At 34.5% G+C, this 72,089-nt stretch overlaps 2 protein-coding genes and 1 pseudogene across 3 annotated transcripts; all 3 read left to right on the top strand.

Moving 5' to 3' along the window:
* The first annotated feature begins 32,776 nt into the window (after positions 1–32,776).
* Positions 32,777–46,936, top strand: LOC132294215 (protein pleiotropic regulatory locus 1). The gene is made up of 17 exons (XM_059791983.1): positions 32,777–33,066; positions 33,359–33,383; positions 33,667–33,781; positions 36,889–36,970; positions 37,378–37,440; positions 38,809–38,893; positions 40,078–40,170; positions 42,316–42,379; positions 42,496–42,581; positions 42,674–42,775; positions 42,917–43,000; positions 44,093–44,153; positions 44,270–44,336; positions 44,462–44,539; positions 45,636–45,700; positions 46,357–46,434; positions 46,524–46,936. The coding sequence occupies exons 1-17, from the start codon at positions 32,933–32,935 to the stop codon at positions 46,694–46,696; spliced, it is 1,455 nt and encodes a 484-aa protein (XP_059647966.1). The 5' UTR covers positions 32,777–32,932; the 3' UTR covers positions 46,697–46,936.
* A 3,134-nt stretch (positions 46,937–50,070) lies between these two features.
* Positions 50,071–53,322, top strand: LOC132294220 (eukaryotic translation initiation factor 2 subunit gamma-like). Of its 2 annotated transcripts, none has more exons than XM_059792006.1 (8): positions 50,071–50,184; positions 50,298–50,359; positions 50,764–50,876; positions 50,965–51,067; positions 51,299–51,526; positions 51,613–51,831; positions 52,326–52,586; positions 53,005–53,322. In XM_059792006.1, the coding sequence occupies exons 1-8, from the start codon at positions 50,076–50,078 to the stop codon at positions 53,311–53,313; spliced, it is 1,404 nt and encodes a 467-aa protein (XP_059647989.1). In that variant the 5' UTR covers positions 50,071–50,075; the 3' UTR covers positions 53,314–53,322. The 2 variants fall into 2 exon arrangements, with proteins under 2 accessions (XP_059647989.1, XP_059647981.1); XM_059791998.1 differs by having other exon boundaries at positions 50,076–50,184; positions 52,263–52,586.
* Positions 53,323–54,252: 930 nt separating this feature from the next.
* Positions 54,253–59,335, top strand: LOC132270345 (uncharacterized; annotated as a pseudogene).
* The last annotated feature ends 12,754 nt before the right edge of the window (positions 59,336–72,089 follow it).

Raw genomic sequence — 72,089 nt, 5'->3', positions numbered from 1 at the left:
GTGTGGGATGAACACTGTTAGAAAGCTTTTGCTGAACTAAAGAGCAAGTTAACTACTCCATAGAGTAGGATAGAATATCTGGTTTATACAAATGCTTCTTTACAAGGTCTTGGGTGTGTTTTGATGCAGGAAGAATGACCAATTTTGTATGGATCTTATAAGCTTAAGCCTCATGAGCTTAATTATCCAACACAAGATTTAGAGTTGGCAGCTGTGGTCTTTGCCTTACATATTTGGCGGCATTATCTGTTGGGAGTCCTTCTAATTATTTAGTGATCACAAGAGTCTGTAGTATTTGTTCACTTAGCGGGAGTTGAATATGAGACAACGCCGATGGTTAGAGTTTGTGAAAGACTATCATTTCTCTATACAGTACCATCCAGGGAAAGCAAATGTGGTGGCAAATGCACTCAGTCATAGACCCTATGCGAGTCTTTCTGCTTTTTTCATCATTAAGTGGAATGTTTGAAGACAATTGATGAGTTGTCTGATACTTTTATGGCTTGTATGGTAATTACACCTTCTATCATTCACAAGGTTCTAAAGGCACAACTCACGAATCAACAGTGCATTGATAAGGTTGCAAAGCTAGCTTCTGGGGAGATTCCATTTTACTATGTTGGCACTGATGGAGGTTTGAGGTACAAAGGGAATTTAGTAGTGCCTTCTGCTGACGATTTGAGGAAGGATGTAATGACTGAGACTTATCACTCTACGTTTTTTATTCATCCAGGAGGAGACAAAATGTATCAGGATATGAAGCAACAGTTCTGGTGGGCAAGTATGAAGAAGGATATTGCTATTTTTTTCTCTCAGTGTAATACCCCTAATTTTAAAAGGATATTCCTGGTATTTAATTTATTATTTAATTGCATTTTATTTGCTTATGTGTCATTTTTATTTGATTATTTGCTTAATTATTTTATATTATGGTGATTTAATTGAATTAATTGATTTATTTATTTTTACTTATTTAATTGGAATTATTTGTTTAAGTGTTTAATTATAATTTATTACATTAATTGTATTAGTATTATTTTTCTTTATGGACGTAATTTATTTTCCTTTTATGGACGTAATTGATTTAATTACTTTTATAATTGTTTTAAGTGTATAATTGTTTTAACGGTATATGATTTTTATGTTTTATCACATTATAGGTTTTAGCCGACTTATAGTTGGCTTAGAATTTGAATTAGGTTTTAAGTGAAGCCTATAAATACAATATTATACGTCTGTGTAAGGTTGAAACAAACCCAATTCCCGGAGTGAGAGGCAGAGAGAAACAGAGGGAAGGATTTGAGAGAAACAGAGAGTGAACTTGGGTGATTAACAAAGCAGTTCAAGGAGGAAGGAACGTGGTTGCTTCTGGGTTGAACTAAAGCACCGGAGGTGTAGAACTACAGTCTAGGATGTTGACAGAACATTCAGAGACAGTGGATTAGAGTTTCAAAACTGAAACTCAAGGCAAGTCTCTATTCTACTATTTCCCTCTAATATGTGTTCTGTGCATACCTAGGTAGTCTCCAGGGATCTAATAAATGTTAAAAACGGATTAAATGAATGTTATAACACATCAATTATGCATGCTTAAACAATACTTAATTTCATTGAATTATCTGTGTTGTGTTGCTTAAGAATTTCTAACTGAAAACCTATTGTCGTTGTTTTCAAACGTTGTGTTCAATTCATGTCGTGGTTGTATACCAATGATTTAGGATTAATTTGGAACATTAATTGAACCTTAGAACAGGTATTAAATGAATTACAGAGGCTTGGGTATCGCCGGAGGAGAGGAAGACGAAGTAGAAAAACGCAGAAAGCTTCGGAAAGGGAGAGAGCAGGCTCCCAAAAGGAGGGAGCCAGCTCCCTCATCAAAGGAGCCGGCTCCAAGGAGCATGGAGCCAGCTCCATGCTACAAAGAGCAGGCTCCCTAATTTAGGGAGCCGGCTCTCACTTCAAAAGTGCAGGCTCTCAACTTGAGAGAGCCTGCTCTCACCCAGAATGTCGTATTTTTTGGTTTTTAGACTGTATTTGGGTTGTACAGAGTTTTTATACTCCGTTTAAATTGTTTTAAATAATGTGTATCATTGTTTTAGACCTGTAAGAATATAGGTAAATAATAATTCATAAATAGATTAAGGAATGGACAGTTTACAGTTAGGGAAAGATCCGACATGTTGCACTTTGAATGTTAATCCGCTTACACTTTGGAACTTGGAGGATTGTTTATATGTGATTTAATTCTGATTAATCATATTTAAATAGGATTATAAGTAACATGGATTACTTGAATTTAACCATGTTTGTGTTGGATCAAATTAATATTCACCTTGTTATTCAACTGCATCTGTTTATGGACAATTTGGAGGATATGAATGCTTATATTTGTTTTAGCAGTTTACATTATTTTTAGGCTCTATAATGAATGCCTAATATTGATATAGATGTATTAATTTATATTGATGCATATTTTGGAGGTTGGTTGTTAAATATTTAGTGTTGTTTATTTAACTATGCTATTTGGAGGATTGTATGCACCGGTATGGGATGGTGGCCTACAAGGGATGGACTAGTTCAAATACTAAGTCCTACCTAAACTAGATTGAGGTATGGACTAACCAGAAAGGTTAAGTTCATCTCATATTTTAGTCATGTCAATAAAATAATTGAACGATCTAGTAGTTTCCGGAGGATTTGTTATACATATATCAGACCACTATACAGATAGATGATATTTTGTATTAGGAGTATACAGACTTTATATATTTATGATATGGTGCCATGGTATGAGTTTGAGTCTCAGGACCATGGTTAGGGTGCGTATATCACCTAAGATGGATAACTGGACAGAGGTGTTGTTCCCTGGTAGGTCTAGGTACACATAACCACATTATGTGCGATTTGCATGGCATCTCTACTCAGGCTGAGATAGACCTATTGGACTAGTGAGCGTCCTATAGTGTGTACTTATACATATATGGACTACTTTATTTATTGTTGAGTTTATCCAGGATGTATCTGCATATCGGATTCCTATTTGGATCGTAGTAGAATAGAACTTACATGTGGACCTGACCCACTTTCTTATGTTTCAGGTGTTCGTCAGTTCCTGGGTTAGAGTTTGGTCGTGTAGAGCAGATACAGACTTCCATTCCACCGACTACGTAGGACTACTTCTTTATTAGCTTTGGATTTTTACTACAGTTATTTTATTTTACAGTTGGGATTTTTATTAGGGGTCTACTAGATGGATTCCCAAGTTGTTATATAATTGGAGGTTTTGGATTAATGGATTTGAACAAGTTATATTTTGGAGATTCGGACTTTAGAATTCTTTCAGCAATTTTTATTTATTTCTTATTATTTCAATTTGTATTCTGTGTTCATTAAATATTAATTGTTTAATATTTCTCTCGGGTTTGGGCCTGGGCCTGATCAACCCGTGTCTCGGATCCAAGGGGTGTCACAGTTGGAATCAGAGTACTCCAGGTTCAAGTGTCTCTCGGATTCTATCGTATAAGACTTCCGCAAAGCGTACTCTATTGTTTAGAGCTTAAGCTTAGGATTCATTGTATTCCTTACGGTTCGGTTTAATCGTACTGATGTTTGTCTTTCTGTGTTGACAAAATGCTAAACGCAAGAACCAGATAGAACAATCAGCGACGAAGAGAGGCAGCCCGTAGGCAGCTTCAAGAGGATGATGGTCAGTTATATGAGGAGTAGGAGGAAGTTCAGCAGACTTGGGGTCAGGGAGGAGATCTAGAGTATCCTTCTCACCTCAACGATCTCATTGCTTGGGTTATAGAAGTAGGGGTAACAACTGCACTTCGGAATCAACCTTAGGTACATCCGGCACCATTACCAGCACCGGTTGTTCAGACTGATACTTGGGAGAAGGTCAGGAGTTCTTTCACAAAGGGGAGCCCACTTGAGTTCACAAGTTCCACCGATACGAAAGTAGCTCATCAGTGGAAACAGAATATCGAGTGATGTTTTCACTTGGTTCAGTGCACGGAGGTTCAGAAGCAGATGCTTGCTACCTTCAAGCTAAGTGGGGATGCACTACAGTGGTGGGAGTCAGTAACCACCCCAGAGGAGAGGATGGCATTGACTTATGAGCAATTCAGTGCACACTTTGAAGAGAAGAACTTTCCTTATGCAGTCAGGGTAGCCATGAAGACCGAGTTTCTTAATCTGCAGTAGGGGAACATGATAGTGGCAGAGTATGAGCAGCAGTTCACGCGCTTATCTCTTTTTGTTCCGGAGGAGGTGGATACAGAGGAGAAGAAGCACAACAGTTTCGTTAAGGGACTGATGTGGTCTATCAAGAGAGCTATTATAGGTAGTCCAGCCTATACTACCTATGCTCAGGTGGTAGACGCCACTCTACAGCAGTATCAGTTGACCGTGGACTTCAGACAGGCCAAAGGTGAGAAGCGGGGTGATAGAGATTCTACTAATTAGTTAGCTGAAAAAGGGAATAGGAACAGACACCGACAGAATGACAAGGGCAAATTCCAGGGACAGCAGCCTTGGAAGAAGCATAAAGGTGGTTTAGATGCTCCCAGGGATATGGCACCTATTCAGCGACAGCAGAATGGAGGATCACAGGTAGGACAGGGTCAGCTACCAGCTAACCGACAGAGGAGGTCATTTGGGACTTTCCAGGGTAGTTGCTACACTTGTGGAGAGTATGGTCATACTTCCAGGCAGTGTCCTATAGCAAGACGGGGATAGGGACATCATGTACAGTAGGGGCAGAGGGCGCCAGTGCCTTTACCAGCTCCACAGGTTCCACGGATTCAGGGACAGACATATCCGGCTTTATCAGCATCGCCGCAGCCTCAAGGACAGGCACCGCAACAGTTACATTATGACAGGGTGTACAACCCTATGCCACAGGATATGCAGGTACCTCAGGCTGTTGAGGGTAAGTTTCTTATTCATGGTTTACATGGACATGTTTTATTTGATACGGGTGTTACACACTCATTTGTAGCTAGATCTTTCGTTGCTTTATCTGGAATGATGACTCGGGTATGCAGTAGACCACAGGGGATTTCTACACCGTTAGACAATACAGCCATTCTTCATGAGAGTGATGGGCCTGTGACACTAGATATTGATAGACTTAGATTTCTAGCCAATCTTTTGGTCCTGGACATGCACACATATGATGTGATACTTGGGATGGATTGGTTATCGCATTACCATGCCCAAGTTGATTGTTATGATAAGTCAGTTGTTTTCAACATACCTAGTCAGGACATGTACGTCGTTGCTATGCCGCGTTCTAGGGGAAGACACAAGCACCTATTTGTTCTATGTGGAGGAGGAAACAGAGGAGGGGGTTACTATATCTTTAGATAACATACCAATTGTACAAGATTTCCCGGATGTATTTCAGGAGATTCCAGGGTTGCCGCCTAGTCGCGAGATTGACTTTGTGATAGACTTAGCTCCAGGCACTATGCCTATTGCTAGGGCACCATATAGGATGGCACCAGTAGAGATGCGAGAGCTGAGGGATCAGATTCAACAGCTACTCAGCCAGGGTTTTATTCACAGGAGTATTTTACCCTAGGGAGCACCGGTTTTGTTTGTGAAGAAGAAGAACGGTTCACTTCGGCTGTATATAGATTATAGGGAGTTGAACAAGGTTACTATTCGTAACAAGTATCCGTTACCCAGGATTGATGATCTTTTTGATCAGCTGAAGGGAGTTACGTACTTCTCTAAGATTAATCTACGGTTTGGAGATCATTAACTTTGGGTTTGGGAGCAGGATGTTCCGAGGATGACGTTTCTCACTAGATATGGATCTTATGAGTTTCGAGTGATGCCGTTCGGGTTGACTAATGCACCAGCGGTTTTCATAGATTTAATGAACAGAGTCTTCAGAGCTTACTTAGATTAATTTGTCATTGTCTTTATAGATAACATCTTGATTTACTCGAGGTCAGAGGACGATCATACTAGACATCTTCGGATAGTCTTGCAGACACTAGGTGAGCACCAATTATATGCCAAGTTTGAGAAGTGTGAATTTTGGCAGCGAGAAGTGAAGTTTCTGGGTCACGTGGTGTCAGAAAGAGGAATAGCGGTGGATCCAGCCAAAGTTTCAGCGGTGGTTGAGTGGGGACAGCCTATTTCACCTACCGAGATTCAGAGTTTCCTCGGTTTGGCGGGATACTATCGTAGGTTCATCCAGGGGTTCTCCAAGATAGCGAGACCTCTCATTCATTTGACTAAGAAGGGTGTATAGTTCGTGTGGGATGAACATTGTCAAAAAGCTTTTGAGGAGCTGAAGACTAAGTTGATTTCTGCACCGGTGTTGTCTACCCCACAGAGCGGGATAGAGTATCTTGTCTACACAGATGCTTCTTTGCAGGGTCTTGGATGTGTTTTAATGCAGGAGGAGCGACCGATTTCGTATAGATCTCGGAAGCTTAAGCCTCATGAGCTTAATTATCCAACACATGATTTGGAATTGGCAGCTGTGGTCTTTGCCTTACGTATTTAGAGGCATTATCTGTTGGGTGAGTCCTTCAGATTATTTAGCGATCACAAAAGTCTGCAGTATTTGTTCACTTAGCGGGAGCTAAATATGAGACAGCGCAGGTAGTTGGAGTTTGTAAAAGACTATCACTTTTTTATACAGTACCATCCAGGGAAAACGAATGTGGTGGCGGATGTACTCAGTCGCCGACCTGTTGGTAGTCTTTCTGCTCTATTCACCACTGAGTGGAATGCTTTAAGGATAGGGATTAGAGCTTTGTGTCAGGATTTTGGAAGAGTTTTCAGTAGGCTTTGGGTACAGAGTTGCATCTTAGCACTGCTTATCATCATCAGACTGATGGACAGACTGAGAAGGTAAATTAGATAATGGAGGATATGCTTCGGTCGTGTGTCCTGGATTTCAAAGGCCACTGGGAGGATTCTTTACCGCTTGTGGAGTTTGCTTATAATAATAGTTTCTAGAAAACTATTGGGATGGCACCATTTGAGGCGTTATACGGTTGACCGTGTCGATCACCCATTTGTTGGTTGGCGGTTGACGAGAGCAAATTCTTGGGTCCTGAGCTCATTAAGGATACTTCTGAGAAGATTGCTCTTATTAAGGGTCGCATGCGCACTACCCAGAGTAGGCAGAAGAGTTATGCCGATCGTCGAACTCGAGCGCTGGAGTTTCAGGTTGGGGATCAGGTTTTGCTCAAAGTGTCTCCTATGAAAGGAGTGATGCGCTTTGGGAAGAAAGGGAAGTTATCTCCGCGATTTGTCGATCCATTCATGATTACGGATCGAGTTGGAGCTGTCGCTTATCGGTTGGCACTTCCGGATAATTTGGATCACGTACACAACGTGTTTCATGTTTCCATGTTGCGGAAATTTCTACGAGATGAGGATCGGTATCAGCATATCGATGTTGGGGAGATTGAGTTGCAGTCAGATGCAACCTATTTGGAGCCACCGTGTCGTATTGTCGACCGTCGGGATCAAATCCTTTGTAATAAGGTTATTCCTTTAATGTGTGTTCAGTGGAGTCATTACAATGAGGTTGAGTCCACTTGGGAACGAGAGGATGTCATTCGCTCGTAATTTCCTGAAATATTGGAAGAAGGTAAGAGCGAATTTCGAGGACGGAATTCCCTTTGTTAGGGGGGAAGAATGTAATACCCCTAATTTTAAAAGGATATTCCAGGCATTTAATTTATTATTTAATTGCATTTTATTTGATTATTTGCTTAATTATTTTATATTGTGGTGATTTAATTGAATTAATTGATCTATTTTTTTTTTACTTATTTAATTGGAATTATTTTTTTAAGTGTTTAATTGTATTTTATTACATTAATTGTATTAGTATTATTTTTCTTTTATGGACGTAATTTATTTTTCTTTTATGGACGTAATTGATTTAATTAGTTTTATAATTGTTTTAAGTGTATAATTGTTTTAACAGTATAGGATTTTAATTGTGATACCCTTCGGATCCAAGACACGGGTTGATCAGGCCCAGGCCCAAACCCGAGGGAAATATCAAACAATTAATATTTAATGAACACAGAATACAAATTAAAATAATAAGAAATAAATAAAAAATTACTGAAAGAATTCTAAAGTCCAAATCTCCAAAATATAACTTGTTCAAATCCATTAATCCAAAACCTCCAATTATTTAACAACTCGGGAATCCATCTAGTGGACCCCTAATAAAAATCCCAACTGTAAAATAAAATAATTGTAATAAAAATCCAAAACTAATAAAGAAGCAGTCCTATGTAGTCGGTGGAATGAAAGTCTGTATCTGCTCTGTACGACCAAGCTTTAACCCTGGAACTGACGAGCACCTAAAATATAAGAAAGTGGGTCAGGCCCACATGCAAGTCCTATTCTACTACGATCTAAACAGAAATCCGATACGCAGATACATCCTAGATAGACTCAACAATAACTAGAGTAGTCCATATATGTATAAGTACACACTATAGGACGCTCACTAGTCCAATAGGTCTGTCTCAGCTTGAGTAGAGATACCATGCAAATCGCACATAATGTGGTCATGTGTACCTAGACCTACCAGGGAATAACACCTCTGTCCAGTTATCCATCCTAGGCGACATACGCACCCTAACCATGATCCTGAGACTCAAACTCATACCATAGCACCATATCATAAATATATAAAGTCCGTATACTCCTAATACAAAATTTCATCCATCTGTATAGTGGTCTGATATATGTATAACAAATCCTCTAGAAACTACTAGATCATTCAATTATTTTATTGACATGACTAAAATATGAAATGAACTTAACCTTTTTGGTTAGTCCATACCTCAATCCAGTTTAGGTAGGACTTACTATTTGAACTAGTCCATCCTTAGTATGCCACCGTCTCATACCGGTGCATACAATCCTCCAAATAGCATAGTTAATCAAACAATACTAAATATTCAACAACCAACCTCCAAAATATGCATCAATATAAATTAATACATCTATATCAATATTAGGCATTCATTATAGAGCCTAAAAATAATGTAAACTGATAAAACAAATATAAGTATTCACATCCTCCAAATTGTCCATAAACTGATGCAGTTGAATAGCAAGGTGAATATTAATTTGATCCAACACAAGCATGGTTAAATTCAAGTAATTCATGCTACTTATAATCCTATTTAAATATGATTAATCAGAATTAAATCACATATAAACAATCCTCCAAGTTCCAAAGTGTAAGCTGATTAACATTCAAAGTGCAACATGTAGGATCTTTCCCTAACTGTACACTATCAATTCCTTAATCTATTTATGAATTATTGTTTACCTATATTCTTACAGGTCTAAAAGAATGATATACATCATTAAAAACAATTTAAACGAAGTATAAAAAGTTTGTACAGCCCAAATACAGTCTAAAAACCAAAAAATACGACATTCTGGGTGAAAGCAAGCTCTCTCAAGTTGAGAGCCTGCTCTTTTGAAGTGAGAGCCGGCTCTTTTGAAGTAAGAGCCAGCTCCCTAAATTAGGGAGCCTGCTCTTTGCATCATGGAGCCGGCTCCTTTGATAAGGGAGTTGGCTCCCTACTTTGGGAGCCTGCTCTCTCCCTTTCTAAAGCTTTCTGTGTTTTTCTACTTCGTCTTCCTCACCTGCGGTGATACCCAGGCCTCTGTATTTCATTTAATACCTATTCTAAGGTTTAATTAATGTTCCAGATTAATTATTGGTATACAATCACGACATGAATTGCCAACGTTTGAAAACAATGACAACAGGTTTTCAGTTAGAAATTCTTAAGCAACACAACACAGATAATTCAATGAAATTAAGTACTATTTAAGCATGCATAATAGATGTGTTATAACATTCGTTTAATCTATTTTTAACATTTATTAAATCCCTGGTGACTACTTAGGTATGCACAGAACACAGAACAGAGGGAAAGAGTATAATAGAGACTTGCCTTGAGTTTCAGTTTTGAAACTCTAATCCACCGTCTCCGAATGTTCAGTCAACATCCTAGACTACATTTTTACACATCCGATGCTTTGGTTCAACCCAGAAGCAACCACGTTCCTTCCTCTCTGAACTGCTTTGTTAATCACCCAAGTTCACTCTCTGTTTCTCTCAAATCCTTCCCGCTGTTTCTCTCTGCCTCTCACTCCGGGTATAGGGTTTGTTTCAACCTTATACAGACGTATAATATTGTATTTATAGGCTTCACTTAAAAACCTAATTCAAATTCTAAACCAAATATAAGTCAGTTAAAACCTATAATGTGATAAAACATAAAAATCATATACCGTTAAAACAATTATACATTTAAAACAATTACAAAACTAATTAAATCAATTACGTCCACCAGTCACCAAATAATCCTCTCAGTCTGTCCATAATCTAATTAACCCTCTCGGTCTATCCATCAGTCTGAGGATGATAAGCAGTGCTAAGATACAACTCTGTACCAAAATCCTGCTGAAAACTCTTCCAGAATCCTGACACAAAGCTCGAATCCCTGTCCTAAAAGCATTCCACTCAATGGTGAATAGAGCAGAAAGACTACCAACAGGTCAGAGACTGAGTACATCCGCCACCACATTCGCTCTCTCATTCACATCCTCCAAATTGTCCATTAACTGATGCAGTTGAATAGTAAGGTGAATATTAATTTGATCCAACACAAGCATGGTTAAATTCAAGTAATCCATGTTACTTATAATCCTATTTAAATATGATTAATCAGAATTAAATCACATATAAACAATCCTCCAAGTTCCAAAGTGTAAGCTAATTAACATTCAAAGTGCAATATGTAGGATTTTTCCCTAACTCTACACAGTCCATTCCTTAATCAATTTATAAATTATTGTTTACCTATATTCTTACAGGTCTAAAACAATGATATACATCATTAAAAACAATTTAAACGAAGTATAAAAACTCTGTACAGCCCAAATTCAGTCTAAAAACCAAAAAATACGACATTATGGGTGAAACAAGCTTTCTCAAGTTGAGAGCCTGCTCTTTTGAAGTGAGAGCTGGCTCCCTAAATTAGGGAGCCTGCTCTTTGCAGCATGGAGCCAGCTCCTTTGATAAGGGAGCCGGCTCCCTCATTTTGGGAGCCTGCTATTTCCCTTTCCGAAGCTTTCTGCGTTTTTCTACTTCGTTTTCCTCGCCTCCGGCGATACCCAGGCCTTTATATTTCATTTAATACCTATTCTAAGGTTCAATTAATGTTCCAGATTAATCCTAAATCATTGGTATACAACCATGACATGAATTGAACACAACGTTTGAAAACAACGACAACAGGTTTTCAGTTAGAAATTCTTAAGCAACACAACACAGATAATTCAATAAAATTAAGTACTGTTTAAGTATGCATAATAGATGTGTTATAACATTCATTTAATCCGTTTTTAACATTTATTAAATCCCTGGAGACTACCTAGGTATGCACAGAACATAGATTAGAGGGAAAGAGTTGAACAGAAACTTGCCTTGAGTTTCAGTTTTGAAACTCTAATCCACCGTCTCTGAATGTTCAGTCAACGTCCTAGACTGCAGTTCTACCCCTCCGGTGGTTTGGTTCAACCCAGAAGCAACCACGTTCCTTCCTCCCTGAACTGTTTTGTTAATCACCCAAGTTCACTCTCTGTTTCTCTCAAATCCTGCCCTCTGTTTCTCTCTACCTCTCACTCCAGGAATAGGGTTTGTTTCAACCCTATATAGACGTATAATATTGTATTTAGGCTTCACTTAAAAGAATGTAATACCCCTAATTTTAAAAGGATATTCCTGGTATTTAATTTATTATTTAATTGAATTTTATTTGCTTATGTGTCATTTTTATTTGATTATTTGCTTAATTATTTTATATTGTGGTGATTTAATTGAATAAATTGATTTATTTATTTTTTTTTACTTATTTAATTGGAATTATTTGTTTAAGTGTTTAATTGTATTTTATTACATTAATTGTATTAGTATTATTTTTCTTTTATGGGCATAATTTATTTTTCTTTTATGGACGTAATTGATTTAATTAGTTTTATAATTGTTTTAAGTGTATAATTGTTTTAACGGTATAGGATTTTTATGTTTTATCACATTATGGGTTCTAGTCGACTTATAGTTGATTTAGAATTTGAATTAGGTTTTTAAGTGAAGCCTATAAATACAATATTATACGTCTGTATCGGGTTGAAACAAACTCTATTCCCGGAGTGAGAGGTAGAGAGAAACAGGGGGAAGGATTTGAGAGAAACAGAAAGTGAACTTGGATGATTAACAAAGCAATTCAGGGAGGAAGGAACGTGGTTGCTTCTAGGTTGAACCAAAGCACCGAAGGTGTAGAACTGCAGTCTAGGACGTTGACGAAACATTCAAAGACGGTGGATTAAAGTTTCAAAACTGAAACTCAAGACAAGTCTCTGTTCTACTCTTTCCCTCTAATCTGTGTTCTGTCCATACCTAGGTAGTCTCTAGAGATCTAATAAATGTTAAAAACGGATTAAATGAATGTTATAACACATCTATTGTGCATGCTTAAACAGTACTTAATTTCATTGAATTATCTGTGTTGTGTTGCTTAAGAATTTCTAACTGAAAACCGGTTGTCGTTGTTTTCAAACGTTGTGTTCAATTCATGTCGTGGTTGTATACCAATGATTTACGATTAATCTAGAACATTAATTGAACCTTAGAACAGGTATTAAATGAATTACAAAGGCCTGTGTATCACCGGAGGCGAGGAAGACAAAGTAGAAAAACGGAGAAATCTTCAGAAAGGGAGAGAGCAAGCTCCCAAAAGGAGGGAGCCAGCTCCCTCATCAAAGGAGCCGACTCCAAGTAGCATGGAGCCAGCTCCATGCTACAAAGAGTAGGCTCCCTAATTTAGGGAGCTGGCTCTCACTTCAAAAGAGCAGGCTCTCAATTTGAGAGAGCCTGCTCTCACCCAGAATGTCGTATTTTTTGGTTTTTAGACTGTATTTGGGCTGTACAGACTTTTTAAACTTCGTTTAAATTGTTTTAAATGATGTGTATCATTGTTTTAGACCTGTAAGAATATAGGTAAACAATAATTCATAAATGGATTAAGGAATGGACAGTGTACAGTTAGGGAAAGATCCTACATGTTGCACTTTAAATGTTAATCAGCTTACACTTTGGAACTTGGAGGATTGTTTATATGTGATTTAATTCAAATTAATCATATTTAAATAGGATTATAAGTAACATGGATTACTTAAATTTTACCATGTTTGTGTTGGATCAAATTAATATTCACCTTACTATTCAACTGCATCAGTTTGTGGACAATTTGGAGGCTGTGAATGCTTATATTTGTTTTAGCAGTTTACATTATTTTTAGGCTTTATAACGAATGCCTAATATTGATATAGATGTATCAATTTGTATTAATGCATATTTTGGAGGTTGGTTGTTGAATATTTAGTGTTGTTTGATTAACTATGCTATTTGGAGGATTGTATGCACCGGTATGGGACGGTGGCACTAGGGATGGACTAGTTCAAATACTAAGTCCTACATAAACTGGATTGAGGTATGGACTAACCAGAAAGGTTAAGTCCTTCTCATATTTTAGTCATGTCAATAAAATAATTGAATGATCTAGTAGTTTCTGGAGGATTTGTTATACATATATCAAACCACTATACAGATGGATGATATTTTGTATTAGGAGTATACTGACTTTATATATTTATGATATGGTGCCATGGTATGAGTTTGAGTCTCAGGACCATGGTTAGGGTGTGCATATCGCCTACGATAGATAACTGGATATAGGTGTTGTTCCCTGATAGGTCTAGGTACACATAACCACATTATGTGCTATTTGCGTGGTATCTCTACTCAGGCTGAGACAGACCTATTGGACTAGTGAGCGTCTTATAGTGTGTACTTATACATATATGAACTACTCTAGTTATTGTTGAGTCTATCTAGGATGTATTTGCGTATCGGATTTCTGTTTGGATCGTAGCAGAATAGAACTTGCATGTGGGTCTGACCCACTCTCTTATGTTTTAGGTGCTCGTCAGTTCCTGGGTTAGAGCTTGGTCGTACAGAGCAGATACAGACTTTCATTCCACCGACTATGTAGGACTGCTTCTTTATTAGCTTTGGATTTTAATTACAGTTATTTTATTTTACAGTTGGGATTTTTATTAGGGGTCCACTAGATGGATTCCCGAGTTGTTAAATAATTGGAGGTTTTGGATTAATGGATTTGAACAAGTTCAATTTTGGAGATTTGGTTTAGAATTCTTTCAGCAATTTTTATTTATTTCTTATTATTTCAATTTGTATTCTGTGTTCATTAAATATTAATTGTTTGATATTTTCCTCGGGTTTGGGTCTGGCCTGATCAACCCGTGTCTCAGATCCGAGGGGTATCACACTCAATGTAGTACTTGTCAGATGGGCAAGATTGATTATCAGAGGCCACCATGATCTCTACAGTCACTACCTATGCCGGAGTGGAAGTGGGAGAGCATTTTTATGGATTTTGTGGAGGGATTGCCTAATTCATTTAAGGATCACAATTCCACTTGGGTCATCGTTGATAGGTTGACTAAATCAGCTCATTTCTTACTTATTCGCATTGATTTTACTTTGGAACAGTTGGCGAGACTTTATATCATAGAGATTATGAAGTTACATGGTGTTCTATTATCTATTATATCGGACAGGGATTCGAGCTTTGCGTCAGGATTCCGGAAGAGTTTTCAGTAGGCTTTGCATACAGAGTTGCATCTTAGTACTGCTTATCATCCTCAAGTAGATGGTTAGACCGAGAGGGTTAATCAGATCATGGAGGATATGCTTCGTTCTTGTGTTCTTGACTTCAAGGGCCGCTGGGAGGATTATTTGCCACTTGTCGAGTTTGCATATCATAATAGCATCTAGAAGACTATTGGTATGGCACCGTTTGAGGCATTGTATGGCCGACCATGTCGATCTCCTATTTGTTGGATGGAGGCTGGGGAGAGTAGATTTTTAGGTCCTAAATTCATTAAGGATACTTCTGATAAGATTGCTCTTATTCGGGATCGCATGCGTATTTCTCAAAGTCAGCAGAAGAGTTATGCCGATCATCGTACTAGTGCATTGGAGTTTCGGGTTGGATTATGTGGAACCACCGTGTTGTATTGTTGACCGTCAGGAGCAAATTCTTCGTCATAAGTTTATCCCTTTAGTACGCATTCAGTGGAGTCACCACAATGAGGCTGAGTGTACTTCGGAATGCGAGGATGTCATTCGCTCGCAATTTCCTGAAATATTGGAAGAAGGTAAGAGTGAATTCCGAGGACAGTATTCCTTTTGTTAGGGGGAAAGAATGTATTATCCCTAATTTTAAAAGGATAGTCTCGGCATTTTTCTTTTATGGTTTTGGTGCATTTTTGTTATCTTTTATGGTTTTGGTGCATTTTTGTTAAATTCTTTGATTATTTGTCTATTTGTTTAATTATTAATTATTTAATTGTTTAGTTGATTTCTTTGTGTTAATTAAATTATATGTATGTGGATGTTCATTAATTGTTTAAATTAATTTATTTGTGCAACTCGCATTATTTGTTTAATTGTAACTATAAGATAGGTGAATGAAATTAAATGTTTAAATTAAAGTGTTTAATTTTGTTTAAGTATGGGATTGGATGGTATGGATTAAATGGGTACGGTTAATATCCATGGATGCTTATACGTGTATATGTGGATACATATGTATATGTGGATTGGGTTACTTATTGGTAATGATTAGTAATAAATTAGTATTTTATTCATTATATAATGTATATTATGATATTAGGTTTTATATCTTTTTACGGGTTAGCCGACTTAATTATGTTTTATTGTATTTTCTTTTCTTTTCCTTCTTTAGTTATAATTTGAATTAAGGTTAAGTACATATATAAATATAACATTACGTTTGCTTAGGGTTTAGAAACAACAAAACCCTATTCACGAACAGAGAGGGATTTAAGAGAAAAACAGAGAGAAGAAATTAGGGTTTGACTAAGACTATGGCTGAACCAAGGAGGAGTATTTGAAGCTTGCTTATGGGTTGAACCAGGAGCAGTAGAGGACTTGAGAACAGTCTCGGATTGCCGAAAAAATTAGGAAGACGGCGTTAAGGTTTCAAAACTGAAATCAGAGGCAAGTTCTATTCTTAACTCTCTCCCTTAGGCTTCATGTTCTTTACATGCCTAAATAATTCTTGGATTAATTAAATGTTAATAATTTATCTGTTATGTATGTTTAATTTGATTCATAACAGTATGTGTGTTAATAAATTTTAATTGCTTGAACTTACAATTTTTTGCATCAGTATCTGTTTAAATTAATTTTAGTAATACATTGTGGACTTAAAAACTATGCTGGGACAATATGGGACTTAGCTATAACTGCTAGGAACCCTAACAGAGAGGAACAGAATGTGGGAAAGTCATCGGAGGAGTGGAAGACGAAGCAATGGAGGGAGAAAGCCGGTTCCCTCTTAGAAAGAGTCGGGTCCCATGGAGTGCAGGTGGCTCCCCTTAGTGGGGAGCCAACTCTAGGCTATTGGGAGGTGGCTCCCTAACCAAGGGAGCCGGCTCTATGAGGGTGGAGGCGGCTCCCTTTGTTAGGGAGCCGGCTCTTTGCTAAAATTTATGTTTTTTTATGTTTTCGACGATGGTTTTCCTACTGTAGTTGAGTTTTATGTTCCAAATGCAACTAGGAACAACTTTGGGAGGTTTTAAATAGCTTTCAGGGACAAGTTTTAAATCCAGTATGCATAAAAAACTTGTTATTGCTAGAGATTTTAAACAATATGAGAGTTTTAACAAATTTATACATTGATACTAGATATGGTTATATAAACTGCTTAGCTTTATTATAGCAATTTTCTATGAATGATAATACAGTAGGAAGAATGTAATAGCAGCATATAATGATCATGTATATTACATTTTTGAATTAGGCTCAATAGGGATGAATTGATGTTTAAATGTTTTCTTACTTAAATTCATCAATTATTGGATTTTGTGAAGTAGGATCAAATAAGCATGTTAATATATATATATATATATATATATATATATATATATATATTTCTATTATGCTTATTATGGATCAGTTGATGTTTACAACTATTATCTGTCTTATCAATTATTGGATGTTTGGATAGTATATACCAGTATACGACGGTGGCATACTAGGGATGGATTAGCTCAAAACGCTAAGTCTTACCTATTCTGGAATAAGGAAATGGATTATAAAATTAAATCCTACTTATATTTAAGTCAGATCAGCTGAACAAGTTGAATAACTAATTGGATTACTTGCTACTTATATTTAAGTCAGATTAGCTGTATAAGTTGATTGACTAACTGGATTTCTTATGGATGGATATGATAGGATTTTTATATATATGATTATGGTACCACAATATGAGCTTGAGTCTTAGGATCGATGGTTAGGGAGCGTATATGCATTGGGATGCATAACTGGATATGATAGGTAGCGGTGTACCCTGTTAGGCTTAGGTACAAATGCCCATTTCGGATGCGTTTTGCATGTTGCCTCTATTCAGGTTTAGACTCCCTTTGTAGTCCAGTGAGAGTCCCTTAGTATGGATATATATATGTACGGACTATATAGTATTGTCAAATTGTTTAGGATGTACATGCGTATCGGGTCTCTGTTTGAATTTTAGTAGTATAGAACTTGCTCGTGGGCCTGACCCACTATATCGGACGGTTCCAGTCTTAGAGCTTGTTTGTGCTGAGAAAATACGGTCACTCATTCTTCCTACGATGTAGAATCTCTCTTCATGGTTTAGCTTTGGAGTTCCGTTTAGTTCTTTACATTTCAGTTTGGGATTTTTAGTAGGAGTCCACTAGAGATGGATTCACAAATTGTTTAAGTATTAGAGGTTTTGGAAAGTTTTGGGATTATTGGATTTTTATTATTTAATTTTAAGGATTATATTTTAGAATTCTTTCAGCTTTTATTATTTTATTTCTTAATTCATTTTGTATTCCATGTTCATAAAATATTAATTGTTAGGTATCCCTCGGATCTGTTCTCTGACTTGATCACCCGTGGCTCTAGAATCGAGTGGTATCACAGTTGGTATCAGAGCACTCCAGTTTTAGTGTTTCTAGGGTATTTCGTATTAAGACTTCCGCGTAGTGTATTCTCTTGTTTAGAGCTTAAGTTTAGCATTCGTTGTATTCCTTTACGGTTTGTTTAGAACGTACTAATGTCATGTTTATTCAGTAATTTCAGAATATTTGGTACTAGGAAAAGGATGTGGTCCTCGATGAAAGCAAAGAAGGACCCAAGGAAGAAAAAGATTACTCTGACGATTCCCCTGCGAAGGCTGACCAAGAAGGCAGGATTGGATACCAAGAAATTGGTTCCAATAGGTGTTGTTTCGGAGTATAAGCCAAGGAAGCTTTCTTGTGTGTGAGATTAGCCACCATACTGTGGACCTAACACAACTTCGGTGGTGCTTGAAGCTGAGCCAAGTGGAGATAAGGACCCCGAAGAAAATCATGATGGAGGAGATACTGGAGTATCCAAGATAGAGGGTACCAAAGTTCAAGGATGAATGCTCTTTTAAGAGTAATTTTAATTACTAGTAGTAGTGGAGGTATTAGTAAAAGTGTAGTACGGATTTAATCACATACACTAGTATTATTTTAAAGAATGTATGATGATTATTCTTTTAGAAGTGTATGGTTTAAAGAAATTCTTAATGAAGTAAACTAGTGATTTTGGCTATCTATATTGTGTTTTAGGATAACATTTTTAGTGAGTTATACATAATTGGTTTTGTTAAACTATTTTGGAATGTGATTGTTGCGACAATAAAAGATTATCACAGTGGAGTGATAATTGAAGGAAGCAAACAAATCTTTGCTTATCGGTACGTTGTGTTGAGATGGGACAATTATCAATGAGTTTATAAAAGAAACTTGTGGGAATTAATCCTGTAAGATGGATTATAGAGGAGATAGTTTAGCACCTTTTAGGGTAGTTGCTACACTTGTGGAGAGTTGGGTCGTATTTCCAAGCAGTGTTCTAAAGTAGGACAGGGATAGGGATAGTATGTGCAGTAGGGACAGAGAGCACAAGTACCTTTACCCGCTCCACAGATTCCATGAATTCAAGGATAGACATATCCGGCTTTACCAGCACCGCTACAGCTATAGGGAGAAGCACCACAGCAGTTGCATTATGGCAAGGTGTTCAACCCCATGCCACAGGATGTTCAAGTACCTCGGGCTGTTAAAGGTATGTTTCCTATACATAGTACAAATGGTCATGTTTTATTTGATATGGGTGTTACACATTCATTCGTGTTTAAATCTTTTGTTGCATAATCTGGGATGACGACGCGAGTATGCGATAGACCTCATGGTATTTCTACACATTTAGACAATACTGCCATTTTACATGAGAGTGATAGGCCTGTGATACTAGATATTGGTAGACTCAGATTTCTAGCCAATTTATTTGTCCTGGACATGCACACTTATGATGTGATACTTGGGATGGATTGATTATCTCATTACCATGCCTAAGTTAATTGTTATGATATGCGATGACCTTGTGGGTAGGTGTGCCGTGGGCGGGTGCAAGACACTGTCAGGCTACCACATTGGTGAGCTACGAGTGCATAATCTCACATCGCCTGGGTAAAGGAAAGGTGAAGTACTTATATGTAGGTGTGTTACTTTAATTGGTATGAGGCCTTTTGGGTTGAAGGCCAAGAGCAAAATCGTGCGGACTCAGGCCCAAAGCAGATAATATCATACCATATGGTGGAGTGGGTCGTTCCAAATGGTATTAGAGCCTGATCGCCTGGGTAATGGAAAGGTGAAGTACTTATATGTAGGTGTGTCACTCCAATTGGTATGAGGCCTTTTGGGGTGAAACCCAAGAGTAAAACCGTGCGGGCTCAGGCCCAAAGCGGACAATATCATACCATGTAGTGGAGTGAGTGGGTCGTTACATGATAGGTCTATTATTTTCACCATACGTGGTCAGGATATGTACGTTGTTGCTATGCCACATTCTAACGAGGTCACTAGCACTTATTTATTCTATGTAGAAGTGGAAACGGAGAAGAAGATTATAGTGTCATTAGATAGCATACCAATTGTACAAGAATTTCCGGATGTTTTTCAAGAGATTCCAGGATTGCCACCTAGTCGAGAGATAGACTTTGTGATTGACCTAACTCTAGGTACTATTCCTATTGCTAGAGCACCATACAGGATGGCACTAGTGGAGATGTGAGAACTGAGGGACCAAATTTAACAATTACTCAGCCAGGGTTTTATTCGTATGAGTACTTCACCCTGGGGAGCACCAGTTCTGTTTATGAAGAAAAAGAATCGTTTACTTCGCCTGTGTATAGATTACAGGGAGTTGAACAAGGATACTATACGTAATAAGTATCCTTTGCCCAGAGTTGATGATCTTTTTGATCAGTTGAAGGGAGCTACATACTTTTCTAAGATTGATCTGCGTTCTGGATATCATCAACTTTGGGTTAGGGAGCAGGATGTTCCTAGGACAACATTTCTCACTAGATATGGTTCTTATGAGTCTTGTGTCATGCCTTTTGGATTGACTAACGCACCAGCAATCTTCATGGATTTGATGAATAGAGCATTCAGGGCTTACTTAGATCAATTTGTTATCGTCTTCATTGATGATATTTTGATTTATTCTAAGTCGAAGGATGATCATGCTAGACATCTTCGTATAGTGCTGCAGACGCTTCGTGAACACCAGTTATATGCTAAGTTCTAGAAGTGTGAATTTTGGCAGCGGGAAGTGAAGTTTCTGGGTCACATGGTGTCAGAAAAAATAATAGTGGTAGATTCAGCCAAGGTTTCAGCAGTGGCAAAGTTGGGACAGCCTACTTCACCTACCGAGATTCGGAGTTTCCTCGGATTGGCAAGATATTATCGTAGGTTCATCAAGGGTTCTTGAAAATAATAGGACCACTCACTCACTTAACTAAGGAGAGGGTACGGTTCGTGTGGGATGAACACTGTCAGAAAGCTTTTGATGAACTAAAAAGCAAGTTAACTTCTGCACTGGTTCTGTCTACTTCACAGAGCGGGATAGAAGACCTAGTTTACACAGATGCTTCTTTGCAAGGTCTTGGGTGTGTTTTGATGCAGGAGGAATGACCAATTTCGTATGAATCTCGTAAACATAAGCCTTATAAACTTAATTATCCAACACATGATTTGGAGTTGGCAGCTGTGGTCTTTGCCTTACGTATTTGGAGGCATTATCTGTTGGGAGTCCTTCAGATTATTTAGTGATCACAAGAATCTGCAGTATTTGTTCACTCAGCGGGAGTTGAATATAAGACAGCGTCGATGGTTAGAGTTTGTGAAAGACATCATTTCTCTATACAGTACCATCTAGGGAAAGCGAATGTGGTGGCAGATGCACTCAGTCGTCGACCCTATGCGAGTATTTCTGCTTTATTCACCACTAAGTGGAATGCTCTGAAGACAATTGACGAGTTGTCTGATGCTTTTATGGCTTGCATAGTAGTTACAATTTCTATCATTCACAAGGTTTTAAAGGCACAACTCACAGATCAGCAGTGCATTAATAAGGTTGTAGAGATAGCTTCTGGGGAGGTTCCATTTTACTATGTTGGGACTAATAGAGGTTTGAGGTATAAAGGGTGTTTAGCAATACCTTCTGCTGACGTTTTGAGGAAGGATGTAATGACTGAGACTCATCACTCTACGTTTTCTATTCATCTAGGAGGAGACAAAATGTATCAGGATATGAAGTGGCAGTTTTGGTGGGTAGGTATGAAGAAGGACATTGCTATTTTTGTCTCTCAGTGTAATACTTGTCTAATGGTCAAGATTGATCATCAGAGGCTGCTAGGATCTCTACAGTCACTACCTATACCGGAGTGGAAGTGGGAGAGCATTTCTATGAATTTTATGAAGGGATTGCCTAATTTATTTAAGGATCACAATTCCATTTGGGTTATCATTGATAGGTTGACTAAATCAGCTCATTTCTTGCCTATTCGCATTGATTTCACTTCGGAACAGTTGGCGAGACTTTACATCACAAAGATTGTGAAGTTACATCGCATTCCATTATTTATTATATCAGACAGGAATTCGAGCTTTGTGTTAGGATTCTGGAAAAGTTTTCAACAGGCTTTAGGTACAGAGTTGCATCTTAGTACTGCTTATCATCCTCAGATAAATGGTCAGACCGAGAGGGTTAATCAGATCATGGAGGATATGTTTTGTTCTTGCGTTCTTGACTTCAAGGGCCACTGGGAGGATTATTTGCCACTTGTCGAGTTTGCATATCATAATAGCTTCCAGAAGACTATTGGTATGGCACCGTTTGAGGCATTGTATAGCTGACCATGTTAATCTCCTATTTATTGGATGGAGGTTGGGGAGAGCAGATTTTTAGGTTCCGAATTCATTAAGGATACTTCTGAAAAGATCGCTCTTTTTCGGGATCGCATGCGTATTGCTCAAAGTCAGAAGGAGAGTTATACTGATCGTCGTACTCGTGCATTGGAGTTTCGGGTTAGATTATGTGGAGCTACTGTGTCGTATTGTCGACTGTTGGGAGCAAATTCTTCGTCATAAGGTTTAGTATGCATTCATTGGAGTCACCACAATGAGGCTGAGTCTACTTCATAACGGGAGGATGTCATTCGCTTGCAGTTTCCTGAAATATTGGAAGAAGGTAAGAGCGAATTTCGAGAACGGAATTCCTTTTATTAGGGGGGAAGAATGTAATACTCCTAATTTTAAAAGGACAGTCTCGGCATTTTTCTTTTATTGTTTTGGTGCACTTTTGTTATCTTTTATGGTTTTGGTGCATTTTTGTTAAATTATTTGATTACTTGTCTATTTGTTTAATTATTAATTGTTTAATTGTTTAGTTAATTTCTTTATGTTAATTAAATTATATGTATGTGGACGTTCATTAATTATTTAAATTAATTTATTTGTGTTACTTGCATTATTTGTTTAATTGTAACTACAAGATAGGGGACTGGAATTAAATGTTTAAATTAATTGTTTAAATTAAAGTGTTTAATTTTGTTTAAGGATGGGATTGGATGGTATGGATTAAATGGATATTGCTAATACCCATGGATGCTTATACGTGTATATATGGATATATATGTATATGTGGATTGGGTTACTTATTGGTAATTATTGGTAATTAAATTAGTATTTTATTCATTATATGATGTATATTATGATATTAGGGTTTTATATCTTCTTACGGGTTAGCCGACTTAATTATGTTTTATTGTATCTTCTTTTCTTTTCCTCCTCTAGTTATATTTTGAATTAGGGTTGAGTACGTATATAAATATAACATTACGTCTGCTTAGGGTTTATAAACAACAAAACCCTATTCACGAACAGAAAGGGATTTGAGAGAAAAACAAAGAGAGGAAATTAGGGTTTCGCTAAGACTACGGCTGAACCAAGGAGGGTATTTGAAGCTTGCTTGTGGGTTGAACCAGGAGCAGTAGAGGACTTAAGAACAGTCTCGGATTGTCGAAAAAATTAGGAAGACGACATAAAGGTTTCAAAAGTGAAATCAGAGGCAAGTTATATTCTTAACTTTCTCCCTTAGGCTTCGTGTTCTTTACATAATTCCAAGATTAATTAAATGTTAATAATTTTTCTGTTATGCATGTTTAATCTGATTCATAACAGTATGTGTGTTAATAAATTTTAATTGCTTGAACTTACGATTTCTTGCATCAGTATCTATTTAATAATTTTTCTGTTATGCATGTTTAGTATGGATATATATATGTACGGACTATATAGCTATTGTCGAGTTGTTTAGGATGTCCATGCCTATCGGGTCTCTGTTTGGATTATAATAGTATAGAACTTACTCATGGGCCTGACCCATTATCATTTTTCAAGTATCGGACAGTTCCAGTCTTAGAGCTTGTTCGTGCTGAGCAGAGATAGTCACTCATTCTTTTGACGACGTCAAATCTCTCTTCATGGTTTAGCTTTGGAGTTTGGTTTAGTTGTTTACATTTTAATTTGGGATTTTTAGTAGGGGTACACTAGAGATGGACTCCTAAGTTGTTTAAGTATTGGAGGTTTTGGAAAGTTTTGGGATTATTGGATTTTTGTTATTTAATTTTGAGAATTATATTTTAGAATTCTTTTAGCTTTCATTATTTTATTTCTTAATTCATTTTGTATTCTATGTTCATTTAAATATTAATTGTCTGGTATCCCTCGGATCTGTACTCGGACTTGATCACCCGTGACTCTAGAATCGAGGGGTATCACAGTTGGTATCAGAGCACTTCAGGTTCAGTGTCTCTAGGGTATTTCGTATTAAGACTTCCGCGTAGCATATTCTCTTGTTTAAAGCTTTAGTTTAGGATTCGTTGTATTCCTTTACGATTCACTTAGAACGTGCTGATGTCAAGTTTATTTGGTAATTTCAGAATGTTTGGCACTAAATAAAGGATGTGGTTCGCGATGAAAGTAAAGAAGGACCCAAGGAAGAAAAAGATTACTCCGATGATTCCCCTACGAAGGCCGACCAAGAAGGCAGGATTGGATACCAAGAAATTAGTTACAATAGGTGTTGTTTCAGAGTATAAGCCAAGAAAGCTTTTTTGTGTGCAAGATTGGCCACCATACTGTGGACCTAACATAACTTCTGTGGTGCTTGAAGCTGAGCCAAGTGGAGAGGAGGACCCCGAAAAAAATCATGATGGAGGAGATACTGGAGTATCCAAGATAGAGGGTACCGGAGTTCAAGGATGAATGCTCTTTTCAGAGTAATTTTAATTACTAGTAGTAGTGGGGATATTAGTAAAAGTGTAGTATGGATTTAATCACATACACTAGTATTATTTTAAAGAATATATGATGATTATTCTTTTGGAAGTGTATGATTTAAAGAAGTTCTTAATGAAGTGAACTAGTGGTTTGGGCTATCTTTATTGTGTTTTATGATAACATTTTTAGTGAGTTATACATAAATGGTTTTGTTAAACTATTTTGGAAAGTGATTGTTACGACAATAAATGATTATTACAGTGGAGTGATAATTGGAGGAAGCAAACAAATCTTTGTTTATGGGTACGTTGTGCTGAGATGGGACAATTATCAATGAGTTTATAAAAGAAACTTATGGGAATTAATCCTGTAAGATGGATTGCAGAGGGGATAGTTTAGCACCTTCCAAGGTAGTTGCTACACTTGTGGAGAGTTGGGTTATATTTCCAGGCAGTGTTCTAAAGTAGGACAGGGATAGGGATAGCATGTGCAGCAGGGACAAAGGGCACTAGTACCTTTACCCGCTCCACAGATTCCACGGATTTAAGGATAGACATATCCGGCTTTACCAGCATCACCACAGCCACAGAGACAGGCACCGCAGCAGTTGCATTATGGCAGAGTGTTCAACCCCATGCCACATGATGTTCAAGCACCTCAGGCTGTTGAGGGTATGTTTCCTATACATTATACAAATGGTCATATTTTATTTGATACGGGGTGCTACACATTCATTCGTGTCTAAATCTTTTGTTGCATTATCTAGAATTACGACACAAGTATGCGATATACCTCATGGTATTTCTAGACCTTTAGGCAATACTGCCATTTTACATGAGAGTGATGGGCCTGTGACACTAGATATTGGTAGACTCAGATTTCTAACAAATCTATTGGTCCTGGACATGCACACTTATGATGTAATACTTGGTTTGGATTGGTTATCTCATTACCATGCCCAAGTTAATTATTATGATAGATTTATTATTTTCACCATACCTGGTCAGGATGTGTACGTTGTCACTATGCCACATTCTAACAGGATCACTAGCACTTATTTGTTCCATGTGGAGGAAGAAACGGAGGAGGAAATTACAGTGTCATTAGATAGTATACCAATTGTATAGGAATTTTCAGATATTTTTTAAGAGATTCTAGGGTTGCTACCTAGTCAAGAGATAGACTTTGTGATTGACCTAGCTTTAGAACTACGCCTATTGCTAGAGCACCATACAGGATGGCACGCGAGAACTGAGGGATCAAATTCAACAATTATTCAGCCAGGGTTTTATTCGTAGGAGTACTTCACCCTGGGGAGCACCAATTCTATTTATTAAGAAGAAGGATGGTTCACTTCGCCTGTGTATAGATTACAGGGAGTTGAACAAGGTTACTATACGTAATAAGTATTCTTTACCCAGAATTGATGATCTTTTTGATTAGTTGAAGGGAGCTACGTACTTCTTTAAGATTGATCTGTGTTCTGGATATCATCAACTTCGGGTTAGGGAGCAGGATGTTCTTAAGACAGCATTTCTCACTAGATATGGTTCTTATGAGTCTCGTGTCATGCCTTTTGGATTGACTAACGCACCAACGGTCTTCATGGATTTGATGAATAGAGTATTCAAGGCTTACTTAGATCAATTTGTTGTCGTCTTCATTGATGATATTTTGATTTATTCTAAGTCGGAGGACGATCATGCTAGACATCTTCGCATAGTGTTGCAGATGCTTTGTGAACACCAGTTATATGCCAAGTTCGAGAAGTGTGAATTTTGGCAGCGGGAAGTGAAGTTTCTGGGTCACGTGGTGTCAAAAAGAGGAATAACGGTAAATGCAGCCATGGTTTCAGCAGTGGTAGAGTGGGGACAGCCTACTTCACCTACCAAGATTTGGAGTTTCCTCAGATTGGTAGGATATTATCGTAGGTTCATTAGGGGTTCTCGAAGATAGCAGGACCACTCACTCACTTAACTAAGGAAGGGGTACGGTTCGTGTGGGATGAACACTGTCAGAAAGCTTTTGATGAACTAAAGAGCAAGTTGACTTCTGCACCTGTTCTATCTACTTCACAGAGCGAGATAGAATATGTGGTTTACACAGATGGTTCTTTGCAAGGTCTTGGGTGTGTTTTGATGTTGGAGGAACGACCAATTTCATATGGATCTCATAAACTTAAGCCTCATGAGCTTAATTATCCAACACATGATTTAGAGTTGGCAGCTGTGGTCTTTGCCTTATATATTTGGAGGCATTATCTGTTGGGAGTCCTTTAGATTATTTAGTGATCACAAGAGTCTACAGTATTTGTTCACTCAGCGGGAGTTAAATATGAGACATCGTCAATGATTAGAGTTTTTGAAAGATTATCATTTCTCTATACAGTACCATCCAGGGAAAACGAATGTGGTGGCAAATGCACTCAGTCATCAACCGTATCCTGAATTCATTAAGGATACTTCTGAAAAGATTACTCTTATTCGGAATCGTATGCATATTGCTCAAAGTCGGCAGAAGAGTTATGCCGATCGTTATACTCGTGCATTGGAGTTTCAGGTTGGATTATGTGGAGCTACCATGTCGTATTGTCAACTGTCGGGAGCAAATTCTTCGTCATTAGGTTATCCCTTTAGCACACATTCAGTAGAGTCACTATAATGAGGCTGAGTCTACTTCGGAATGGGAGGATGTCATTCGCTCACAGTTTCCTATAATATTGGAAGAAGGTAAGAGCGAATTCTAAGGATAGAATTCCTTTTGTTAAGGGGGAAGAATGTAAACCCCTAATTTTAAAAGGATAGTCTTGGCATTTTTCTTTTATGGTTTTGGTGCATTTTTGTTATCTTTTATGGTTTTGGTGCATTTTTGTTAAATTATTTGATTATTTTTCTATTTGTTTAATTATTAATTGTTTAGTTGATTTTTTTGTGTTAATTAAATTATATGTATGTGGATGTTCATTAATTGTTTAAATTAATTTATTTGTGTAACTTGCATTATTTGTTTAATTGTAACTATAAGATAGGTGACTGGAATTAAATGTTTAAATTAATTGTTTAAATTAAAGTGTTTAATTTTGTTTAAGGATGGGATTGGATGGTATGGATTAAATGGGTACAGTTAATACCCATGGATGCTTATGCGTGTATATATGGATATATATGTATATGTGGATTGGGTTACTTATTGGTAATTATTGGTAATTAAATTAGTATTTTAATTATTATATAATATATATTATGATATTAGGGTTTTATATCTTTTTACGGGGTTAGCCGACTTAATTATGTTTTAGTGTATTTTCTTTTCTTTTCCTTCTCTAGTTATAATTTGAATTAGGGTTGGGTATGTATATAAATATAACATTAGCTTTGGAGTTCAGTTTAGTTGTTTACATTTCAGTTTGGGATTTTTAGTAGGGGTCTACTAGAGATAGATTCCCGAGTTGTTTAAGTATTAGAGGTTTTGGAAAGTTTTGGGATTATTGGATTTTTATTATTTAATTTTGAGGATTATATTTTAGAATTCTTTCAGCTTTTATTATTTTATTTCTTAATTCATTTTGTATTCTGTGTTCATTTAAATATTAATTGTCTGGTATCCCTCGGATCTGTGCTGGGACTTGATCACCCGTAACTCTAGAATCATGGGGTATCATAGTTTAGGCCTTGCTTTACTGTTTTTGCAAGAGGCCTGAAGGTATCCTAACATGTGAAGGAATTAATAGTACAAGTCCTGTTAACCTCTTCAGATTTCTCAGTGAAAGAGGTCATATGATAGGTTGATATGCTTTCAAAAACATTTCCCTATGGTAGTAGGGATGCAGATAATCCTCTCAGTTGAACCTTTTCCTAGTAATGCAAGCCATTGCATACACGCAAAGCACTCCTGTAATCTGCCACTCCTTGCATATGCATGTCTTTTTATCCAAGTCCACACTATCATTCATTCCTTCAAACTGAACCTATAAATATATAGCCCAGATCCATACCACTGACACCTCTTTGCTTTTTCCTTGAGGTCCTTGAACTGCTCATACACTTTGGAACTAACAACCCTGTTTGAGCTTTCATGTACTCTCTCTTCTCTTCATACCTTTTCATCAACATTTTTCTAATCATTTCAAACATGTGGATTATTGGTTTCTCCCTTGCAGTTTTGATGTGTCCATTCCATGACTTACACATGTTATTGCTACATAAATCACACTTTGATTTTTTTGTGAACTTATGCTTGGACCACAACCTAGTATCAATTTTTTTCAACCATGCATGTGCTTCTTGGTTCAAACTCTTGATGATGTCCATTTCCTTCTCAAAATCGCCCACATGGAATGCACTTGCTGCATTCCACACTCCTTTCATTAACCTTACATCAGGGTATTTTTTCTTGAAGTTATCATAAATATGCCTTACACAATATCTGTGATCTGCACCAGGAAGCATCTTTTCAAACACCTCAACAAGTCCTTTTTGCCTATCTAAAATCTATGTTATCCCATGATAATCACCAATAACATCCAATAGCTACTCCATGAACCACTCCCAACTATCATTATTTTCAGCATCAACAACTGCAAGTGTTATTGCGTAGAAACTTTTGTCTCCATCTCTACCAACAGCACTGAGTAATTTCCCTTTGTATGGAGTTTTTAAGAAAGTTCCATCTAGTCCAATGAAAGGCCTGCACCCTTCCTTAAAGCCCTTCATCATTGCATCAAATGACATACGCCTGGGGATTACCACTATGCATTTTTCCAATCCGTAAAATAGAATGATTGAAAACCTATCATGCATGCAAAGGGATACCAACAGAAGCAATTCCTTACATGCATGCACATACAACAAAAATAGAGCTCTAGACTAACATATGTCATACACACAAATAATGAAAACCTTAAATCTGCTAAACCCTAACCATTAACGTGGAGACTATAACTGTGCAAATTGGCCGCATTCAAAACCCACGAATAAAAAATCATAAGAAATTTTATACACGTACACAAAATCAAACTAAAATAACACCATATTAGATTCATTAGATGTAATTAACAGTAAAAATTAGAACTGACAATACAAAATCCTAATTAACAATATAAAGCCCTAATTAACGATACAAAACTCTAAGCGAAAGCAAAAAAATAAATTGTTAACCTTAGAGGGACAGACACAGAGATTGATTTTTTTACCTTATTAGAGCAACAGAGATGATTGTTAGTCCAAGACTAGAGAGTGAGTTTCAGTGAGAGGAAGAGAGTGAAGATCGTCTCGTTCATGTTTTCAGAGAGGGATTGAATAGAGAATGACAGTCTAAGGCTTTGTTTGGTACGGTGGGTTTGAAGGGGAAGGATAACATTAGTTATGAGGTTAGTTATGAGGGAAAGGGAAGGGAAGGAAAAAGAAGGATAATTTTAAACCTCCATTAATGAAGGAAAAGAAAAGGTAGGACAATAATTATGTTTGGAAAAAGAAAAGAAAAGAAATGGAAAGGAATTATTTTAACATATGAACTATTATACCCCTTTATATATATATATATATATATATATATATATATATATATAGTTTCATGTGCTTGCCAAAAAAAATAATAATAAATAAATAAATAAATAAAAATTAGGGCAAATCATTTCAGCCTCCCTAATCCTCCATCTCTATTATATATATATATATATATATATAAAGTCTTTAACTTGAGGCCATAAGAAAAGAAAAATAAAAAAATAGGGCAAAGCCTCCCCAATCTCGCTCCATCTCTGCAACTCCTTCTCAACACTGAACTTGGCCTCTCTCTCTCTCTCTCTCTCTCTACAAGAATCAGAAATTCAAAACCCATATATTTCCAGTTTATCTATTTGTTTGCAAGAATCAAAAGTTCAAACCCGTATCGATGTATCATTTCAGATTGTTCAGAAAATCCAAAACCCATATCTTTCAGTTTCCATGGCTGCTGTTCCAGTTCGGGTCGCCGTTCCAAGCTTCAATCACCGGCGGTCTCTCTCTCTCTCTGCAATCTTGAGGGTAAAATTGGCATCTGAAATCACCCATCAAGCCTCTCCTTCCCTTTCCCTTCATTTCCTCCCATTTTTGGGAGGTTAAGAAATCTACTGTTGAAGGCACAAGCTAACCCTCCAAACCCTTCCCTTCACTTCCCTTTCCTTCCAACAATTTTTGCCAAACACACATTTTTAATCCCCCTCCATCACCTTCCCTTCCCTTTCCTCCCTTTTCTACTCTACCAAACTGACCCTAAGATCGTTCATGACAGCGACTGAGGGGGAGCGTAGTGGATGGTGTCTAAGGCTTTAATTTGGGCGTGTTTGGTGGTACCTATAGGTTTGGGTGTGCTTGGCCTTAGGTGTAAGGAATACATGAATAAGTAAAATATTGTTAGGTTATAACTTTAAGGATAATTTTGGCATTTAGCTTTTATTTATTTTTTATTTATTTATTTATTTTTTTTAAAATGATAAAGTGAGATTAATTTAGTACTTTAAGCATCAAAATTATGATTTGTCTTTATTTGCACAAATTAAAAACATTAGGGGAGTTTTACGAACAATAGGGGGTAATTGCACATTTGATATATTGTAGAGTTTTTTTTGCACTTAACCCTATATATATTTACAATTGTGTCACGATTATATTCCTGTAAATGGGCTTTTGGTTATATATATATATTATTATGTGTGTACTATCAAATTTTTGAGGGGGCAATAATACAAATATAAAAAACTTTCCATATAAAATTTAAAAAAATTAAAAGTTCAGTGGGGCAGTTGCCTCCACTTGTTCCTTTGTGACAACGCCACTCTTTCCTATTTGTCTTCTTAATGTAACTTTGGAGTATAATTTACAATAAAATAAATATTTCATTTATTATTTAAACAAAGGCAAAAATGGTATTATATTATTTTTATTTAAAATTTCATTTTAAATCCAATTTGTTCCAAACATATAAATAAAATTTCATTTTAATTTCAATTCCTATTTCAATTTAGAATCTTTTTTCAAATCCTAAAATAATTGATTAGTGTTCGAGAAACTTGCAAAACCCTCTTTGGTTCTTCGTTTCTCTCTCGTCTCTCTCAAAACAGCAGGAGTGGGAGTAGGAGTCTTTGAGTTGGATATATTTTATAAATATATGGGGTTATCTGTTATAATTCATTAATGGTGACCAGAACGGTACAAAAATTATTACATAGCCTGGACGTAATGCCTTGCAACCACATAATTACAAATGAGATTTGATAATTATAAAATTTTAAATATCTTTTTAATTTTGTCTTAAATTCAGTTTAAAAGGTTAGGATTTAATTGGATAAATATTTATTAATTATATATTTCTTTAATTAACCTTCCAAGTCTTATTAAGCCCTGTTCTATTAAATATCTACTATCATATTTTAATCTTTTTTGTCCTCGATCTTTATATAATAATACCATTGTTTTAATGTGCATATCTATATGTTTTTCTCTGTAAGCATATTCATTTTTTTTTATTTTTTTGGTATACTTCAATATCTTAAATTGCGTTAAAGTTATGAAATTTTGAGTAAGATATCAATTTTACCACATTTTTGTATTCTTATACTTAAAAAATATAAAATACTAATTTTATAACCAAAAGACATACTCCAATTACCACTTTTGCATTCTTGTATTTGAAAAATCTATAATACAGAATTACTCCAATCTTCTCTATATATATATATATATTTTTTGTTTTGCCTTCTTAATTTAATTTTAGAGTATATTTTACAATAAAATAAATATTTTATTTATTATTTAAACAAAGACAAAAATAATATTATATTATTTTTATTCAAAATTTCATTTTAAATTCAATTTATTCCAAACATATAAATAGAATTTCATTTTAGGTTCTTTTCCAAATCCTAAAATAATTCATTCCAAACAAAGCGAGTGTTCGCAGAAACTTGCAAAACCCTCTTTGGTGCTTCGTTTCTCTCTTTTGTTTCTTTCGCTATAACATTGTAGTGGCAGTGGGAATAGGAGTCTTCGATTTAGAGAAGTAGAGAGAGAAGATGCCAGGGGCAACAATGGAGATGGAACCAGTGGAGCCACAATCTCTGAAGAAGCTCAGTTTCAAATCCCTAAAGCGAGCTCTCGATCTCTTCTCTCCTCTCCATGGCCACTTAGCCCCACCTGACTCTGAGAGGTGTTGTAACAACCATCGATCTATCTCTCTTTTTCTGTTTATCTATCTATATATCTCTCTCTATATATTTTGTATTACGCATATATGCATATATGCTTGTAGAGAGGAGGTTATTGAAAATTATTCCCTCCCCGTCTTCCTTTCTTAACCCTAATTTTGGTGTTAATTGTAATTAATAATAGTTTGATATTCCTAATTCGATTGTAGCGTCTTTCTTACTTCAATTCCTGATGCATTCAACATTATTTACTGAATGGACGTTTTTTTATTTTATTTTTATTTTTGGGTGCAGTAAGAAGATACGCATGAGCCATAAGGTTAGTGATCATAAATTAATTCATCAATTTATGCATTTTTGGTTTTTAGAATATTTGTGACAGCTTAGATTGTTTGTGAAATTATTATTATCTTTATCTGGAGCAAGATTTTATAAGTTGGGTATATTAATTAGACAAGTTTGGTGATGAAACTTTTGAAATTTATTTATTTATTTATTTTTTTCCAATAATAGTATTTAGTTCGTCAAACCATATAGTATTTGTTCTTTGGCTTTTGTATGTTTGTGTCTTTTATAACGGGAATAAAATTTTAATGTTGAAGCTCAATATGGAGTATGGAGGGATAAAAACCACAGAGACCCAGCTTCCTGCCCAAGCGAAGTCAGCTGCACAAGATCAATCTCAGCAAACTCCATCCAATGCTCTTGCCCTTCCAGGTTCCTAAAATTATTATTGTTATTAGCAGTAAACTATCTGTAGTCCAAAAAGGGAAAAAGGTAAAGGAAATTTTCTTGGGTGATAGAAGAGATTTATTTTAGGAGACATTGCTTGGTACAGTGGTAAAGGCCCAGGCCTGACAAGCATGATAATGTCGGCTCGAGTTTGAGAGCAGCCACATTCTAGTCTGTACAAAATAATGTCGAAGGTTTTCCGTCTCCAATGTTTCCTCCTATCACCCTGCATATGCAGTACTGGCACCGGACATGAAAATAGATTTTAAAAGGATTGGTGGGAGAATTAGGGAATGAATATTCTGTTATTTAAAAAAAAAAAAAAATCTTTATCAAGTTGAGACATTGCTTTATGGTTAATTAAGGTTTTCAAATTTTTGTTTTTTAATAATTAACTAAGGTCTTAAAAAACTTTTACTATTATTAGATCACCTCGATACTAGATTTTTGGTTTTGGGTTCAAAGAAGTTGAATGGGTGTAGATTTAGGTTTTTATATGAAGTTAACCAAAGTCAAAACCAAAGGATTTCTCAAAACAACTGCTTTCGTTATCTAGGATCGATACTAGAAAAGGATGGAGAATAGAAAAGGATGGAGAGATAGATAGTGATGTAACTAGTAGAATTGGTCCAAGTTGGACAAAATGGAGGCAACCTAGTGGAATTTTATGTGATAAAGGAATAACACATAGGCTAAAAGGAAAATTCTATAGGACTATTATGAGACCAACTATGTTGTATGGAGCGGAGTGTTGTGCCCTAAAAAAGAAACAAGAACAACGGGGGAATTTTCCGCAATGGGCGAAAGCCTGACGGAGCAATGCCGCGTGGAGGCTTCATGTAGCGGAAATGAGAATGTTAAGATAAATGATTGGAGTGACTGGAAGAGGAACGGTCACTAATGAGAGTGTGAGAGGAAAACTAGGTGTAGCACCCTTCGATGGGAATATTCGAGAGAGTAGGCTTAGATGATTTGGACATGTATATCGGAGACCTAGTAACGCACTGGTCAAATGAGAAAAACTAGTTGCAATAGAGGGAGAGACGGAGAGGGAGGCCAAAAATAACATGGGATGAGGTTATTAAAAATGATTTTAAAAAGTTAAAAATAGTAGTGAATTAGCATGTAATAGAAAAGATTTGAGAGAGAATGCATGTGAAACAATACAAATGAAACTATACACACGTTCTAATAGATCATGATATTTAGGTCAACTAGTTGGGCCTATTTGTCAAAGTGAAACAATTAAGGCTAATTCAATTATGGCCATTGATGGCCTGAATTGTTTCACTTTGACAAATAGGCCTAACTAGTAGGCCTGAATATCATTATTTTTGTTTTCTGATAATTAACTAAGGTCTTAAAAAACTTTTACTACTATTAGATCACCTCGATACTAGATTTTTGGTTTTGGGTTCAAAGAAGTTGAATGGGTGTAGATTTAGGTTTTTATATGAAGTTAACCAAAGTCAAAACCAAAGGATTTCTCAAAACAACTGCTTTCGTTATCTAGGATCGATAATAGAAAAGGATGGAGAGATAGATAGGGATGTAACTAGTAGAATTGGTCCAGGTTGGACAAAATGGAGGCAACCTAGTGGAATTTTATGTGATAAAGGAATAACACATAGGCTAAAAGGAAAATTCGATAGGACTATTATTAGACCAACTATGTTGTATGGAGCGGAGTGTTGTGCCCTAAAAAAGAAACAAGAACAATGGCTTCATGTAGCGGAAATGAGAATGTTAAGATAAATGAGTGGAGTGACTAGAAGAGATACAGTCGCTAATGAGAGTGTGAGAGGAAAACTAGGTGTAGCACCCATCGATGGGAATATTCGAGAGAGTAGGCTTAGATGATTTGGACATGTATATCGAAGACCTAGTAACGCACTGGTCAAATGAGGAAAACTACTTGCAATAGAGGGAGAGACGGAGAGAGAGGCCAAAAATAACATGGGATGAGGTTATTAAAAATGATTTAAAAAAGTTAAAAATAGTAGTGAATTAGCATGTAATAGGAAAAAGATATGAGAGAGAATGCAATTGAAACAATACAAATGAAACTACACACATGTTCTAATAGATCATGATATTCAGGCCAACTAGTTGGGCCTATTTGTCAAAGTGAAACAATTAAGGCCAATTCAGTTATGGCCATTGATGGCCTGAATTGTTTCACTTTGACAAATAGGCCTAACTAGTAGGCCTGAATATCATTTTCCCGTTGAAATATTATGAAACTATATGGGCACAAATTCTTTTGTAAAAACTTCCAGTTTTTTGCCCTTCGTTTTGGGGTTTTCAGGGGTAGTGCGGCCGTGCGCGGGGGGTGGGGGTGGTGGGGGGCGCTGGGGTGTCCAAACTATATATAGTTCTGCCACGGCATGTTAGAGGGGTTGGAGGAAATTGGGAGGCTGGTTCTTTTAACAAAAAATGCAAACACATATAGGGAGGCTGGTTCTTTTTAACATTGAAGCTCAACCAGTCATTGAGGTGCAATTAGTTTGATATTGAATTTTGCTGGTTTTAGTTTCAAAATAGTACAACAGTAAGATGGGGATACATTTGTGCCACTTTATAAATGAAATTTTGGAAAAGGCAAGTCATTTTTAGTAATTAGTAAGCAATCCAGTGTCACCTGAAACATGGGAACCTTTGAGACATAGCATCCTATATTAGCTTTTGTACAGTGGGCATATATTGATTATGAGGTATGAAAATGTGTTCCAGTATGTAGTTCTCTAGCATATTATTGTTGCTGTTTCAACTTTTAGCAATTCACATTTACAGTAAACACTTAAAAAAAAAATTTCAATAGAATTTCTTAAAATTTAACATTTTTGGTGGTTTAATCAGATTGTTCCACTATAATAACTAGATGTGGGGTTAAAAAGGGTTATTTTTATTTCTTTACTCATTGATCAGCCTCGTCAATATATAAATTTTCCTTTGCTTTTCGTATGATATGGAATTGAAAGTTAGAAGACGAGTTGCATCCTGTCTTTTTAAATTTTGACATTATAAAATGCTAAAGAGGTTTACATTCAAGTTTCTAAATCTGTTGACTTAGATCTGGATTTTATGTACAGGTGCGGACAACTCTAGAGATTCGCAAAAGGGAAGGGACCAAAATGATTTAGTTGTTGGTCCGTCTCTGCAATCAAAGGGATTGTACGTATGCATACTTATTTATGTTGTTTTAGAGGGTTATGCGAATATATTTCTGGTTCTGTTGATTTCCTGCGTTCCCTCCTTACTCATTGATACTTCACTCATGCCCTCTATGTCCAACTTTTTGAATTTGCTTCCCAGCATTTTGGCTACTTTTAGATGTTAATCATCCAAAACGATCTTTTATCTTAGCTGACCCTTATTTACCTTCCATGGGGAGATTTATGCTATAACCCCGACAGTGTGGCTATTGCCTATTACTAAAAAGAAAATAAAGTTTATGACTATTCAAGATATTGAGCTTAGACATGCAGAACTCTTATTTCTATTTGTTTTGCATGCTTGTTATCATTCCATTAATACAAACAACTTTTGCTGTTGGGCTGACTGTTGCTTATTTTTGGCAGAACTGATGTTGGTTTTTCAGGCAAGAACACTGCTGTTGTTTCTACTCCTGGTTCATCTGAAAGGTCTTAGGCTTTTCTCCTTTCTTTTCTTTTTCTGTTGTCCTTATAGTAAATGCTTGATGTGAGAAACTTGCTTCCTTTCGTTATCATGCATTAATTTCATGCCTTATGGAATATTAGTTTACTTTTATGAAACACAGATACCTCTATAAAGGAGTTGTATACCTATTGGATACTAGTATACCTCATCCTCAGTGGCCATGGATATGTGTCTAGCACTTCCTAAATGTATCCATAATTCAATCTGGAACTTGCATATTCTAAGTGTACTCATTATTCAGAAAGAGAACTTTCTATTAAACCACATATTAGATACATTTTAGATACTCCGCAATATATGTTTGTCACGTATTGGATAATAAAATGTAGCATTTGTAGTATAAATTATATTTATAATTGTAAGGAAAAGCTTAACAGTTAGGGTTTAAAATAGTTGGACCTTCTTAGAGAAGAAGAATGGAGATATAAATTTAGTTCAAAGTTTATGTCCATGTAACTTATTGTATTTTTTTTTTTTTTTTTGGATAAGTAATGTGTTTTTTTATATTATAAGATAGAAACACAGAATATTGATAGATTCATAAAATTGTGTCCGTTATACTGCTGGGGATTATTATTGGATCTGTTTGGGGTCTAGTGGATTATGCCCAGGTCCTCCAGAGGCTTGTTGGAGGCTTGGAGAGGTTGTAGAGTGGGGGCCCAAGCCCGTGATTATTGAAGGGTAACGCCTTTGTGCATTTGGTGGTGTCTATGGCAAGAAAGAAATAGTATATCTTTTGAAGGAAAGGAGACTCCTATTGGAATGCTGAAATTCTCCATTATTAGTGCTCTTTTTTGTTGGGTTCTAGGGAGAAATTGCAACTCCATGATGGAGATTGTTGATATCTTGACTCTTTGACAGTTTAGAGGCCCTATTTGGTGGCCTTGTGTAGCTTTTGAGGGATGCGTTCCCCTTTTGAACACTTTTTTATACACGTACTTGTCAAAAAAAAAAAAAAAAATTGATAAATTGTTGCTTTGGGTGATAGATGGCACCTAGGAAAAAAGAAAAAAAGTGTCTTATATAATTGAAGTATTAAATACATATTCAATTTTTGTTGTTTTGTTTACATGTTCCTTTTCTTTCAAATTGACATGCCGAAATGCATTATGCATAGCTGCACCTTATTACTTGCTATTTGAAAAATAAATATATAATTTTCTCTGATCTAATAAGTGGTTGCCATTACAAAATGAAGTTTAGTGATACATTCTTTACTCTCTGATTTTTTGGATTGACCATATGTTTATTCTATATTTGCTTATGGATCCCAATTCTTGAAAAAATGGCTAGGTCTGGTTAAAAGTTTAAATCCTTTTTGTTACTTCCAGGAATCTCTCAACTTCTGCCCTTATGGAAAGAATTCCAAGCAGATGGCCGCGCCCTGTATGGCATGCCCCGTGGAAAAACTACAGGGTAAGAACCTTTTCCTTTTCCCTCATTGCAGTGGATGGGAAGTTGGTGGTGGATATATATATATATATATATATATTGGAGTTCTTGTCATTGTTTATCCAACTACAAATATATGTTGTTTTACCAGTCAGGAAAAATCAATGCTGAGATTGACTCATATTATATATGAACATATACTGATTTACACTAGCAACAATGAGAGGCTTCAGTAATAATATTTCATTAGAACTTAGTTATAACTGGCTTATGTGACGTAAGGACTTGCCATTATATATTTATTGATAGTTGCTCCCTTTATTCCAAATTTTTTTTCCAACTGTTTAAGATGAGCATTTATTACATTCAAACTCAAATAGAAAGCACGATTAATCAAAGCTGACCCTCCAATTCGAAAAGGATAATTTTGTAGATTTATAACATTTCATATATTGGCTTTTCAAATTGAACATCTATATTGGGGTATTCAAACAAGGAAAATATAAATCAACAAATTTGGAAGGAGGGAGTATTGGTTTCTCTATTGGATAGGATAATGTCTTTTAACTTATCTTTTTTCATACTCTTCTGAACAGAGAATATATTAGCTATTCTTGCATCATATTAACCAGTTGTATTTTTGACAAAGGTATATAAGAGCTATATTGAGGGATTCGTGCTCTATCAGATACATCCATGGTGAAATAACTAAGGGCCTACTTGGTTTGTCACTCATAAAACAGTTTACTATTTTCAGAGAACTGAAAATCAGAAATCTGTACAAAAACTCTGCGTAGTTTTCTGAAATCTGTTTTCTGATCAGTTATAAAATTTTCTGATTTCAGAGAACTGTCTTTCATAGTTTACCCGAAAACAGTTTTCTAATTTCTGAGTTCTTGAGAACTGTTTTTAAAGTGACCAACCAAGCAGGCCCTAACGATATAGCAAATATAATTACATAGTGCATACATGTATGCACTACTCTGAATTTGTTTGTGACCTACGCACAACTCTGAATTTTTCTGTGACCCTGTTGGTTCTTCCATCTTGTGTTTGTATATTTGTGATGAAACCTCCTGGAAACTAAATCTCTTGTTGATGACTTATCTGCTTTACCATTTACTAATTGAGCTGCATGTGTTTCTGTTTTCAATCTTGATTACCAACTTTATATGTTTTCTAACATTATTAATGTCAAACTTGTGTAGGTTATTAGTGGCCATCTGGGATGGGTGAGATCTATAGCGTTCGATCCAAGTAATGAATGGTTTTGCACAGGTTCTGCAGATCGAACAATCAAGGTAAGAAGTTTCAAGCTTGTTTCTGCAGATGACTGCTTAAGATTTATCTCTCCCATTGAGTTGATCTTATGGTTTTGTAATATATTTATGAGCTTTTGATAATAAAATTTAGCAAATTGTGAAGCACTGCACTGTTATGTGGAGATTAAAGATTTGCAAGTATTCAAGTTATCTGAAGTGTGGCGGATTCTTCCCTGAAAACAGTGACAAGACAGCAAAACTGCAATGAGCCTGCTAATTAGGAATTACAACCATAGTTACAAATTCTCTATCACTATTTAGACAAATTATATTTTATTCTGGAGCCTGAATTGAGTTGGAGGAGAAAAAAATTTGGAGTTGATATCTTCGAAAAATAAGGAGGATTAGTTATTCTAATTACATATCATGACACATTCACGATGAGGTTCAGTAGTGTATATTGGTCAGTTTAATTGATGAAATCAAACCAGGGGTATGGTAATTAAAAGTTTGGAGAGAAATTATAGTCTAGTGAGGTTTTGAAAGAAATAGTGACTTTGAGTGTCACATATCCAGAGTCATTAATGGTTAGTGATGATTGAAGGTCAAGGGATACGAAAGAGTGAAAAGTTTTCCCACCCAGGCTTGACTATTGTGATTTATGTGTATGATATATACTTATGAATTTGAAAGGAATATTATAAAGTACTTGTAAGACCGTTTAACTGGGACACAATGTTGGGCATTACTGTATCTTCATAAACTCAAGTATTTCCGAAATGGGGATGTTGAGAAAGAGTCTAATAGCAGCAGCACCAATTGGAGATGAAATGAAGGAAAACTGATTAAGATGGTGTAGCCATGTGCAACAAAGATGAATCAATATTCAATACATTGGCAAGGAAAGTGAGATGGTCTATGTTGAACTGCTAAGGAAGCAGGAAAGACCAAACTTAATGTGGTTAAATTACTTCTCAATAATAATAATAATAATAATGTAATTAAATAAAGGTGAAAAACACGACAGCATGTTGCTTTAACAAATTGACAGCCTTTGGACAAAGCAGAATGATGAAAGAGGATTCACACAACCAACCATCCCAACCCCTAATAATTGGGACGAGGCACAGTTGAGTCTAGTTGAGTTAAGTTAGCCCGCCATGTAGAAGACACTAAAAAGGTCAAACGGAAAAGAAATAAATCTAAGAATAAGATGAACTGACAAGAAGTAGTTCAAAAAATGAATTGGAACCAAATAGTTTTGTTAAAATTGACTTCTAAATTTCATGATTGTGCCATAACTTATGGCAGTAAATATCGGTGCTGAACCTCATGTTGAGAGAATTTAATCTGCATGTGATGATATTGATATGATCATTAGAAGACCTTGCCAAAGAAGTGAAATTACATAGTTGAAAATAGGAAACTTTTAATGGAACATTTTGGTAAATGATTGGAGAGGGAAAAAAAAATGAAAATCTTAGTGGAAGCTGTTAACAAATAATGACACAAAAACTTGATAATTGGATCATAAGGTGAGTATTCATCAGTAAGATAGCATCCTCACACCTACAGAGTCAACCATGTAGAAGACTAACTTCAAGCGCAAAATTCTTTCAAGAATATATTTATTTTTGATAAGTTAAGATTCATTGAAAAGCACTCAAAAGAGGGGAAAATACATTGTGGAACTATTTTTTTGATGTTTAGGCACAAGTGATACTCAGTTCGAATGTAAAAAGTTATTCTATCCTAAGTTTGTATGTCTTAACCAACTTGGATACTATCTTAACTAAATACATTGGTTAAGAGAGTGAGGGGCACAACAGGTAAGAAGATAGTAAACCAAGGTTGAAATGCCCTTGATCTTATGATCTCTAACAATACTTTATACCTAAAACTTACAGTTTACAACTATGTTCTTCAATGAACTGTAGATTGATATAGTGCCTTCAATTTTTATTTATTTATTATTTTGGTGGATTAGTAATAATTTTAAATCTTTTTTTCCCCTTTAAAAAACCTGATGATCTTGATCAGTATAAATATGTTAATGTATGATTTATATTTTCTTCCATGCCATAGGAACCATTTATAGAACCCATCAACAATTTCTAAAATAGATTGAGGTTTTTCTGGACCAGCTACTGAAGAATTTTTTTTCCTTCTTTTGTGGTTGACAAGATATGGGACGTAGGTAGTGGACAGCTAAAGCTCACACTAACTGGGCACATCGAACAAGTACGAGGTATATTTCTTTTTAGTTATTGGTGTTGTAATTTATACCGTTGGCTAATCATGTTGTAGAAAGTGACTGTGTACTTCAGGCATTAGAATGGTAAAATTATATGTTTTTCTTTACAGGGCTTGCTGTTAGCAACAAACACACATATATGTTCTCTGCTGGTGATGACAAACAAGTGAAATGCTGGGACCTTGAACAAAATAAGGTTGGTAAATGACTGCTTGAAAGCTGTTTTAGTGTAAAAATTGTGTTTGAACATATAAGTTTTCTTATTTTTCTTTGTTTTTGTTCTTTTAGGTTATTCGTTCGTATCATGGTCATTTAAGTGGTGTTTATTGCTTGGCTCTTCATCCCACTATCGACATTCTTCTTACTGGAGGTCGTGATTCTGTCTGCCGGGTATGAAATTTGTCATCGTAAAGAGAAAACACATCCTGTATTTTTTACTCTTTTAGTCTTTCAAGCTACTTGTTAGAGTGTGTTCTATATTTTGCTGACTTTAGCATAGAAGGATGATCTTAATAAAACTGCACTTTTCAGGTCTGGGATATCCGTAGCAAGATGCAAATTCATGCACTCTCCGGGCATGACAACACAGTTTGCTCAGTTTTCACTCGGCCTACGGTAAGCATTCTTTTAGGCAATGTGATAAATGATGTTTAACTCATACTATGCTTTACTTAGTATCTTTTCTTTTTTTCTACACGGTTGTCTGCAGAGTAAGGACAGTACTGCCAATGAGTTTAGCAACTTAATATTTATGTTCTCATTTAATGAACATGTTATTAGGAATTTCCTCTTGGGGATTATCTTAAGTTTAATTCTGATATGGATCTACTGTACATAGAGTAAAAAGGAGAAGGCAGGCCCATTTAACTGTCCCAAGAAGATGGGATTAAGGTTTCTTGAGGTGCTGAGTAGGGAGAAATAATGATTGGGACTACTGTGGGCCCATGGGCATTAAATATTTTCCCCCTTCTATGTACTATGAGATTAAGCAAAAATGGTTTCATGGTTATTACTCATTGTTTTTTTCCCCTCCAATATGTCCATACGTTATTTCTGAAATGAAATTGCCTACAACTTGAATTATGAGAAGCTTCTTACTATAAAAACTATAAACAAACAAACAAAATCAATAACCGGGTAGTTTAAAAATTAAAATATGCAATGTTATTTCCTAAGAAACATTCTGATGAAGATTGCTTTTAAGTGTGGCTACTACCCACCATAACATGGTGATGGAAGTGCCAGCGTGGAATCTAAAAGTAGGGGTGTGGTTAAGGCTTAAAAACTTCAAATGAGTCTTGTTTGGAAAAACCATTGGGATTGCAAGTAGCTTTGTTGCTTCATGAAACTTACACATCCTTGGAAAAATTAATTCTTCTCTATACTTAAAATAATGTTTTACTTTTTTATTGAATCGAGGAAAGGGCTTGGATTATTCTCTTTTATCAACATGGACACACGGTTTTATAACATCCAAAATTCAAAATGCACTATAACTAAGGAAAGCGTGTTTGATCTCCAACACGTGTGAGGTGTCTGACATGACAAATATAAATTAATAATAATCTTCTTATTTTGTTTGATCCAGAAAAAAAAAAACAAAAAAAACAAATATTGTTATTTAGCTCATACAATTCATCTATCTTCTCATTCCTCTTTATGTTTTTTAGCATCATATCAAAGCTAATTGTAGAACTCTGTTTCCAGGATCCACAAGTCGTCACTGGTTCCCATGACACTACTATAAAATTCTGGGATCTTAGATATGGTAATTAATTTCTTGATTATTTTATTATTATTATTATTATTATTATTGTTTTGTTTCCATAGTACTTTGTGCATTTCGCTTTCGCTTTTAATGATATCAATTGTCATGTCTGTCAGGTAAAACAATGGCAACACTCACACACCATAAGAAATCTGTGCGAGCAATGGCTCAGCATCCTAAGGAGTATTTACTTGCCTTTTGTATTCTGTTCTTTGTAAAAGAATGGAGTATGGTGAATTTTCAATTAGTCCCATTAATATTTAACTCTTCTTCCATCTTGAAATTAATTTTATCTTGTGATGTTGCAGGAATTGTTTTGCTTCTGCGTCAGCTGACAACATAAAAAAATTCAACCTTCCAAAAGGAGAATTTGTGCACAACATGCTGTGAGTTTCTCAGTAATTCTTGTTGGGGAATGCTACATCTACAGTCTGCGCTTCTTTAATATATTTGAACCATAGCCTTTTTTGCTTTTCATGACGAATAAGACTATGATAGATGACTGACTTAGACACAGTGCATATGAATATGGATTGGGATCACATACTCAAATTCACAATAGGGAATAAAGAAAAAGGAATCCCTTGCAAGTGAAAACCAAAAGTTTTGTACTTTCAGTTAGGTTGGTAACAACATTGAGGTAAATATGGTCAAACTTGTCAATATGTATGAAAATAAAAGCAAAACTAGGAAATGGTGATTGACTTGGTTCATCTCCTAAAAATTGCAAAAATTTCATCTCAAATGAGTAGAAGGTGATAGTAATGTGGGAGGATACATGTGTGGTTGAAAGCCTGTCAAGGAAGAAATGACATGCTGGTCTTAATGGTACAAGATGCGCTCAAAGCTTTTGGATCAAGGGGTGGTTCCACAAAATGAGTGGGGGGATCAAGTTAATAACATACTACGTCAGTTTGCTTATTGTGCGTAGCCTATATCTTTACTGTTTCCGGATTATTTTTGTTCTTTATAACTTATTTTATTATTATTTTTCTTCTTTAAATAAGGACAAATATTCCTAACAAGACTTGACGACACTTCCGCCGATTTAGACTCCTGTATACACACACCATGCGCATTACAATATCTGATAGCTAGTTTTACCACCTTCCTTTAGTCCTGATTATTGAGCACCCCCGGATATTCCATGACACCATTGTCAACCAAAACAGTTTAAGATTTTAATTACTCTAAATCAGTGCCAAATAAAGCCAAAATACTCGGACTGATTTAGAGTGAAGGCATTTTATGATTTTAATCATTGAACCCATGCCTCTAATATATTTGACAGTAGGGATGGCTCCTTATTTTGCTACTAACTGCTGTGCATGAATGTGCTAATGTAAAACAATGTACTCATTCGTGGAAGTGAAAGCACCCTTGTTTTATATTCTTTAAGTTCCTCGCTATTATTATTTTTAGTTGTTTGTCTAGTCTGATAATTTACGCTGATACTTGAATTGTCGGGGTTTCCTCATGCAGCTCTCAGCAGAAAACAATCATCAACACGATGGCAGTCAATGAAGAGGGTGTACTGGCTACAGCAGGTGAGAATGTAGTCCATTTTGGTTGAGACTAAATTTGATTGATCACATGTGAATGGATGTCCTTTGTTACATGGACTCGGGTTCGTGTGTCGAATACGGGTATGTATCCATGTGTCGGGCGTGTCAAATCTCCAAACAGAAGTACACACGGACAAGACTAAATATTCATTTTATTAATTATATTTTTTTATTTTTTAGAGTAAAGTAATGTTTTTATCTTATATAATGTTCAATATAGGCATTTAACTCATTTCAAAGTAATAATATAATATAATTGAGTGATTGGATATGCTTTTTAAATGCATGTCCAACCAAAAGTGTTGGACACATATCCCATACCCATGTCGGAGCAATGCGTCCGACACGGTACTTCACTACTTTTGAAGAGTCCATGTAATATAGATGATGTCACAAGTTTGATACTTCAATTCAGCTTGGAGCTTAGCTCAGATAAAGATGGTTGTATCAACTTTATCTTTATTTTTCCTCTGTTAGGTTTGGTTGTTTTTTCCCCTTTTTTCTCGTTTGGATGGGGTTTGGTATTTTGCTAGTTGTGCACGGGTTTAGTGGTAGAGCCCCCATTGCACATTCACCTTATAAACAGGGTTTATGTGAATAATTGTGAAACCTCTTATTTATTTTTCTTGTTGTTGAAGGTGACAATGGGAGTCTCTGGTTCTGGGATTGGAAGAGCGGTCACAATTTCCAGCAATCCCAAACAATTGTACAGCCGGGTGTGTATCTTGTGTACCTTTATTCCATTTATTGGGTTTTGATGTTTGTGTTGAAAGGAAAATCATGAACGTCGGGTGTATGTTTTCAGGCTCGCTCGATAGTGAAGCTGGCATATATGCGGTCTCCTATGATGTTACCGGTACAAGACTTATCACTTGTGAAGCCGATAAGACCATCAAGATGTGGAAAGAGGACGAAAATGCCACCCCAGAAACTCATCCAGTCAACTTCAAGCCGCCTAAAGATATTAGGCGGTTTTAGTCGTATGCTGATCAAAGTGTTCCCCGTAAAGCAGTTTCCCTTCTATGAAGAAGCAGCTTCATGAATAGCTTTGTGATATGTTTTAACTTAATGCTAATTTTCTAAATGTGGGTATTTTTGCAAAAAAATGAATTAGAAAAGTGAGTTGCGATAAAATGATCTAGAAAAGCTTTGTGATATGTAACTGGAAGTTAATTATCTAAAATGACAAATTTTATAACACTTTTTTTTTTTTTTTTTAACTTGGCTCTTCTCCTTAAATATGGAATATCAACTATTTACCAAATTACTTTACTATGCCCTACTAACTTGGAATGTATGTGTCCTTTTTATTAATGTGTATAATGAGAGTATGAGGATAAAAAAATATATAAAATTTTTCCAAATTTTTTTTTTAACCAAACAATGAAATGTGTAATCTCAAAAAATAGTGATACAAAAATTTTTCTTTCCTTCTAACCAAACAATGAAATATTTTCGGTCAAAACCAATATCAATCACGAGAGTGTGCTCTTGACCTCCTCCTTCCTATTTTTAACTGATAATTATGGTTCAATTCTTTTATTTAATTTGGTCTTACTAAAATTCATATTATTTTTTACATCTAGCACTTATATCTTAGTTTCCCGGACGTTATTTAATTTAAGTAACTTTCAATTTATCCTTGTAAAGAACATGACAGTACTTTTGTACCTTTTTTTATTTTGTCTTTTATTGCATTTTCTACTGTTTTGCTTCCTTTTACTAAATTTGTCCCTCCTTTCAATTATAATCAAAGTACGTAATTATTAAGTTTCATACTTGAAGAAAAAAATATTTTCACAGTAAGTATCAATTGACATTTTTAACACTTTAGATTTGCAAGCAATAGTTTTTTTTTTTTTTTTTTTTTAAGTAATCATATCACTTATTGTTTACTTTTTTTCAAAAAAGTATTCTAAATTAGACAGGAATATTAGAACCCCACTTACATTTTCAACTACAAAATAAAGATCTATGTATAAAAAAACATTTTTATCAATAGAACTGTTAAAAAAATGCATTAAGTAAAAACCATGTTGAGATGTTTGGTGATGCATTATAATAAGTAGTTTTCATAATAAAATTATTTTTTAATTTATTTTGTAATAATATTATTTTAAATATTTTTATTGCTAATTTTACAATAATATCCTTTAATTAAGGAATGAGTGTAATTATCTTTATAAAAAATAAAAAAGACATAATTGACTAATGAAAAGAGTTACCTAAAATGTTTAACCTTTACTCCGAATGCAGATTTAAAAGTTCTAAATTTTAGCATAATTGACTAATTAAAAAGAGTTACTTAAAATATTCAATATCTATTCCGAATGCAGTTTTAAAAGTTTCAAATTTTAGCTTCATTCAAATTTGGTAATCATTAAAAGTTATTCAAAATAAAAGTGTTTTTAAGTAGCACAGAAACAAATCCCAAACCAGCTCTAACTATATGTTTACCTTGAATTAAATATTTTTTTAGTGTAATTGTAAAATTTCAAATTTTAGCTTCATTAAAATTTTGTAATCATTAAAAGTTTTTAAAAATAAAAGTACTTTTAAATAGCATAGAAGCAAATCCCAAACGCTCTAACTATGTTTATGTTGAATTAATTTTTATTTATTTATTATTATTATTTTTTTTTAAAAAAAGGTATCTTCTTACAATTCGTGATAGGATTGAATTAAAAAAAAAAAACAAAAAACAAAATAAATTTTGAGACAATTGCTTTGGGTGAATGTAGATTTTAAGAGAAATTTGTGTAAATAGAATAATCTTATATCCAATAGCAGAAAATTGTTGCCTAAATTCGACCAACTTTTTTTCTTCTAATTCTCACTTGAAGCCCATTGCTTCTCCTTTAAAACGTAAAAATGGATCAGTGTGTGATTTGTAAAATTCCCAGGTATTAGATTTAAATTGTACAAAGTTTTAGTGTTAAATAAAAAATAAAAAAAAAATACGAATTTCTTGCTCCCCAAGTTAAAAAATAAAATAAATAAAGAATTTTGAGAAGAAAAAAAAAGGGGTATATATCATGCGGTGTAATTTTCTTGCTCCCAAGTTCAAATAAAAAAAATAAAATAAAATAAATAAAGATTTTTCGGACAAAAGGTGGAATATATAAATTTGTTTCCACCCTTTGCGCTACAGTATTTTACACACACACAATTCGTTGCCCCATATGTGATATATATTTTATTAATTACTGACTAGGTAAATAGATATTAAATTAATATTATTTATTTTTTATAAATTTATAAATTATTTTTTTAATAATTAATTATTAGGAGAGTGTTTTCCTATTTATTTCGTACTAGTAGGATTAGAATTACTAAAAAGGAAAATCGCCCCTATAAAAGTGCATTCACATATATATACCATTCAGTTTCCATCGCCGCCGTTCAGATTGTTCTAAAAATCAAAGCCCATACCTTTCAGTTTCCATCGCCGGCCGTTCCAGTTCCGGTTCGCCGTTCGCCGTTCGCAAGCTTCAGCCGCCGGGCCGCTGTCTCTCAACTCTCAAGCTTGCTCCCCTCTCTCTCTGCAACTGCTAACTTGTATGGGACACTATAGTGTGTGTATGTGTGTGTATATATATATGCCATTATAGACCTCTGTTATTATATACGTGTCAATACATGAACCCTTTTAATGGGACACTCTCTAAACATAGTTACTAAGGAATCATTCTTTTCTTAAAAATCCCTTTCGTTTTGGCTTTACATTAATGAAATTGTAATATAATAAGGTTTTCAGTATTAAAAGGGGAAAAGAAATTTAATACAAGAACTACAAGGCTTATTATATGCCAATTACAGATCACCCATGTATTGATTTTAAAAAACAAGACTTACCCTGTGCAAATTTAGAATCTTATACAAAAACTAGAGAGTGTGTGTATATATAAGCCCTTTTAATAGGACACACTCAAATTTTTTTCTTAATAATAATGGTGGTATTCTAAATTTTCAAATGAGTTTTTGTTTTACTATGGATTTAAGCTATGGCAACTTACCTGTCCTGCTTGCAATTGCTGACCAACTTAGTTACTAAGGAGTCTTGTTTGCATAAAAACCCCTTTCGTTTTCGCTTTACATTAATGAAATTGAACTCGAAGTGAATAATATAATAAATGTTTCAGTATTAAAGATTGGGTTAGCTTAAATTGTATACGAAGTAATTAAAACCAGTGATTTAAAACTATTTGGTATAAGGACAATTTTATTTTTTTAATTGAATTGTATAATTTATTGGCCTTTACATATTTCTGTCACCATGAACAAACACCTTCTTATTTCGGGATTTTTTGAATGACAATACTTGCTTATATAGGAGTGGAAAGTAAACAAAGCAACAATGTCTGAGAAAGGAGGGTTGATGGAGCAGGACTTAAGCAAGCTGGATGTAACACAGTTACATCCACTCTCACCTGAAGTTATTTCTCGTCAGGCTACAATAAATATTGGTAATCATCGTTACTACGTATGAATGTGTGAACCCCTTTTAGATGGGGTGTGATTTCTAATCCTTAATCCTATCGTTGACACTAATACATTGGACCTAATTATCTTTTATCAGGCACTATTGGTCACGTGGCACATGGTAAATCGACGCTGGTGAAAGCGATATCTGGCATCCAGGTGACTGCTTTTCTAGCTTACTTCTGATACTGCTTGTGTGCCATTTTTTTTTTTTTTTTTACAACTAAAATGTTGCTGTCGTCCTTAATGGTAATTTTAGCTTCTTAATTTCTATTTCTAAGGGGCTGAAATTAGTAGACTTATACTTGTGTGACTTTAACTATTTCCTGTGATATTATGACTGTCAACCAAGGGAAGAAAGTTTATTTCTTTTCTAATTCAGCATATATTTGCTTTGCTCTAGTGTTAAAAGTTCATTAAATTAATGTTTTACTAGCTATTGCACAAGAAATATGCACAGAATTAGAACATAGTATGTTTAACCTAGCTCCATTTGTTTTTTTACAAATGTTTACGTGCATATATTGTAGAAGTGGCTCTTATGGTTTGACATTAATTTGCAGACAGTTCGTTTTAAAAATGAACTTGAGCGGAACATTACTATTAAGCTTGGATATGCAAATGCAAAGATATACAAATGTGAAGATGAACAGTGCCCTCGACCTATGTGCTACAAGTATGTTCGTGTTTAAGAAATGTAATGATTACTTAACATCGTACTTTGCAACTTTAGTCTAATGTACGTAAAAAAATATCATCTGCAGGGCATATGGAAGTGCAACAGAAGATAGTCCCTTCTGTGATGTGCCTGGATTCGAAAAGTGTAGGATGAAACTACTCAGACATATATCTTTTGTCGATTGCCCGGTAATAAGCTATCCCATCCCGAAGTACTTTTCCCAATATTATCTTTGGACTTGATCTATATACATGAAAGTAACTTTAGAGCTACATCCAAACTTGTGAAAAAGGCTTATTGTAGAAAAAAATGAGAGTAGGAATTTCTTTAAAAAAAAAAAAAAAAAAAAAAAAACTGTAGACATTGTAGGTTAATCTAACTTTTAACTACTTGATGTTTTTTTCCTTTATTTCCTACAGGGACACGACATTCTCATGGCTACTATGCTCAATGGTGCTGCAATTATGGATGGAGCTTTACTTCTCATAGCTGCCAATGAGGATTGCCCCCAACCTCAAACTGCCGAGCATCTCGTTGCTGTTGAAATTATAGGACTTAAACATATTATTATCGTCCAAAATAAAGTTGATCTGGTTCCGCAACATGTATCCATCCATCAGAAGGAAGAGATTCAAAAATTTGTCCAGGTCTGTACGGTTTGTCTTTGAATGTCATTCATTTCCTGCTTTTTAAATTTTTAGTATTGAAATAATGTGGGGTTTTCACATTGCAGAGAACTGTTGCTGAAGGTGCACCGGTGGTTCCAATTTCTGCTCAGCTGAAGTATAATGTTGACGTTGTGTGCGAGTATATTGTGAAAAAGATACCTGTTCCGGAAAGGAATTTTGTCTCACCGCCGCATATGATTGTAATCCGATCCTTTGACGTCAACAAGCCTGGTTCCGAGGTTGAGGAAATAAAAGGCGGTGTTGCTGGTGGAAGCATCCTCAGGGTATATGCTTCTTCCTTGTTACTCTAATTAAAGACACATAGAGACATGTAGAATAATACTGAAGTAGCCGAACAATATCAAATCAAAGCCTTCAGTACAAACTGCATTGATTTGCTTATAAGTTGGCTGTGGAGTACAGCTGTTAAAGAAATCATCTGGTTCAATACCATTGTCAGGCATTTATTTTGTTTTCTTCTTATGTTGTTTTGCACTGGTACGTACACAATTTCATTCTAGGCACCAAATTGTCAACCTTAATGTAGGACGATTGTATTTCTGCAGAAGGCTAAATTAATATCATAGTTGTACATTATCCCCTCGCAATTTCCAAGTCCTTCACGAGCTTCATCATCAACTCCATGACAATGAAAACACACCATCATGAGTTTTTTTCCCTTAGTTAAAGAATCTGCAATTGTTGTGCACGATAGATTTTAAAATTGGGTATCTTAAATTTATCTATTACCTTATTTTGGCAAATTTGTTCTGTGCAGGGTGTTTTACAGGTGAATCAGTTCATTGAAATTCGACCAGGGATTATACTAGAAGATGAGCACAAAAATATCAAATGCACCCCAATATATACTAGAATTGTATCTTTGTTTGCTGAGCAAAATGAGCTGCAGTTTGCAGTGCCAGGGGGTCTAATTGGCGTTGGCACTACAATGGATCCTACGTTAACACGTGGTGATAGGTTGGTTGGTCAGGTTCTTGGGGAGGTCGGATCCCTGCCTGAAGTTTACACTGAACTGGAGGTAATAGATTATTGCTTCTATACCTCTGTCTATTTGCGCTGATTAAACATAACAGAATATTATTATTTGCTTAGGGAAGTACTTTGCACCAAGCATTCCTTTTAATCAATCTTTTAAGAGCTTGTAAAAATCTTTTTTTCGTCTTGTCCCCTTGTTGCTTGTGTGTTTTCTTGGGGGTTCCGGAGGTTGAGGTTTTTGGAGGATAGCATATGACACTAATTGGATAAGTTCGTTCCATTTTGATTTATAACCGCAATTCAAACATTATAATATTGTTCTGCAAGCATTCAGAATGGTCTTATTTGCTGTATCTATAAGATCCTGCTAAGAGCTTCATGCCATAATGTCATCCCCTTTTATTATTTGTAAAATTCTATCTTTTGTGTTTCCGGTTTTGAACCTTGTGCTCTTTGGTCAGGTTAATTTCTTCCTCCTGTACCGACTTGTGGGTGTTAAGACAAAGGGCTCAGAGAAGCAGGGAAGGGTCTCAAAGCTGGTCAAGGGAGAGATTTTGATGTTGAATATAGGGTCCATGTCAACGGGAGCTCGTATAATCGCTGTAAGGAATGACATGGCAAAGCTGCAACTTAGTAAACCAGTGTGTACCAGCCCAGGAGAGAAGGTTGCACTGAGCAGGCGGATCGAGAAGCACTGGCGTCTCATCGGTTGGGGTCAGATTCAAGCTGGAACCACCCTTGAGCTTGATGTCCCAGCATTACCTTTCTGAGCGATAGAAACAGAGTAGTTAGTGAACATAAGAAACTAGTAGTAGTAGTAAAAGGAGAATAGAGTTTTGATAGAAGATGTGGGAGGGCAGAGAACTGCTGGGAACAATATTTGTTAGGTGGAGAAGAAAACATGGTTCAGATGCATACGATTTCTTTAAAGGATTAAAATAGTTTTCATTACTGTTTTCATTATCTTTTTAGTAGTGTCATTTGCTCATTTTGTTACTTCATTTAATACCCAATGTGATGATAAAAAAAAAAACAAAGATTGCCAGATTATCTTGAAACTTCAATTACTGAGGAGCTAGGAAGCACGGACGCTTCTACGGAGGAGCTGTACCTGTGTCGGACACCGACACTTCTTGGATACGTGTCCGACACTTTATATACGTGTCCATTAATAAAAATTAATTTTGACACTTTTTAGACATTTCAAACACAAGTTTACCTTCTAATCTTGAAAATAATATGAATACTATTATGGCAAAGTCGTGAAATATTAATATATATGATATAAAAATCATTACAATAATAACATAATTTCATTTTCTAATTCATTCAAGTGCAACTCTTAGTACAGAAATTAAAACTGAATTAAAGCTTTATAAAAAAACTTTAGCAATAAACCTCATTTTAACAGACATTCATCTCTATCTAAATTTTTTGGATGAAATTACCCTTTTCAACAGTTTTTTGTTTTGTTTTTTTTTTTTTTTTTTTTTTCCATCTCTCTAGCCTCTCAATCTCTTCCATGCCACCACAACCCACCACCGCCACCGCCACCACAACCCACCTCCAAAAAATAGAAATATAATTAACCATTTATCTCTATTATATGTATGTATACATATACATATACATATACACAGCCCCTTCTCTCTCTCTCCATCGCAACCTCCACATTGGTGCCCCAGAGATGCGTCCATTTGGTGGACAAGATGCAAGTTGCCACTGCATCTTTTGTTGGAAGGAAGGAGATGATATGCCTAATTACACAGCTTGGTAAAGTGCTTATCCTGTCTTCTTCACTTCTTTTGATATTGCTTTCCTTTGAAAGCTTTTGGCATTTCGAAATTGAACCCATAATTTCTGCGATGGTATCATCAAAATAAATATATATATATATATATGAACATTTTTCCCCCCTAAATTTCTTGACAGTTTGAAGAGTTCATACAGTTATAAGCCTAAGAGGGTTTTGGACCAGCGATTTTACACAACGGTTAAGTAACTGGCATGAACATAACATTGATGTATATGTGTGTATTATAATTTCATAGAGTGATTTTGAAATCAGAAACTCCTATTTTCCATAATAGGCTTAAAAGTATACTACTCTACAGGTAAAGTGTGCCGGTGCAGATGTTTTTGTTCTGAAAATTTTCAAAACTCAAGGCAGAAATTGGGCCATCAATACCTACCCAAAATCGGGAATTGACGACAAAATCTGCAATCAGTCGGTGACACTAAGGAGGAGGAGCACAGAGGCGGTGGTGATGCAGCCGACGACTGCAATTTGGGGTGGAGGTTGCGGTGGAGAGAGAGAAGGGGTGGGCTGTGGCCACAGTGTTGGTGGTGACTGTGTATGGTATATCTATATATATATATACATATAATAGAGATAAATAGTTAATTATATTTCTATTTTGGAGGTGGGTTGTGGTGGCGGTGGCAGAGGTGGGTTGTGGCGATGGTTGGATGGAGGTTATTAAGAGGCTAGAGAGAGAGTTAAAAAAATAATAATAATAAATAAATAAAGTAATTTTGTTGATGAGGGTAATTTCGTCCGAAAATTAGATAGAGATGGATGTTTGTTAAAATGCCCCATTAATATAATTGAGGGGGTTTCTTGTTAAAAATATCCATAAGGGGATTTTTGGCAAGTGAGTGATAATCAATGGGAATTTTTTTGCAATTCGCCCATAATACTATTACTGAATAGATGTATAAAAATAAAAATTTATATTTATATGTAATTGTATCTATGCCGTACTCGTGTCCTACTTTTTAAAAATTTGACGTATTAACGTATCCGTGTAGTATTGTGTTTGTATCCCGTGTCTGTGCTTACATAGCTAAGGTAGCTTTGAATCAGGGGCGGCTAGACTCTTAGGCTACTTAGGCGGTTGCCTAAGGCCCCCAGCCAATAGAAATGCTTCAAATTTTTTTATTTCTTCATATTATATCCTTCCTAAATTTTTTATTTCTTCATATTATATTCTTCCTAAATTTTTTATTTCATTCCTATTATCAGTCCAACCAATATAAAGGCCCCACAATAATTTGTATTTCCTTAAATTATAAGGTTCAAAAAATTTTATTTGTTTATATTATAACATTCCTAAAAATCTTCTTATTATTAAACTCTGTCCAATAAAAAGGCCCCAAACTTTTTATTTTATATTTTATATTTTTTATTTTTTATTTTTTATTATAACTAGATTAGGATCTTCTAAGTTAAAACTTCTTTACATTATCCTAAGTTGAATTGTAATCATTTTAACATGTGTCATTTCACCTAAATCTAGGGCTAACAACACTCCACATAATGTTTTGAGAAAGAAAAATAGTTTTAGGTTTCCAACCAACCACCTCTCTCTACCAATATTCTTGGTTTGGTTTTTTTTTTTCGGTTTCATCTCATGCAACTAGATTCTCATATCTCTTCACCTTTCACTGTGTTCTGTCTATTCTAATTATTTTTTGATGTTTAAACCTAAACTTTGCTCCTTCCAATCTCCTCCCACTGGATATAATGCTAGGTTGTTCAATTTTTCTTGTTTTTATTTTTTTATTATTTAAATCAATGAGATAATTGTGTTATTTTGAATATATGATTTGTCGATTACAACAACTTGGTAATTGCATTTGATTCTGTCTAACTGCCAGTTATTCAATCTAAACTTAAGATTAGGGTTAAAACTCACCGATGATCACTACAAATTTGCAAACTTCACCATCAATTCTGTACCAATCTTAATTTAGTTCAATTCTTTCAAAATTTTGAGAGTATTTATATACACATATAAACACATAGAAAGAATTACTGAAGGAATAAACTAGAGAGAGGAAAGAAGAAGGACCCACTAGTTTCAGGCATAAGAGATTAGATAAAATGGTGAGTTGAAGAAGTTTTAGCATTTGTTAACGATGTTTCTCTATTCATCGGTTAAACAATTTTAGTTTTTATTTTTTATTTTTAATTTGCTGATGTGGTGCATTATGAGTCATACATGTGTGATAAAGGCCACGTGTCAAAGTTATTCAACTTAAGATAATGCAGAGAGATTTTAACGTAGAAGATCCTAGTCCTAACCTCCTTAAAATTTTTATTTGTATTGGTTAGACCCTAAGCAATAGAAATTTAATAGGGGCCAAAATATTTCTATCTTTATCTTACTTCTTTTTTCTTTCTCAGCTCCTCATTCACGTTTCTTTTATTCCAAAATTTGTAAAACTTTCCATATTCTTATTTTAACTTTTATCTTCTTTTTCTTCTTCTTTTTTATTTTTTATTTTTTATTTTTTAGTTTTTGTTGAAATATTTTTTTTCGTATAAGTTGTATAACTCTAAAATCAATTATATATATTAGATATTAAAAGGCCATTTTTTATATTTTTCGTCTAAGGCCTTAAATTATATTGAGGCTTTGAATACGATCCTTAAGTCTCTCAAGGTCATAATCTCTCTCGTCATCAGTGATAAGCTAATAGAGTGGTCCATTCAGTGAGCGAAGTTGCTTCTCCTGATGGTTATCTATTGTTCGGATATCCCTTTGTCGGTAAAGAAAGATCTGTTCTCGGATGCTTATATATAGAGGGGGAGAGCTCAGAGAAATATGTTGAATTAGAAAACTTGAGTCAATTGTAAGTAATAAATGTAATGAAAATAAACGTATATAAATAGAGTTGGGAGAAAACCATAATATATATTGTATATAGTAAGTGATGGAAATTTGCCCCACGAGGACATGTACCCGCCCTGTTTTGGGAACCATTTAGTTTATTTGGGCCGGGATAATTTTTGTTAACGAAAGCCCGTGCGGGCTAGGTGCAGGGACGGGGAGGTCACCCATCCCATTTAAAAAGGTAAATTACTAAATTACACTTATTTTATTAGTATATATAGAGACACGTTCACTCACTTTCTCAGCCGTTTTGACTTTACAGAGAACTGTTGCCGAAGGTGCACCGGTGGTTCCAATTTCTGCTCAGCTGAAGTATAATGTTGATGATGTGTGCGAGTATATTGTGAAAAAGATACCTGTTCCGGAAAGGAATTTTGTCTCACCGCCACATATGATTGTAAACCGATCCTTCGACGTCAACAAACTTGGTTACGAGGTTGAGGAAATAAAAGGCGGTGTTGCTGGTGGAAGCATCAATACATAGAAACATGTAGAATACTGAAGTAGCTGAACAATATCAAATCAACGCATTCAGTACAAACTGCATTGATTTTCTTATAAGTTTGTTGTGGACTAGTACATCTGTTAAAGAAATCATCTGGTTCAATACCATTGTCAGCCATTTATTTTGTTTTCTTATGTTTTGCATTGGTACACAATTTCATTCCAGGTGTGTAATTCTGGCACCAAATTGTGTGCAGCACAAACTTGTCAACCTAGCTTAATGTAGGACGATTGTATTTCTGCAGAAGCCTAAATTGATATCAAAGTTGTACATTATCCCCTCGCAATTTCCAAGTACTTCACGATCTTCATCATCAACTCCATGACAGTGAAAACAACTAACCTTCTATCAACTAATTTGGAATGGGAAATCTCACCATGAGTTTTTTGGCAAATTTGTTTAGTACAGGGTGTTTTACAGGTGAATCAGTTCGTTGAAATTCGACCAGCAATTATACTAGAGGATGAGAACAAAAATATCAAATGCACCAAAATATATACTAGAATTGTTTCTTTGTTTGCCGAGCAAAATGAGCTGCAGTTTGCAGTGCCAGGGGGTCTAATTGGCGTTGGCACTACAATGGATCCTACGATAACAGGTGCTGATAGGTTGGCTGGTCAGATTCTTGGCATCTCATTGGTTGGGGTCAGATTCAAGCTGGAACCACCCTTGAGCTTGATGTCCCAACATTACCTTTCTGAGCTATAGAAACATAGTAGTTAGTGAACATAAGAAACAAGTAGTAGTAGTAAAAGGAGAATAGAGTTTGAGAGAAGATGTGGGCGGGCAGACAACTGCTGGGAACAATATTTGTTAGGTGGAGAAGAAAACATGGTTCCGATGCATACTGTCTCTTTTAAGGATAAAAATAGCAATACAAATGTTTTCATTACTCATTTGTGGTTTTCATTAGTGAAAATGTAATGAAAATACTCTCTTCATTTGGAAAGCTAATTACTTACACTTCAAAATATCTCATCCACTTTTCCCTCTCTTTTCATTCTATTGATAGACTGTTTCAAGGGTTCTATTAGCTTTTTCCCTCTCTTTTCATTCTATTTATAGACTGTTACAAGTGTTCTAGAAGCTTCTTTTTTTCATCCTCCATGTTGGGTTGATCTTCTGGGCATTTCTTTATGTGCTGGTTCATTTATTCTCTTTGAAATTGGGCTTGGAGATCGTCTTAATGGAGATTGGGCCTCTTGGGCTGTTATTCGATCGGATCCATTGCTTTCTCCCGACCCATTCTTTAGCAGGATGGGTCGTATCCGGCCCAAGCTATTTTTGGTATCCTCAATTACTATTTTCATTATCTTTTTAGGAGGTTGAAATCACCCACATCCTGTCCCAACTTCTGGGTGTTAAGCAGGGAAGGGTGTCAGAGCTGGTCAAGGAGAGGTGTTGATGGTGAATATTGGGTCCATCTCGACGGGAGCCCGTATAATCGCCGTAAGGAATAAAATGGTAACGCTGCAACTTACCAAACCAGTGTGTGCCGAGCCAGTGCCCTGAGCAGGCGGATCCAGAATCGCTGGCGTCTCATTGGTTGGGGAGATTAAAGCTGGAACCACCCTAGAGCTAGATGTTGTCCCACCATTGCTTATCTGAGTTACAGCAATATAGTAGTTAGTGAACATAAGAAAGTATTAGTAGTAAAAGGAGAATATTGTTTGAGGGAAGATGTGGGAGGGCAGACAACTGCTGGGAACAATATTTGTTTGGTGGAGAAGAAAACATGGTTCATATGCATGCGGTTTCTTTAAAGGGTAATAATAGCCGTACAAATGTTTTCATTATTGTTTTCATTATCTTTTGTCATTTGCTCATTTTATTACTTCATTTAATACCCAATGTGACGATAAAAAAAAAAAAGATTGAGTCTCTCAAGGTCATAATCTCTTTCGTCATTGGGTGATCAGCTAATAGGGTGGTTCATTCAGTGAGCAAAGTTGCTTCTCCTGTTTCTGATGGTTATCTATTGTTGGGATATCCCTTTGTCGGTAAAGAAAGTTCTGTTCTCGGATGCTTATATATATATATATATATAGAAATATGTTGAATTAGAAAACTTGAGTCGATTGTAATTAATAAATGTAATGAATATAAATGTATATAAAGAGAGTTGGGAGAAAACTATAACATATATTGTATATAGTAAGGGATGGCAATTTGCCTCGCGGGGACGGGTACCCACCCCGTTTATAGCGGTTTTGGAAAACTGTTTAACTTATTTGGGGCGGGAATGTTTTTATTAATGAAAACACACGCGGGCTCGGTGAGGGGATGGGGAAGTCACCCCACCCCATTTGGGTAGGTAAATTACTAAATTATCCTTATTTTATTAGTATATATAGTTAGTTCTAGAGACACATTCACTCACTTTCTCAATCATTCTAGTGAGCGACAGAGCCCTTCGAACGAAGAACGCTCATACCCTTGAATTTTATGTTAAATTATTGATTGTCCATTTTTTTTATGATTTTTTTAATAATTATATAATTGTATTTAAAGAAAAAAATTAAAAAAGGAGAAATTCTAGAACTTAACGGGGCGAGGTGGGTGCCCGAGTGGGTAAAAAATTTAAACGAGCGGGGACAGGGCGAGGTTTTCTAATCGGTTGTGGGGGCGGAGGAGGGTACACCTGCCCCAAAACCGCCCCCATTGCCATCCCTATACATGGTTGAGAGGAGAGTTACACCCAGGATTTTAGTTTAGGGGTACAGTATTAAAGAAAAAAAAATTATTTAAAGTAAAAAGGAAAAAATTAAAATTTGATTTAACAACGAAAATTTAACTTTTTAAAAGGAATTTCAAGAGTAAATTAGGAAAAAAAAAATAGAAAAATAAGAAATAATTTTAAAAATTAATAATTTTAGGGAGGACATTATATAAAAAAATCCATATATATACATATAAAACATAAAAAAAAAAAAAAAAAAAAAAAAAATTCTATATGTATATTGGACGGAGCCAGGCCAGGGGGCAAGTGCCCTGGGCATACAATGGTTTCGCCCCAGTACACAACCTCAAAAGCATGGACACTCCTTGGGTCCCTGACACTGGCACGTATGTCCGGTACTTCTTAATTAAAGTGTTCTGGAATTTTTTTTTGTTTTTTGGACATGGATAAGACACGGTGGGTTATATTTTGCAATTTTTCTAACAAAAAAGTGGGGCACCAGATGTAATTTTAGAAGTTCAAAAAAGTGGGGCATAGCATGTTTGTTTAAGGAATTTAAGAACAAAGGGAAGACCAGAGGGAAATCTGCTCGGCAACCAAGCTCACAGTCCAGTGACAAGTGCACGCAACTAACTCTAAATCAAATTGACAAACTCAAATCAGGAAACCCACAAAATTTATACAAACAAGTAAACGTAAGACTGTAAGTTGTGTAAGTTTTATTATTTTGACCTTCTTTTTTTTTTTGTTTTTTTTTTTTTGTTTTTGGCCTAAATTATCTTTAATTGTTGTTTTGTTTGATATTTTGTATTTACATTTATTTGCTTGTTATTGTTATTAGGGGAATGAGTAATGTGCGAGGTTCTAGTGGTGGGTTTGAACCTGATGATACCACCCCTCTTTGTTATTTTAGATTTATGCTACTGTGTATATTGCCTAACTTGTTAAACATATATTAATATATTATATTATTATTTCGTAGTCGTATCCCTATCGTGTCCATGTCCTTATTTTTTAGAATTTTTCGTGTTGTATTTACATTTATTTGCTTGTTATTGTTATTAGGGGAATAAGTAATGTGTGAGGTTCTAGTAGTGGGGTTGAATCCGATGACACCACCCCTCTTCAAGGGTGGATCCAGGATTTCTCAATGGGGTGGGCTAAATCAAAATATATCCAAGTATAAAGTTACAAACACACATATATATGTATGTGTGTGTGTGCGTGTGTGTGTGTATCTATCTATGTATGATATACGTAGTATCATATTAGATTAGTAAGTTATAAATATATAATATTAATTATTCTCTATGTCTCTAACTTTGAGTGCATCAGAGCTTTCCATTTCATTATTGTACACTTCCTAAATCCAATACATGAAATAAGCCAAAAGTTCACAACCCTATCGTTGGTTCACAGTTGTTGTACACTTTTGTGCCCCAAAGCATATATCTTTCTCGCTACAAGTCCATATCTATAGAAGTCTCCCATGCCAATATTAGTCAAGACGCTCAGAGAGCTTATTTTGTCCTAAGTTAGGTAATTTTTATTGGTGGACACTCTTCTTTGTTGTTTCAGTTTCAACATTTTAGAAGCTGTATCAATGCTCAAACTGATAAAGTTAAATTAAAATTGCATAAAGTCTTCTTTTTCTTTTTCACAGATAAAATTAGGGTTTAGAGAGATGAAAAAGAAGAGAGACCAAGTAGATGAATCATATTGCATACCATTGTTTCAGAATTGCAGGAGCTGAAAAATCGTGTATGAAGTGACCAAAGATTCTTGAAACTAAATGAATTAGACACTATGCTCAATAGTATGTCTTCAACTCTAAATTTCCTTCAATTCTAAGTGCTTTGACTTAATTTGAGTGCATCAACATATTATCAACATGTCAACGTTGACATCAATATCCTCATAACGTTGACATTAACATCATCATCTAGAATCGTCATATAGAATCACGTAATCCTCTTGCATAGATATACATTTGATTAAGATAAACTAAAAAAAAACTTCCTATCATAACTGGTTATTTTAAAACCAACATCACTGGTACAACAGTAAGGGGATTTATATAATTCAATTAGCTAGGCAAAAAAAACATACCAATTTTTTTTTTTTTTTTTTTGCCAACTTCACCCATTCCCATCAACTCGCTTCTTTCAGAAAAGAGACCTATATTATTAGGACATAAGAGGAAAAGTTTTAAAAGCGTTAATAAACTTGTAAAACATATATTCTGAAATTGAAAACTAAAATTTCAAGTCTTTAATTCCCATTAATAAATTGTTCGAGCATCACATCATAACAATATTATATATATGTATGTAGAAACAAAAACAAAAACCAAAAATCAGTATGTAAAACATGAATAAATAAACGTAACCAATAACTAAAAATGCCAATTAATTTTTTTTTAAAAAAGTAAGAGTTTGTTACCTGATGAGTGAGAAGGCATGCTTCTTGAACCTTGCTTTTGCTAAATGTTAACGCCCGATGCTAACCCTAAAAATAAGAAAACACTCAAGTTGTGAGGAAGAGGTTTCACAATCTCACTCATAACAATTAAAACACCACCATCTAATTACTATCTGTATCATGAATCAACCCAAGCCAACCCAACAATGCTTTCAATCAAAATGTTAGACACCTATCCATAGAAAGAAGTGTGATTACGGATAGGTGTGATTAGCACATATTACACTCAGCTCTTATGTTAAATTAATCCAATAACAAAGTACAATGTATCAGTTTAGGAATAATCTTCCAAATTAACAAATCAATATCTTGATAATTCTAATAACAAAAGAAAATCAAAAACAAAAATTTGAACATAAAAATATGGCAGAAAGATTGAATATATCCTTCATGCATTACACAAATTGTATTTCTATGTGAAACAAAACATCCAGGATTTCTTAATGGGGTGGGCTAAATCAAAATATATGGGCTAAATCAAAATATATCAATCAAGTGTTGTTTAATTCAATTTTAGTTAACTAACAATGTTGTTTTAGACAATTGACTGATTAGGGCATAGAAAATCCTATTTGGGTAATTAATAAATAAAATACCAATTTATTTCTGAACAATTCACCACTCAGTACCCTATCTCTTCTTTATACCAATTTACTAATCCTATTTGAGAATCTACTAGTGGAAGCAGAGTGTAAGGTAGTTCATGGCAAGCCCCTATCAACACTATGGAATTCACTTAAAAGCATGCTTTTTGTAAGTATTTGCAGGGTTTTTTTACTTGAAACAGAGCCTCTTTGAGATGTAAGAAGTTCCATAGAAGCACATATTTGCTAGGTAGATTCACACTCTACATACATCTAATGCCCAGACCGCCTTCATTTTGTTGTTAAGGTGATCTTATCCCAAGCAAACATGGAGTAGACTCTCTGTTATGAATTTCCAAACCATTAAAATTGCCTGACTTTCTTCTCAATTGCATTTTGAACACCACTAGGAATAGAAAACACAACTGACCAATGGTAGTAATAGGAGGATATTATTATTTTGACAAGCTCAACCCTTCCAGCCAATGAGCTCTATCGATACATCAATTGAAGTTGGATCGAGAAGTGTTGAGGTTCGATCGAGACATCTGCAACATTCTGTTTTCTACTTCCTTGACTTGAGATCGACTTAAAATGATTAAATACATGTTTTAATCATTGTAAAACGTGTTAGAAGGTTTGGAAGTATGTTTTCTTGATGCATACTCATATATAGTATAAGACAATTTAGAACTTAACATAAATAATGCAAATGCAATCTTTGAGAAAACTTTTCCATAACGCTCAAGAAATGCTAAATATCAATATGGAAAGTATTAACATTTTTAGCAAAACTGATCTTTAGCAGTATTTACCTTCTATTTATTAAATATATAGATAAATATGTGTAAATATATCTATCATGTATATATTTAGAAGAACACTCTAGAAATTTAAACGAAATATAATATATATATATATATATATATATATATATATATATATATATAATTATTCAAAATAAAATACCATAGGATTTACCATGCACCTAATATCATATGACGATGAATAATATGTATGCATGAACCTAAATGTGATAGATGAAGTGCGATTCTTATCTTTGAAGCTCATACTTGAGAAAATTACATCATTACCCCTTGAAGTTAATCTTCAGACTAATCTGCCCCTTGTAGTAGAACTCTGGACCATTTTTCCCTTATGATGGTTCTCGGACTATTTTACCCTTTAAGGTAGAACTCTTGACCTTTTTGCCCCTGTAGTAGTTCTTGGATTATTTTGCCATTTGTGGAAGAACTCTGAACTGAATTGCCTTTTGTAGAAGTTATGATTTGTCCTTTGGAGAAGATTTTAAACCTTTTTGCCTTTTTGATGTAGCTTTCTTCCACTCGAATCATATACCTATTCTTTTTTTATTGAACTCAATATAAATATAATCATTAAATTACAAATGTGAGTTTTGTACTACGAAATTTACAAATCACAATATTAAATTTGTTAAATTACTAATGCAAAGTGAAAGCATTTGTTGTGAAGGTTATCGTTAAGGGTATTAGTCGTGAAGGTTGTGAGTAACATACCAAGCATGTGGGAGTTGCATTGTATCATCTCATAGCATGGATTGCATGGAAATTGTGATGGAAAGGAAATAAAATGGGCTCGGAGCCCGGGATTGAAGCTCCCGACAAGTGGCCACTCGAATGTCGCTTACGTCAGATTAGTAGCCCGAGATACTAGATATGGGAGTGACATCATCCTGGGGTGGGGTGCAGAGTAACACCATTTGTTTGTGCAGTGGAGCACCATTGATTGTGTGGGAAGCAGGGTTGGCTCAACCATAAAGCGAATAAGGCGGCCACCTTATAATGTCCAAATTGAAAAATATGGGGCCTCGATTTTCACGTTTTCTCAAACCCTCAATAAACTACTCGTAATACCTATGGGGCCTTAATAAATAAATAAATCTCTTTGCCTCTCCCTTTGTTCTCACGTTTTCTCAAACCCTCGATAAACTAATACTTATATATATACACACATATATATATAATACCCATATAACAATAACCCTACTCCTATTCTTACAAGTTATACACACGTAAATATAAATATACCTATACAATATAATTAATAATACCACATTATATCTATATCTATATCTATATCTATATACTATTCTAAAAGTGTAAGAAATTTCTTAACATTTTTAAAATTTTAAAAAATACAAAATAACTTTCATTAAATACTACACATTAAATTATCTTATGATTCATATAATTTTCAATTTTTCTTTATAAAAATCTATATCTATATTTATATCTATCTATATCTATATCTATCTATATCTATACTATTCTAAAAGTGTAAGGAATTTCTTAACATTTTTAGATTTTTAAAAAGTACAAAATAATTTGATTAAATACTACACATTAAATTATCTTATGATTCATACAATTTTCAATTTTTCTTTATAAAAATTCTAATGATGCTTCATTAAATCAATTATTTAACTCTCACAAATAAAAAATAAGAAAATAAAATAACATTTTATTCTTTTAAAGTGTAAGGAATTTCGTAACATTTTTAGATTTTTAAAAAAATACAAAATTTTAAAAAAATGTAAAAGGAAAAGAAAACATACTTTTTTGTTTTTAAAACACACATCCACTCCATTTCAAACATTTTTGCTTACTTTAAATTTAAAAATATTATTAACATATATATTAATTATATAATGATTCATAATGTGTTACAACTCTTTAGTTTCTTGTCATTACATGTAATGACTATGTCTCTTTAAATATTATGACATAACGGTTCATAATGTAAAATCCTTTAATTTTCTATCATTACATCTGATTGGAAGTCTCTCAAAACGCACCAAAATTATCTACCAATTTATTTCCAATTTATTTTTAATTTTTTTACAATCCTTCTAATTCATATAATTTTCAATTTTTCTTTATAAAAATTCTAATTATTTGTCATTAATTCTTCTTATTAACTCGCTCAAATAAAAACTAAGAAAAAAAAACTATAATATTCCCACTATTTAAAAAGGAACTTGTTCTTTTCAAAAAAATTCCTCCCAAAAATTCTAAAACCTAATTCACACTATTCCAAACAAAACAAAGAAATTGTAAAAGAAAAAAAAATGTACTATATTTGTTTAAAAACAAAAACAAAAAAATATTCACGCAGTAAAATAAAAAATAAAAACGTACAAAAAAAAAAAAAAAAAAAAAACACATACATTTTTGTTTTTAAAACACATGTCCACCCCACTTCAAACATTTTTGCTTATTTTAAATTAAAAAAAAATTATTAACATATATATTAACTATATAATGATTCATAAAGTCTATAAATGTTACAACCCTTTAATTTCTTGCCATTAGGTATAATGATTATGTCTTTTTAAATGTTATGATATAATGGTTCATAATATACAACCCTTTAGTTTTCTGCCATTACATCTAACTGGGGGTCTCTCTAAATGTACCAAAATTATCTTTTAATTTATTTTCAATTAATTTACAACCCTTAAGATTCATATTATTTCCAATTTTTCTTTATAAAAATTCTAATGAAGTGTCATAAAATCACCTTATTTAACTCTCACAGATAAAAAGAAAGAAAAAAAACAAAAGAGGAAAAAAAACTATAATATTCCCACTATAGAAAAATTCTAAAGCCTAATTCACATTATTACAATATATATAAAAATAAGTAAAAAATAAATACACGCAACAAAAAGAAAAAGAAAAAAAAAAAAGGTCAAAGGAAAAAAAAAAAAAAAAAAAAGGTACATTTTTGTTTTAAAAGATATGTCCACCCCAACTTCAAACATTTTTGCTTATTTTAAATCCCTTTAGTTTTTTCGCCATTACGTGTAATGATTGTCTTTTTAAATGTTACGATATAATGGTTCATAATCTACAACCTTTTAGTTTTTTGCCATTAAATCTTTCTGGGGATATCTCCTAACGCACCAAAATTTATTTTTAGTATAATATTCTTATCTATATATATATATATATATATATATATATATTGCTTTTTTTTTTCTTTTTTCTTTTTTATTTGTGAGAGTTAAATAATGTGATTTAATGAGATGTCATTACACTTTATATATATATATAATATTCTCACTATTTAAAAAGGATCCCGTTCCTTCCCAAAAATTTTGTTCCTAAAAATTCTAGAGCCTAATTCACATTATTCCAAACAAATTTTAAAAAAAAAAATGTAAAAGGAAAAAAAAGAGTACCATTTTTGTTTAAAAATAATACTAATAATGTTTTTAAATTATGTGACTGTTCATTGTTTACAAAGTTTCTTAATAGATATTTCTTAAATTATGTGATGGCTCTTACCCAATCTAAATAGTTATTTCGACCGTTACTAAGGTGATGAAACACATCTATTTAGATGATATTACAATCTTATTAAAAATGATGCATTACTGCCTTCTATATCAATGGTAGTGAGAGAGTGCACAAGTTGGGTATGCCAATGACAAGCAAAGCAGCCACGAACACAGGGATGATTAATTTGCATGAACACATGGATGAACAATTTGGTTTTCAATGTTTACTATAATGAATTTGGCATCCTCATTCTTCTTCCATTTTTCATATTAGTTCTACAAATTTCTTATATATATATTTACAAGTTATTCGTTTTTTATTAACTAGAATAAAATATCTCAGTTTTTTCCCTCTTTCTCTTTTGAGAGAAACAAGTGACCTCCTATCACTTTTGCCCTCTAGTACAAAATTTTCTTCCCTCCTGGGGTATATGAATTAAAGAATGTACACATATTCATATGGATCTTCAACCAATTTGTTCCTACTGATAAAATTGCTCTATTTAATTATAAATAGAATTTTTGTTACCTAAAACAATAAATTGAAAAAAATAAAATTTTATTTGTTGCAAGAAATTCTCGAAGATATTTGGATATAAAGGTGACTATCCAACTCTGTTGGCAATATTGGGTAACCTTAAGCCAGTTCTTACTTTCTTGTTTGCAATTATTTTCAAGTATTATAATTTATGGAGTAAATTAGTCAATTGTAATTAATTGTTAAAAAAAAAAAAAAAAAAAAAGTAAGAAGAAAAATTATATACTAAAACTCTTCATTTTTTTCTTTTATCAGTGTCTCTCTCTCTCTTCTTTTTTTTTTTCTTTTTTCTTTTTTTTTTTTCTTTTTTAAAATGATGCATACAATATTATTTATGGAGAAATATTGGCATGCAAGTGATTGGTGTTTGCATTTTTAATTCATGATCGAATTTGTGATATTTGTTTGTTACGTATTAAATTTTTTAGAACTGAATAAATTAATTATCCAATTCTCTTCATAGGCCTTTAGAAAGTTAGGCTCTATTCAAAAGTAATATTTTTTTGCAAGGATTTTTTTTTATCACGTGCATAATGCACGTGCACTTTTGCTAGTATATATATATATATATATAGACACATCCCATTAAACAAATACTCCCATGGGCCTTAGGCCTAAAAGTCCCTTAAGGCCACCTCATAACACTAAGCCCAAACCATTGGCCCAAAAAACTTCAATTCCAATCCAATACTTCTAAATAAATAAATAAAATAAATACTAAGCAATTAAATGTTTAAACTAAACAATTAAATTATCTAAATACTGTAACTAACAGCCAGTGGCCTAGCAGTATCAACCTCTTACTTCCCAAAGGGAGGTCAGAGGTTGTTCAAGTCTCAGAAGAGATATGTGTGTTTGAGTCCAACTAGGAAATAAATAAATAAATAAATAACTAAATATTGTAACTAATTGCAAATTTATAACATCACATACAACCTAACAAGTAAATATAATTAATTACATAAACAATCCTAAAATAAATTAAATAAAGATGCACAATTAGACAATTAACACTTTAAACAATTAAACACCTAAATAGCCAAATAATCCAATTTAAATGCAATTAAACTATATAAATTAAATACTCTAAAAATTAAGGGTATTACATTCTTTCCTCTTAACAAAGAAATTCTGTCCTTGGAATTCTCAAAAACTCTGAATTAGTTTTCTAAATTCATTATTTATTCCCAAGTGGACTCGGCCTCACTGTATAGGCCCCACGGAACATAAACGCATCAAATAATCGTCTAGCATCGTACATGGTTCCTACTGTCAAGAACACAATAAGGTACTATACATAAGTTGTATCTAACAACAAATCGATCCACACAACATTTATACAAGGGTAACATTTCACATCTCTACGAATTTCGCAACATAAATACACGAAAAATCACAGAACATAAATGAATCAAATAATCGTCTAGCATCGTACATGGTTCCTACTGTCAAGAACACAATAAGGTACTATACATAAGTTGTATCTAATAACAACTCGATCTACCCAACATTTATATGCGTGTAAAATTTCACATCTCCACAAATTTTGCAACATAAATCAAGAAAAATCACTATACACACAACGCAAATGATTGGATAGTGCTACTTTATAAGCTATTGCCCCAATCAACAAGCAAAATCCGACAGGATTATGTAATGAGTAATAATCATCGTTCTGTCTCAGACCACATTGCTCCCTTCATGGGAGACACTACGAGTAAATTGATTCTCAATACGCAACTCTACTATACGAGTTCAAATATTTACATAATCCGTCTGCCCTTTTAAAATAGTGCATAGTCAATCCTTAATAGGAGTAATCCTTTCCGACGTATCTTTAATGAAGTCAAGATCCAATAGTATAGCTCTCGCTCCAATTTCAAACCAACAACCAAGAGATCTGCAAAATCTATTATACAAAACCTCAAAAGTTACCACTCAAAAGTCTTTTGCCAATCATCGCCACAGGCAACTCCAAAACAAAAGTGAATACTTTCAGTTGTCCACAAGATTCAGGATATATGCCTTAAGCATATCCTCCAAGGTCTGATTAACTCTCTCAATCGGTCCTTCCATTTAAGGACTTGGATCAGTGCTAAGATATACTCTGCATTTAAAGTGTAATACTCCTAATTTTTATTTATTTAATTATTTTAATTACATTTTTATTTATTTATGTGACTATTTGTTTATGTGTTTTTATATTTAATTGAGTGGTTAATTGATTAATTGTTTTATTTGAATCAATTAAATTAATTTATGATGATTAATTGTATGTGCATTTTTATTTGCTTCCATGTGATGTGTCTATGCGATTGAATTGTTTTTAAATATTTAATTGTGTCAGTTAAACGATTTTTATTTTATTTTATTTTTATTTTTAAGGATTTGGGTTATAGTCCATGGACCAACTAGATGGGTGTAATACCCCTAATTTCAAAAGGATAGTCCTGGTATTTGATTTATTGTTTAAATTACATTTTATTTGTTTAATTGATTTAATTGCATTTTTATTTAATTAATTGTTTAATTGTGTGTATTATTTGTTTTATTTTCATTAGTTGATTTATTTGAAATTTATTTGCTTGTTGTTTGAATGGATTGGCATTTTGATTATATTTGTTTGTTAATTAATTGTATTGTTAATTATTTGTTTTATTGAATTTAATTAAATTAATGTTTATCGTAGGGTTTATTTCTTTTAGGGTTTCACGTATTTGGCTGAGGTAGAGAATAACATTAATTGTGTTTCCTTCTCGGATAGAAATTTTGGATTAGGGTTTTAGTTTAAAACCTATAAATATATCATTAAGACAACTTAGGGTTTTAAAAAGACTTTATACCACTCCTATTCACGTATCAAAGACATAGAAAGAAACACAGAGAGAAAACAGAGACGTGAGAGAAACAGAGCAAGTCTTGAGGGCGAATTTTACAGAGAGGACCAACGAGGTTGATTGAGGTTAGATTCGGAGCAATAGAAGGTTTACCGGTGTTCAGTAGTTGCCGGAAACTTAGAGATGACGCCGAGATTTCATAACTGAAATCACAGGCAAGTTCTTCTCTTTCTCCTTCTCTTTGGTTAGTGTTCTGTGCACCTAGATAGTCTCTAGGGTTTAATTGAACATTAACTGGAACCTATATGTTTAATACATGTTATATCAATGATCTTTAGGTATTGATATTAATTCTGTAAAACAAAATTTATGCATGTTTTAGTTTCAGTATTCTGTTATTAAAGCATGTTAAGTTAGTTGCAATTTTAGCCTCTGTAATTCTTTTCAACTACTGTAAATAGACCATTGGAATGATGCTAGGTATATATAAGACTATTAAGTTTAGTATTTAAGAGAAACAAAGGAACTGGAATGACCAGAGGTGGAAAAGATAGGCTGAAACGGAGCAGAACGGGGACAAAGGCTCTCAAAGGAGGTGAGAGTCGGCTCCATGGATGTGGGAGTCGGCTCCCACACATGAAGAGCCGATTCCAGGCTCAAAAGAGCCTGCTCTTTAAAATCTAGAGCAGGCTCTCTTCAATTCCCACTTCCAGACTTGTTTTTTCACGTCATGTTTGGTACTGTTAAGCATGGACACTGTACTAATGGGTATAGGTCTTCACAAAGGGACTAAGAGGTTGTTTTAGGATGTTATTAGGACCCTAAATTAATTAAATTTTAATTCTAAGTGGTCGGGATTAACAGTATACAGTTAATGAATTTTCTATGCTATTAACGGATGGAAGACAAAATAATTGC

Source organism: Cornus florida, unplaced genomic scaffold (assembly GCF_030987335.1).
Source record: "Cornus florida cultivar Cherokee Brave unplaced genomic scaffold, ASM3098733v1 CherokeeBrave_3.0.0_Hap2_Chr01, whole genome shotgun sequence".
Lineage (NCBI taxonomy): Eukaryota > Viridiplantae > Streptophyta > Magnoliopsida > Cornales > Cornaceae > Cornus > Cornus florida.
Note: the sequence above shows the minus strand (reverse complement) of the source record. Positions and strands in the feature narration are given on the sequence as shown.

Excerpts from the sequence above, each read along its gene's own strand:
- LOC132294215 (XM_059791983.1), top strand. The coding sequence starts at position 32,933 with ATGCCAGGGGCAACAATGGAGATGGAACCAGTGGAGCCACAATCTCTG. Across the intron at positions 37,441-38,808 it reads ACTCCTGGTTCATCTGAAAG|GAATCTCTCAACTTCTGCCC; the intron begins GTCTTAGGCTTT and ends TGTTACTTCCAG. Across the intron at positions 44,337-44,461 it reads ATGGCTCAGCATCCTAAGGA|GAATTGTTTTGCTTCTGCGT; the intron begins GTATTTACTTGC and ends GTGATGTTGCAG.
- LOC132294220 (XM_059791998.1), top strand. The coding sequence starts at position 50,076 with ATGTCTGAGAAAGGAGGGTTGATGGAGCAGGACTTAAGCAAGCTGGAT. Across the intron at positions 51,068-51,298 it reads TATCTTTTGTCGATTGCCCG|GGACACGACATTCTCATGGC; the intron begins GTAATAAGCTAT and ends TATTTCCTACAG. Across the intron at positions 52,587-53,004 it reads AAGTTTACACTGAACTGGAG|GTTAATTTCTTCCTCCTGTA; the intron begins GTAATAGATTAT and ends CTCTTTGGTCAG.